At 41.1% G+C, this 72,089-nt stretch overlaps 3 long non-coding RNA genes across 4 annotated transcripts in view; 1 reads left to right on the top strand and 2 right to left on the bottom strand.

Moving 5' to 3' along the window:
• Positions 1 to 286, top strand: part of LOC131229367 (uncharacterized) — a 1,978-nt gene extending 1,692 nt beyond the window's left edge. Inside the window, exon 3 of the long non-coding RNA XR_009163294.1 lies at positions 1 to 286. This exon is cut by the window's left edge and continues 143 nt beyond it. This is a non-coding gene — a long non-coding RNA (uncharacterized LOC131229367).
• Positions 287 to 24,539: 24,253 nt separating this feature from the next.
• Positions 24,540 to 26,244, bottom strand: LOC131229366 (uncharacterized). The gene is made up of 2 exons (XR_009163292.1): positions 26,158 to 26,244; positions 24,540 to 24,767 (listed from the first exon to the last, which is right to left on the bottom strand). It is a non-coding gene; the product is annotated as an uncharacterized LOC131229366 (long non-coding RNA).
• Positions 26,245 to 33,579: 7,335 nt separating this feature from the next.
• LOC131237224 (uncharacterized) lies at positions 33,580 to 53,504 on the bottom strand. 2 transcript variants are annotated; one of them, XR_009167113.1, is made up of 5 exons: positions 53,398 to 53,504; positions 48,168 to 48,227; positions 46,402 to 48,004; positions 45,957 to 46,239; positions 33,580 to 33,644 (listed from the first exon to the last, which is right to left on the bottom strand). It is a non-coding gene; the product is annotated as an uncharacterized LOC131237224 (long non-coding RNA). The 2 variants fall into 2 exon arrangements; XR_009167112.1 differs by lacking the exon at positions 53,398 to 53,504 and having other exon boundaries at positions 48,168 to 48,604.
• Between the last annotated feature and the right edge of the window lie 18,585 nt (positions 53,505 to 72,089).

Here is a 72,089-nt window from a genome sequence, read left to right as displayed (position 1 = left end):
GCTCATTGCAAGAAAAGGGCCTACATCACACATAATGGACACGTGATCATGGCCAGCGAGGTTGGTGTTGTAGACATTTGCCAGAAGATGTGGCTAAGAAAGGAAGACATATGATCAGTCTAAAAGGGGACCGTACTGAAACAGTTCATGTGAAAGGCTAGAAAAGGAAGACATTTTATAATTTGTTTTGAAAACTTTAAATAGACCATTAATTGTTTTGTTGATATTGTGCTAATTGTTGTCTTGATAAATGTTAGATTATTAGGTAATTCAAATTCTTGTCATTCAATCATAGGTTTTTGATAGTTATGCATATAGAAATTTGATAGTTAGATTGATAGAGATTTGATTGTAGGATAGCAATTATAGGAAAGGATTAATCAGAATCAACAGGAATTTGTGTGAAAGGAAAGAATCAATAGGAATTTCTATTAACGGTAATTTACCGGCGTTTCTAAAGCTTTTAGCGGCGTTTCTCTAATCTTTTTGCTACACTTGTTACATCTTTTACCGGCGGTTTTAGTACCATTAGCGGCGTTTCTAACAAAATTTACATACGTTTCTTTTCACTTTAACGGCGTTTTAATAGTTTTGGCGGCGTTTTTTATTGCTTTTAACCGGCGGTTGTTGTAGGTTTTTATCGGCATTTGTACAATTTTTACCGATGCTTGGTGGAGTTTTTAGCGGCGCTTTTACTAGTTTTATCGGTGCTTTTATAGTTTTTAGCGGCTATCACAGAAGCGCCGCTAAAGTATAGTAAGTGCCGGTAAGTCGACTGTTGGCGGCGGCTGCTAAAAACGCCGCTAAAAATGGGAGACCACTGCTAAAACATGGCACATGCCTGACCGCCGGTAATGCTTCTACCGGCGGTTTTTTGGACTTTTAGGGGTGGTTTTGGCTGCCGGTAAAGATCATTTTTCTTGTAGTGATCCACTGTTGGATCACAGATTCTGATAGTTTTGATTGCTGTACAACTTTAGAATGCGTCCAGTTGAAAAGTTACTACTATTTTTAAATGGTGCAAAACTAACTTCTTCATTTTTTTAATTTGATTTTAGTAAGAGGTACTAATTTACTATTACGACAACTACTGATTATCACCTAGAGCCGACTGCATCGTAACTTAACATGTCTGTCAGTTGTATAGAGTATCGGAACCGTGTAAAAGGGTGGGTCCCACCATGAAGATCACCTGGTTCGTTAATCAGATCAATCTACAGATTAGGTGCGCCACATTTGCATGTTAAGTCGGATCATTTTATGTCCATTGGTCTTTGACAGTGTGGCCCCTGATGAGTGGACTCGCCTTAATTCCATGCCATTTGTGTCACCCTTCCAACGCTTAGACTCTTAAACTAGTTTTGTGCCATTTACGAAAATGACGGTATCTCTTTAACCGTACACATACAACGGTGGTAAAGCAATTTTAGATTGTCAAAATCACTCACCTAACTGTCATGGTGCATAATAATAATAATATTAAAAAAAAAAAAACCTGCGCTGAAATTATAAGAGGGAATTTTAGCAAAAAAAGAAAATAACTATTTAACTAATATGGAATTGCATACCTCTTTTCAAAAGTTTTTCAAAAAGTTACCCTATTAGCTGATATAGTTATCATTAAACTACCTTCTGTTTTGACGACTCAAACACCCCACCACCACGTATTTTAAGGATGCAAGACCAAGAACCCAAATCTTAGATCCATATATGATTGAGGTGGGCCACATGGTCGCAAACAGTGTATAAAGCAATACTGGCCCTTCAAATCCATTAATGTCCTGCGTAAACCATGGTAAAAAATCAATGGAAGGTGTACCTATCCTAACTATTTTCTCTAGTCAGGCATAATCAAATCACAAATCAGATATTTTCTTTTTTAATGTGGGGGACTAATATGGGACTAAATATCTAATGTCTAGGTGCATCTTACAAAACATCATTGTGGCCGTGCCAAATTCAAGAGGAGTGTTCCATGAGTCAATTTTTATTTTTTATTTTTTATTTTTAAATTCTTTTTCTAAATACCCTATGAATAATTAGAGAATTCTCGAGCTTGATTTTGGATGGGGTTATGATGTTTATATAAGATCTAATCTATTTATTAGATGTGTAATCCTTATTTAAACTCAGAGTAAAAATATCATATGACTTGTGTTTCAAGTGGGCCACACCAAAGAAAATAGTTGGGAGAAAAATGTCCACCCTTAATTTTAACAGGGCCCATCATAATGATTATATAAAATTTATATAAAATCCACTCCAACCATTAAATGTCACACAAAAATTTAGGCTTTAGACTAAACGTTAGTATCAATCATAATTCAAGTGGGCCATACTAAGGAAATGGTTGGGAGGGTGACCATTGCATTGTATATCATTTTCAATCATGTAGTCTAACTAAATGATGTATGGGGGTGATTTTTGGGCCATTGGTCTAACATGAAGTGATGCATCAGGTGGTTAGGATAGAATTGACATAAACATCATGGTAGGGCTCACTTAAGTAGCCAATCTCACGGCCACCCAACCTGCTCTTAAAAACAGTATAATGGAAGGCAATGCAGTGTTAGTAATATCGATAGATAAGATGTTGTTTGAAAACGTTCCTAGAAGGTACTGAAATGTAAATTTCATACTAATTAGGCAGTTTTTTTTTTTTAAAAAAAATTGTGTTACAATATAAAGTGTCTGATTTTTCATTTTGAATTTGTACCACTGGCTATTTTACTTACCAACTAAGTACCACCAGTAATTCTCCACAGCTCCGAAGGGGCAGTTCTGTGGCCGGGCTCACATGTATCTGTACATCCAAGCCATCTATTCCTTTTCTCATATTATTTTAAGGGAACAAAAAAAAATTGAAGCATATCCAACGGTCAAATGGACCACACCACCTATGACTCTTACATTTAATGCAACTGACATTTAATGCTTTGTGCATTTTAATGCAATCAAGATTATTATCTGGTGTGGTCCACTTGAACGTTGGATCTACCTCATTTTTGTGCTCATGCCTTAAAATAATCTGAGAAAAGGGATTGACGGCTTGGATGTACAGATACATTACGGTGGGCCCGCCCACAGAACTGCCCGTTCGGAGCTAGGGACGGGCGGGGGTAGTACGCAATCCCCGTCCGCCATAATTTGGATGGTCATTGCCACGTGTCATATTATGAGTCACAATAACTTTGAAGATAGTGCGAAACTGACAAAGTAATGTAAGCCTTCATGGGGAATCCCATCCAACAAATGGGACGCCAATCGGTTAGCCATCCGAGAGCCCAAGATTGGGACGAGTCAGAGCCATTTTACCACATTTATTTGAACCAATTAAAAGCCAAAAATGGGAAGCCGATTCCCTCCCGCCTTCGTTTGGACGCATTAAATGCTCTGTAATGTATGTGTTTTATCTACACCGTCCATTCATTATTTATTTTTATTTTTTTTCCGAATTATATCAAGGCATGAGTCCAAAATTTACAGAGTCCAATGTTCAAGTAGACTGCACCACATGAAGCAGCGGCCATGATGAAACTCACCGTTGAAACCTTCTTAAAGGACATCATGATCCAACATACTCATAAGGTGATATAGACCGGGTTGAAGGGAAAACACAAATATCAAATAGATCCAAAACTTTCACTACTCAAGAGAAGTTTTTAATGGTGGGAGTTTAATTCCCACTATGTGGTCCACTTGAGCCTTGGATATATTTCATTTTTGGATTCATGTCCTAAAATAATATGAAAAAAAATGAACGGGATGGCATAGATAAAACTCATACATCACAGTAGGCCCCACATAATCCGGCCTCCATGGATTATGGTTAAAGCAGGACAGGAGGCCATCTGCTTCCAAAAATTGAGCCGAAGCTTCATTCATCTGGACTGTCTGTGTTATATCCAGGCCGACTATCCATTTTGGTAAATCATTTAAGGACATGAGCCAAAAAATGAGATAGATGCAAAGCTCAATTTGACCACACCATAAGAAACATTGGAACATTTAAGATTGATAAATGCTTAATTTTAGAACTTCTTCAGGCCCACTGCAATGTTTATTTTCCATCGTACATGTTTATAAAGTGATCACATAACGCTAAAACACAAATATCAGCTTGATCCAAAACTTTGGCCTACGTGAAGTTTCCGGTGGTGTGGTCTCCTTAAGTTATGCATCTCCTTTATTTCTGGGCTCATGTCCACGAATGATTAAATACATAGATGATGGCGAGGTCACAGCTTTTCCACCAGCTAACTGGCTGGTGTGAGGGTAACCAGCGAAACCGCATCCCACCGAGATCTACGGTTGGGTTCATTGAATCATGGTTTCAGAGATGGTGACATCAAGGTACAGTTCATATCCTGATGTCTCTCAAAAACTTTCAGGCCGGTTTCATCATCAAATGAGTAAAGTCAACCTCGTAGAAAATGGAGACGGCTAGGAGAATTGACTAATCATCCGAATTAGACATGCACACGTGACCTGTTTGATAATCAAAACTTCTTACCCTTGAGGTGGGGCATCTAGCTGTTGGTGTCCACCTGATGAGCAAGTTACGGCCTATCTGTTATTAGAGTCGTTGGATGGTTGTCCACGCGTGAGATATGTACAGTTCATATGTGGGCCATATCATCATATCCATGTACAGCAAGGTATTTTAGGTAAGGTTGGTGCACTCTACACAGGAGCAAGGGCAGCTTGTGATAGAAAAACTGAGGAATAAGTATCCTGCCCAATCTCCACCTAACACATGTAGGGTGGATCGTTTAAAATTTTAAACAAGGATGGGCCACCTAACAAAAAATAAAAAAGTCACATTGATGAGCATCTTTAATTGGGTAACTTTTATCTTGTGGGCCCACCCATTGTACAGTTCCAATGTCAATTTTAGAGGCGAAATAGATTGGGGACACTGCCAAGCTAAATATAGACACGCTAGAAAATGCGGCTCGTTTAAATATTGGTGTGAGTATTCAACCTTCCTGGCATTATATAGGTTATCAATGAATTGTGCCACGTCAACTGACCTGGTAAGCGCAAAACATGAAGTGAACCATGCCTACTGGCAGCCTCGGGAGCTAGGCATAAGCTTTGTAGGGCTTACTGGAATGCTCCCGTGACATCCATGTTGGGGATTGGATCGCGGAATCACACAGAGATGGATTTAAGATAGTAATCCAAGAGCACCAAGCAAACACAAGAGAAAATAAAGATTTAACGTGAAAAACCTTTTCGGAAAAAAACCACGGCACAAAGCGACCGAAATGCACTATGAAAGCATAAATTACAAAGAGAAAAGACTTACCTGATTCAAACAAGCTTGAATGTCACCCTTGCTACACCCTTTGCAACCCTAAAACCCCTTTTAGAAATCCTTTCGAATATTTTAAAAAGCCGTAGGATGTTTTAAAATGGCCCTAGGAACTTTTATTTATAGTTTAGGAAACCCCACTTTCGTATCATCTTGGAATAGTCCGAAAACCACCTAAGTTTATGCAGTCCGCGCGCAGTCTACATAAAATTCGACGAGTTGAGCCAGAGTGTAAGGCCCGTATCATAGTCCGTACTTTTCGTTAGGATCCCGCGGTCCTCTCTGTCGAATTCTGGTAACCCGCGATGCGTACACAACATTTACATGCAACCTTGAGTCGCACCCTGTCAACCCGAATCGGCTTAACTCGAAACTTGTACCCTAATGACCATGCCGTCGCTGCGGTTCCAACGCCGCGTCTCGCACGCTGATGCGATACCCATGCTAAGAGTTGTGGGCCCGCGTTTATTTTGAGAAAAAAGTCACGCGTTGCGAATTCCGAGAAAATCTTTACAACCCATCACATCAATCAATCAATCACAAGTCAACGACACAACTCATCCCTCTCTTACACAAGCCTTATCCAAAGTCAACTCTCTCTCTCTCTCTCTCTCTCTCTCTCTCTCTCTCTCTCTCCACCCATCCATCTCTCATCCAAAACTCAACCAAGCCCATACCCTCCATGTCATTTTCTTATAACATCCATTCCTTCCATCATTTTCATCCCATCATCCTTTCTCTCCATCTCATTCCATCCCAAGCTTCCATGAGAGGAAAAAAAAATTTCTAAGGAGAGAAGAACTCAAGAGAAGGCCCACTCCTTACCACCCAATCTCCTATCATAGCCACCCAACCTTCATCATCCACCCTTAAAGAGCTAGCTTAAGAGCCAATGAATTCAAGGAGCTAAAGGAGTGATATAGGTGGGTGACATTAGCATTTCCATCATTGATTTCTATCGATGGGCCCACATGTATTGGGACCCACTTGATGTACGTGTTGTATTGCATGGAAGGGAGGGCTTATAGTGGCGGAGCCCTCCATCGCACACCGATTCTCTCTCTCTCTCTCTCTCTCTCTCTCTCTCTTCCTTTTGTATGGTGATGATGATGATGAGGTGTGTGGCCCACCTGGTGTGTGTGTGTATGACCCACCATGATGTGTTATATCTATGCCATCTACTTGCGGGCCCCATCTTACTGGACTGTGCAGCGGATGGGCTTGCTGCCCGACTGTCTGGACAGGCCTAGATGAAGAGAAAACGCAAATATCAGCTTTTCCTAGAGCTAGTGGGTCCCACACGTGTGGACCCACCTATGATGCATGTCCCTTACATCTACACCATTCGTCCAGTGGGCTGAGCTATATATATATATATATATAAATACATATGTATATCTATACATATGTATATATATACATATGTATATATATATAGGGAAAAGGTACTATGCGCTCGAGCTGATGGGACCGTCCCATGAGGTCGAGCTGTGTGGGCCCCACCTTGACGCGTTTCGAACATCTACCCCATCAGTCAGATGCACCATTCCATCATGGGCCTAGGTCTCAAAAATCAAGTCAATTCGTGACTTGTGTGGGCCACACCACATACAGAAGTGGGGAGGGGCCGTGCACCATTAAAACATTCATAATCATTTTTTGGGCCCACCGAGACGTGGTTTGCAAATCCAGCCCATCCATTATGTGTGTCCCACTTGGATGAGGGTTCAGACCAAGTTTCAGCAGCATTCAAAACTCAGGTGGGCCCCACCAAGTGCTTTTATATGTTTTTAGCATGTCTTCACATGATTTTAGATGGTATGGCCCACCTGAGTTTCGTATACGGCTGATTTTTGGGATATCCCATAATTTAGAGGGGACCCATCAAATGCACGGTGTTGATGGTCGACACGCATCACGGTGGGGCCCACACAGCTCGACCTCACGGAAGCTTATCGTGAGGTCGAGCGCATAGTACCTTTTCCCATATATATATAATATTATATTATATATATATATGTGTGTGTATGTGTGTGTGTGGTGGGCCCCATGTGGGACCCACCTGCTGGACGGATTGGCTGGAGTACCTCACACCAGCTATATAGCTGATGTAGTGATGTCAGCAAGTTCCATGGGACCCACCAGATGTATGGGTTTCATCCACGCAAACCGTCCATTTGTGGGCCTTGATCATGAGGTATATGTTATATCCCACCGTCCATCTTGACGGTGGGGACCCTCGAGCAACAATAGTTGCTGTATAGACGTCTGTAAGTTCTGTAGGTCTCGCACGATGTATGTGGGGTACATCCACACCGTCCGTCCATCTGAACGAGGCCCCACATGACGCATGTGTTTTATCAACGCCATCCACCTATTTTCATCCAGACCGTCTATCTGGATGGTGGGCCAGCGGGCCACACACCAGCTATATAGCAGCTGTATCACGTCAGCAAACTTTGAGGGCCCACCGTGGTAAGTGTTTCATCAACGCCATCCATCTATATCACCGTTAGCAAGATCGGTGGGCCTGATCTTGAGGGACGTGTTTGCTCGGAAAAATCCCTACAAAGACCCGAGTACCACCTCAGGCAGAACTACCCAAGGACCGCATCCTATCGTATAATTTGTAAGTGTTATGTTTTCTAACTCCTATGATTGTCAAATTCTGTAGTGCCAAAACCTCTTGGAATCTGTATCTTATATAGCTCATCTACATATTCAAGATCATGCAATTCATGTACAAGAACAAAGGTCTTTATCTCAAGAACTTCAAATGCAAGAACAATAGATATACAAGTTCAAGTACAACATCAAGTGATAATTCAAGGTTTCAAAGCTTCAACTATGTCAAGACAAAGTGCTTTACTCAAAGCTCAAGGTGAAATACAAGTCACGAGTACTTCAAGTTCAAGCTTCAAAGTACTTCAACTTCAAGATTCAAAACAAGTCAAGATATCAAGCTTCGTGTACTTCAAGATCAACTATCAACAGAAACAAATGATGAATCAATGTTCAAATATGACGTTTAAGGTATGAATGACCCTAGATTGACCATAGGTTAGGTCGTATTAATTGCATACTTAAATTGGGTCACTATATAAGTGTATAGACTGTTTCTTGACTAGTCTTAGCATATGTTCGACTAGTACAAGTACTGGCTTGACCAGTACAAGAATTTCCTCGACCAGTCCAAATTTTGTTACTAATTTTTTGGATTTTCTGTTATAGCCTCGACCAATCCTAGATGCTGCTCGACCAGTCGAGTGAACAGTGCTCGACTCAAAGTCCAGCAACCAAATTGGGTCCTACACGACCATTCGAGAGCAGGGCTTATCTTATCGCGTCCAAAATTTCAAAAGTTTGTTGATCCTTCGACCAGTCGAGCTGTCCTCTGGGCCAGTCAAGTGAACAGTTTCTGCACTTATAAATAGAGCACGATTTTCAGAGTTTTTCATTCAATTCAAGCAAAATCAACACACCACTCTAAGAGATAAGTTTGTGATATTCTTAAGCTATTTAGTGCTCATTTAATATTCTCTTTAATTTAACTTTTCGCATTTGATTTTGAATTCTACATTCTAATCTTATTTGAAAAAGGAATTTTAGTTTTCCCCTTTCTTGAAATCAAAATCAAATCAAGCAAGCCCAAGGTGATTTAATCTAAAAAAATATTTAGAACTTAGAACCTTTTCATAAATGACCGTGGACATTAAACATCTGTGTTGAACATCTACTTCGAATTGGTTCTTCCGGGCTTCATCAAAGGAGAATATCCAGATAAGTATTTTATATTTTCTGTAAATCTATTTTTGGTTTTTGAGATTGTGCCTGGAAAGTTCTCTTTCTTTATGGTTTGTCTGAGGTGATCCAGAAAACTCAGAGTGTGGGGTTTTTGAATTGTGTAAGCCCACTTGAAAGACACAATTGTGAAGGTTTTAAGTGAATCTTGAAAAACCTGTTTCATAGTGAATGCCAATATCCACTGTGTGAGGATATTGGGAGTGGAGTGGTTGTGTGGCTATTTTTCTAAACAGTTGGTGTACACACAAGTGAACCACTATAATTTCTGGTCTTGTGGTGGATGGTTGATTGTGATATTGTGTGAATGTTGTAATTTCTTTTTAAGCATTTGTGGAGAATGTTGTAATTTCTTTTATGTAGGTGTGGGAATGCTGTAATAGCTTAGTTTATTTTCTTTGCTATTCATTTCTTTATTCCTCTATATCGGTTTGAGATTTTGATACATAGTCCGTCCTAGGAATCAGGTTGTCCTACCATAAGTTATTGGTTTTTGGTGTAAGGTTGTCCTTAGAACAATATTTGTATCATCCTTTCAATACTTGTACATTTGAGGTTATTATTCATTTCTTCTTTGTGGAATTGTTTAGTGCTATCTTTATTTACATTCGTTTATTTCCGCATTTATTTTTTTAATTTGGTTTTTTCCTATTCAACCCTCCCCCCCCCCCCCCCCCGGGACTCTTAGCTCGGCCTTTTCATAATTTAGGCAGAATTTAGTTAAGTACTAAACTAAATAATTGGTAGATTAATCTTGGGCCACCATTTTTACAAATGGGAAGGCCTAAAGTCATTAGTACCACTGACCCAATGTCATCTTAAGACCTAGGAGGAATCCCAAGCGCCTGTGTCACGCCCCAAACCCAGAAATCGGATTCACAGGAATCCTGATCGCCGAATCCGGTGCCGACAGCCTCTGTAGTACCCCATTCTCGGCTCCTAGCATTCATATGCCAGATTCCAATCCTGAAATTCTACAAGGAGGATTTTTTTTTTGTACAATTAACTCATAATGAGCATAACCTCAAGATTACCCAATTCACAAAGGCAACATCATCATCACATATCCACTACTATAATCATTTGAGTACAATGCTGAAAGGAAAATACATAAATCGAAAATCAAGCTCCAGAAGACTGTTGTATGCTCCAAGCTCAACATTGCTGTAACGTAACAACACCTGCACGCATCTATCGTGCATAAGCTTATAGAAAGTTTAGAGGGTGGTGTAAGTGTGTGCACAAGGTAAGTACCAAGTATTCAATACAATGTCATAATCATACAATATCGAAAATACTGGTGATCCATAAATCGTATAATGTCGGAATAAGAAGAAATACTGACAAGATCATGAATTATCAACATAAACAGAAGTACTGACAAGATCATAAATCATATGATAACAGAGTCAGCAGAAATACTGACAAGTCCATGAGTCATACAACATTAGAATATGCAATACAAATCAATAATGCAAATGAGGAATCATAGAGAGCCAAATATCAGATGCAGAGGATGCAACGCGATATACATTTCTGATGAGTAATGCAAATAGCGTCAGCCATACCTAGACCATGTAAATGTAGAAACACAATAACCCAAATTGTCATATGTCGCGGATGTAATGCAACATGCAGTGCAAATGGAATGACCATGCTAGAGTGTGAAGTCAGGATGGTAGTATGTAGTATCGCAGGCTATAGGGTCCATCACAATAGACTTCTATCCAAACTAGTCCCATACCTAATTTGGATAGTCAGACTCAATATGATAAACTCCTGATCTCGGGTTAGTCGCGCGCTCCAACCGAAATCCTGGCCATTACAAAGGTACACGTAACAAATCGTTGCGCACCACCAGCCCGAGTAGATAGTGAATGAATGAATGAATGAGCATGCAACTCATGCTCAATAAGTCCACATATCAGTACAATTCATCTCTAGGATTGTCACCAGGGTCTAGTACACTCTCCACCAGCTTGTCGCCCCATCAAGCGCATAACTAAGTAATTGGAATAGACCTTACTATCCGCTTGGCTAGTAGTCAGCTAATATCTACTCGGCACATCGATAGCAGACCCATTCACGAGCTAGTCAAACTCAGCCTAGATATGCCAACTCGCTCAGGCAGGTAAGGCCACACCCCCTTCCAACCGACCACGACACAGTGGGAGACGTGACCTACTAGTATACAGCCCTCATGCGCTATATATATCCACTCGGTCTCGACGTTGGGATGTCCACTGGTACTAAGAGGGTTTAGGAATTTTCACCCAAGGCCATCTATGCCAGCCTGATGCAGTAACAGATTTTTGGTGTTCCATCTGGCCATCCACGATATGCTTGTGGAGGTTACGACCCTGATGTCGCTAGGGTGTACAATAATCACAACATACAATGCAAGATGCATGAGTCATACAATCCAGTCATGCATCAATCCTGTGCATATTGTATGCTTATGTGAGATAACCTCTGCCTATCAGGGAGTCTCATATCATCCTGCCCAATGACATATGCAATAGTCAATCACATCTCATAATAAACATACAAATGATGCGTACGGGCATGTATCATGATGTTATGCTGTCACATACTCATAATCGGTATCAATGATCGGCCTCGACAATGTGGACATTTAACCAACATTGCCCCTAAGGAATGGCCCACATAGAGTCAAACATATAATGGGCCCACGGCCTCACACAAGAGCATAATATACAACACGATGGGCCTCACTTAAGAGATTAATATACATCACGATGGGCCTCTCACATGGGCCTAATATACATTACAATGGACTCCATCGCCTGACCCTCAATGCATCACAATGGGCTTCATCACATAGGCCTCATATACATCACATTGGGCCTTAAACACTGGCTAAATGTACATCACAATGGGCCTCAAATATGGGCCGCATATACATCATATTGGGCGTCGACAATTGGCCTCGATATCTGACCTCGACAATCGAAATCGGCAATTGGTCACGATAATCAACCTCGATCGCTAATCGGCGATCGGCCACGACAATCGGAATCGATCGATAATCGGCCTCGATAATCGGAATCGGCAATCGGTCATGATAATCAACCTCGATCGCTAATCGGCAATCGGCCACGACAATCAGAATCAATCGATAATCAGCCATAATAATCGGAATCGGCAATCGGTCACGATAATCAACCTCGATCGCTAATCGGCGATTGGCCACAACAATCGAAATCGATCAATAATCGGCCTCAATAATCAGAATCGGCCTCGACCAAATGGAATCGGTCTCGATAATCGGAATCGGCCTTGACATACGGAATCGGCCTCGACCAAACGGAATCAAGCTCGATAATCTGAATTAGCCTAACAAAGGGCCTAAGGGAAGGTCATAATGTGGACATCTAACCATCATCGCCCATCAATGTGGTCATTTAACCAACAATGCTCCCATGGAATGACGCTCATATTGCCAATCGAATAGGGGCCCATGACCTAGCACAAGGGCCTAATATACATCATCATGGGCCTCAGTTACATCAAATGGGTCGAATCAATCAAATGGGCCAAATCAAGTGGGCCGAAACAGATGGGCCAAATCAAATGGGCCGAATCAAGTGGGCTCATCAAATGGGCTGATACAGATGCGCTGATACAAATGGGCCGATACAAATGGGCTGAATCGAGTGGGCCGAGTCAAATAAGTCGAGTCAAATGGGCCGAGTCAAATGGCTGAGTCGAATAGGCCGAGTTGAATGAGCCGAGTCAAATGGGCCAAATCAAATGGGTCGGTCAAATGGGCCAGGTCGAATGGGCCGAGTCGAATGAGTCGATCAAATGGGCCTAATCAAATGGGTCGGTCAAATGGGCCAGGTCGAATGGGCCGATTCAAATACACCGTTCATCCATAGTTAGAGATCATTTTAGAGCATTATATAAAAAATGAATCATATTTGAAGGATCATCTGGACCATACTTCACTTAACAGTGGCGATATAATTCCCACTATTAGAAATTTAGAGGGCCCACCATGTCGTTCATTTCCCATCCAGACTATTTATGAGGTCACAAGGACCTAAACAGGGAGGAAAACAAATATTATATTGATTCAAAACTGCTGCCCAAAGGGGGTCTCAATGGTAGATGTTCAAGTCCACTGTTTTATGTAATGTGGTCCATTGATACTCGATTTGTCTCATTTTTCTTCTAACACAAGCTTAAGACGAGCTTGCAAAAAGGGTTAAACGGTTTGGATGCAACACATGCATCATGGTGGGTCCCATAGGGATGGTCAGCATGGGTAAAGTACATATCCCATGGTGGAGCCACATTAAGGTATGGAGCACATACATCGGGTCCCACGTGGGGCCCATGATAACGTTTATTTTCCACCCAATCTGTTGATAAGGGCACACGGAACTGGATATAGAGGAAAAACAAATTTCATACGGGTCAAAAACTCAGGTGAAATCCAAAGGATTTGGATGGCAGATGTTTAATTCACACTATTTCTGATAGTGCGGGCCACCTGAGTACCACCTACGGCTGATTTTTGGAGGGGGCTCACTGCCCTAAAGGGCCCATCAGATGCACGGTGTTGATGTTCACTCACATCATGGTGGGGACCTAAGATGGGGCCCACTTTCCAACGTCATCCAAAGCAGCAAACGCTACTTGCTACAGCATCCAGAGACGCTGACAGCAACAGCATCAGTGTTGCATTTTTTTTTAAGTTCTTCATAGGTGGGGCCCATATCAAGGGGATCCAGTCCATCGGCTGGGTCCCTGGGCTTGGGACAAGCCTAACAAGCCCAATATTGGGTATGTTTTGGCGTATAAGAATCTCAAGGTGAATTTTAATGGTCAAAACAACTATTTTCTATGCTATGACCCACCAGATAGTTGGATTGGCCTCATCTTTCGGCTCAACGCCTAAAATAAGTTAGGAAATAGGATGGACGGCTTGGATTATATTCATACCTCATGGTGGGGCCTACATGAGCAGTCCACACTTCAATGTTAACCACCCACCACCGATGTCAGTTCACATCTCATTGTTACCCACACCCCTCGTTAGTTCACACATGGCCGAGCTACGTCCAGCGTCCCTGGATGCTGGACCCCTTTAGATACCACACAGGCATCATGGTGGGTCCCACATGGTTGTGGTCCACCATGGGATTTATTATTTTAATATAATATAATATATTATATAATATTATATATCATACATATATTTGTATATGTGTGTGTGTGAGGGTGAAGGGTTATCTTGTTAGCATACACCCATGTCAGTACACACACTCCATGTTAGCCACCCTTACTAGGGATCGTTACCAAGACCTCAAGTGTTGAAACGAGGTATCTCCACTTAGTCTGGAAGTTGAGCTATGTATCTGGGTGTGTCCAGACCCTTGACAACCCAGAGGTAGGTGCACTTCACGGTGGAGTCCCACCATTTATGATGGACGGTGCGGATGAAACACAAATTAGTGGGGCCCACTCCATCAAAATGGATAGAAAGAGGGAGGGAGAGAGAGAAAGACGGTGATGGAGGGACCCCGCCATTATGGGTCCCTCATGATTACAACATATACACATAATGGGTCCCACCTACAAGTGGACCCTCAAATGCAAATTGACGGTAGAGCACCCACCTTATTGGCCTCCTTCTTACTCCCTTAGGCTTGTATGCACCTATGCTCAATGTTTAATGGTGGATGATGAAGTCTTGATGGTGGGGATGAGAGATGAGAGGGTGGGCCACACTTATTGATTTGGGAAAGCTTGGGAGGGCTTAGACGTTTGATGCTTTGTTGCTTGGGAGAGAGTTTTTTAAGAAATGAGAGAAATGGAGAATTAATGGATGAAAGGGATGGATGGAGTGGTGGGTGTAAGGAAAGGTGTGGGAGATATGGGTGAGTTAGATTTTTTGTAAAAGAGGAATGGTGAGGGGAGAGAGAGGGTTGACTTTTGGGAAAAGGAGGGATGGGTTGTTGTACTTGGGGTATGGCTTGTACTTGACATTAATTGATGGGACATATTATAGAATTCCCTCAAAATTCACAACACGTGGCGTTTCTTTGAAATGAACGCGGACCCACATCTCCTGGCCTGGGTATTAGTTCGGTGCGCGAGTCGCGGCGTTGGAACCGCGGCGACGATGCGGTCACTAAGGTACAAGTTTCGGATCGAGCTGACTTCAGTATGAAGGACCCAGCTTAGGCTCACGTGCAAATGTCCGATATAGGTCGAGGGTTGCCAAAATTCTACCGGGAGGACACGGAAGCCTACGGAATGGTACGGACTAGGACACGGGTCTTACAGCCTGTTGCTCTCGGGAGTACATTGAAATCCTGCATGGGACCCAGATTGCACATCGAGGGTTCGATGACCGCGAAACTATAGGAGTATGTCTGTCCTACTGGGCTTGACAACCATCACGGGAATCAAGCCCAGATAGTATCTAGAAACGTACAACTTGAGATATGAGTGAAGTGCGTGAGAAATGCAAATATCTTTAGAAAATGAACTGAAACTTAAGTGAATTGGGTCGTTCGCTCTCACGCAAAGTTGAGGATTTCAGACCATTAGTTTGTGACTAAACTTCACCCATGGGGAAAGGAAATTTCTCTGCACATATCCGTATAACTGTGGCCTCGATTGAGTAAGTATGACCGCTGATCTGATGTAGGCCCTCCACGGTTGATCGGCTTATCCGATCGCATCAAAATCGTGTCCTAGTATGGATCCATTGTTAGGGAATGTACCCTATGACATAGATGGGTCGTGGGCCTCCCTATGAGCCCTGTTTGTTAGAAACAACCGCCCAAAGGGTATAAACAATGTATAAAGTGGCCCTGGGGCCATTTGCATCACTTCTGGACTTATAAATAGCCTTTATTTCTCTCCCTCACTCCCATATACGAATTTTGTAAAAACCCTAAGGGAGAGAGAGAGGAGAAAAAGAGGAGAAAAGAGGAAAGAGAGAAGAGAGATTTTGAGAGATCACTGCAGGAATCCTCTTCCATGAATCCACGCACCAAATCTCCGCCTTGTTGCGATACCCAACCTTTTTCAATTACAATTTTGGGTAAGAAATCCTGACCCTAATATCATTGTAGAGATCCAGGATAGTTGTTTGTCAACCTAGCTAACCTGTTTCATCATTTAGGTGCCTGACGTTCCATTTTCGAAAATGTAGGATTTGGACCGTGTCCGAGTCGAGCATCCCGACGAAAGGTGCGGACTATGAATGCTTAGGTTGCTATTTATCAATGCTTTCATGTCAGCTAATGATTTATGTCTGACTTGATTGCTACCGTATTGTCTTAGATACGTCGATTTCGGTATGATATATACCTATGAACTATGATGAGTAAAAGATGCATCCCATGTGTTTGTTGAAATGTTTGAATAAGAATTTGAAAATGATTTGTGCTTGCCATGATTACTGATCTAGGATTCATCATTGTCATATGCATGTTGATCTCCCTGTATAAGGAATTGATAAAACATATGATGTAACTAACCTAGTCTATGTATTTGATGAATTGTCTAAATGAGAAATTGTTGATGATTTGTATTTATTATGGGTATTAAGATATGTAATGACCTTGGAAATTTTTGTCCTAATCTTTCCTTAAGTAGTTGTTTTTGGGGTAATTAGCGCTATACTCGATTGTTTGTGAAATTTACATTAATCACTTTAAATTGTATCTGCATGACTCAAAACTTGTAGAATAGTTAGCACCATATTACTCTGAAATCTGGGATCCATCGCTAAATCCAGTTGTTCTGGGGAATTTTTGGAAGATCTGGATCGGACTTGGACCGCGCGTCGAAAGTCCGATAGCGATGATCTTAGGCTGTTGCGGTCACCGTGTTGGGCTTGACCATCACCTCGAAAATCAAGTCTATGTGATGTTCTGGGTCGATTTGATTGAGTTTGGAGTGAAGAGTGTGAGAACGGTTGAAAATTTAATAAGCTTTTATGAAATCTGAGTCGTGTCACTTACACGATGATTTTAAGCTATCTGATCGTTGGATTCTGACCCAATTTTACCCTCTGATCAGGGAAGGTGGCCCAGGCATGTCCTTGTGCTTGTGAACCTGATCGAGATTCTGTGACCGTTGAATTGAGTGTGGTCCGCCATGGCTTATCTGAAGAGTCGGTTGGTATGAAAACTCAGCTTAACCTAGATCCATGGTCAGTGAGCTTAAGCCCGACCTTTCGTGGTTATAGGCCCACCAGAAGTGCTTCGTTGGATCGTGAGAGGCAGGTTTTGGTTATACCCTAAGTATACCTTGGCCGTGGGGTTATTCTCATCAATAATAGGCCTATTTATAGTCCTTAAACCCTAGCTCTCTTTTCCATACGAATTTTCTCTAACCCTAGCTAAGAAAGAGAGTGGAAAAGAGAGAGAAAGTGAGAGAGAAGTTGGTGGATCATCTTAGATTCTTTCTTATTCTTCTTCATCCTTGAACCTTCACTTTGAATCGTTATTCTGACGATTCTGAGTTCATCTGTGGGTAAGTTAACCTAACCCTAATCTATGTTAGAGCTTAGAATAGTTTGGTGTTGTTGTATCTCATTCATATTCTTGCTTTAGGGTATTCTATCGCCGTTGACAAAGACAACTCGTCTGAAATCAGTTCGGTATTCTTTTCTGGCTTAAGGTGCGGACTTTAAGTGTATAGGTTATGGTTTTCACGGCTTTCAATGCCAGTGAATGATTTATTCTTGTTATGGATGAGATTTCACATGCCAAATGTTATGTTTATGTTGCGTTCCTGATATGCATGTGTTATATTGAGATTTGCGTATTCTATGTGTATGTATAAAGTACCGTATGCATATAAAATATGAACTTGTGATTGCCATGATTATTTGTCGTGTATGTATGCTAGATGTATGTGCGACAACTCCTTGGCAAAAGGAATTGTCCAGATGTGTGTATTTTAACATACGTCATATATGTTGTGTTATGTATTCTAAGTGTTAGTAGAAATGTTTGAATGATCTAAAGTGTGATATTTGAACCTAGTATGGGCGTTGAGAAATGATTCTCGACTCTCCCACTAGTGTGTATGATTTCCTTCTTGCTAGTTACATTCCTTGTTGTTAAATTCAAGCATTACTTATGCTTACATTTATGTTAAGTTGATAGTCTTCAAATGCTTGAGTACCACATGATTGAAGTTGTTGTTCCATTACTCTTCTACATTTAATACGAACATCTATTGTAGTGTAATGTGTTTGGGACTATGAATAGTCCAAGAAATCGGTAATCTGCCTTAAGGTTGTGGCTGAGATTGCTTTTGCCACAAAGGACGGAATTAGACGAACCCGGGCCGTATTAGAGTTGGCGGTAGTGGTTTGGTCACGCGGAGTATTTGCGCACTCTATGTCGTTTAACCCAACGTGCGCTCGTGCTAGTCGAGTTCGTCAAGTAACCCGATTGTCTGATGTATATTCACCATGTATGGACACTACTGTTTGAATCTAGGGTACCGAACTTACCAATGGAATCCTATTAACCATGGTACCTTGATTCGCTAAGACTCATGAGCCGGACATGGTGGTATGGGACACCGTGGCCGAGCTGTCGGCCTATGCTGGGGTGACGAGCCTCCCCATAGTGACCAGTGAGCAACTAAACTCGTGAGCCGATTATGGTGGTATGGGACACTATATTTGTGCTGTCGGCCTACATTGATTGGTGACGAGCCCTTTGTAGTGACCTCGAGCATGCCTGGATACCACATTGAGGTGACGAGCCTTGGTGTAGTAGCGAACGTATGATAGGCGTGCATTGATTGGTGATGAGCCCTTTGCAACGACCTCAAACCATATGATCGTATGAGCTGTCTAGGACTGACGACCCTAGAATGGATCACTGTTTGGATGGTGATATGAGGAAGGTACCTTAGCTTCCCAATCCTGCTGTATGAAATGGACTAATAACAACTTGGTAATCATATCCATGCACCGCATTTGCATGTGCTTTGTAGATGTGGCGCACTTTGAGGTGGTGTCATGCGTAACGTAAGATGAAGACGCTGAGGGTGTACGCGTGAGGGCACGCATCATTTTGCATACATCCTTGCATTAACAAGAGTACTTAGGTTATGTTTAATTGTTCTGCTTTATCATTACTGCTTGATTGAACTGATAACATGTTAACCAGTGCCTTATTGTTTCACCGAGTTGATCACTCACTCCCACGTTTCTGGGGCAATGTTAAACACCCACCAGACTCTGTCTTAGGTTCTGATGTTACAGATGTTGATGCGACTTCTGAGGCAGAGCGGGAGATGGATGATGATGAGGCTGCTTTCTCTTATATGCAGTTTTCAGACGGGTTCTAGTGAGCCTTGTTCTGATGCGCGGGATTCTGGGATTATTTTTGAGAATTAAATGATGTAACTTGATACTTGTAATTTTGATAAGTAACACTTTCATACGACCTGGTTTGTGTATGTACTTCAGGGATTTGCACATGTACACATATTTCTATAAGTCTTCCGCTTGCTTTCTTCACTTATCCCTGAATTATATCTGTGTTTTGGCTTAATCTATTCCATGTTTTATACACTAATACAGTCAACATACATCCATCATTAAATATGTTGCATAAGTGATGTTTTGGAACTCGGGAGCTGAGTTATGCTCGACCCCCAAATTTCAGGGCGTTACAAGATATGATTCTTTACTGCCTTATGCATATGTATAATTTCCTTAATGTAATCATATTTTCCTCTATGTAATTAATTGATAAAATGCAAGTGTTTGTGTAACACCCTGAAAATCGGGGGTCGAGCAGAAGCTCGGCTCCCGAGTTCCAATGCATCACTTATACAACATAGATAATGAGATTAAATGTTGTTCGTATTAGTGCATTAAACATGAATGAGATTACACCAAATCAGCATATCATACTCCAGAGATGATTTGATTACGCAAGTGGAAGACTGTGTTAAATATATAAAGCATATAAGTGGTTGTAAGTCCTCAGAGTATGAACATGATACCAGGTTAAATAATTACATATATAGTTTTAAAATATACAAAATGATAAGTGTGATGTTAACTAATTTGTATCCCTGTAGCCTCGTCGACGCAACTCCAGGTCTATATAGACCCGCTAGAGAGTTGCATGAAGGAGAACTCCTCCTCGTCGTTGTAGAAGGCCGGCTCCAACTCGTAAGCCTCGCCATCATCTGAAACTACAATAGAGTCTAGTTAGTGTTTTAAAACACCGTCCCAGAGCGGAAGTGAGTGATCAACTCAGTGGAGCTATAAGGTAAAGGTTAACATGTTATCAATTCAGTCAAGCAGTAATGATAAAGCAGTACAACAATCATGTCCTAAGTACTCTTGTTAATACAATGATGATATGTATTAATGATGTATGCTTGAGGATATGCTTCATGCCTGCGTGATTGACTTTGGGGGTAGCTGGGATGAGCATTTGTGATTGGCTGAGTTCCCATATAACAACAGCTATCAGGCGACCATTGACATGACTCCTTTTAAGGCACTATATGATAGACCATGTAGATCTCTGAGTTGTTGGACCGAGGTTGGAGAGCAGCGTCTCTTAGGTCTTGAGCTTGTGCAGCAGACGTAAGAGACTATCGATATCATCATAGAGAGGATGCACATAGCTCAGAGCCGGTAGAAGAGTTTTGCTGATCATAAGCTTCGTCCCTTGGAGTTCGCTATTGGGGACAGAGTGTATCTTAAGGTCTCGCCCATGAAGGGCGTGGTTCGATTTGGAGCGAAGGGCAAGCTTGCCCCGAGATTCATAGGACCTTTCGAGATCACTAAGCGCATTGGCGCAGTGGCCTATCGGCTTCCTTGCCATCTTAGTTGTTTGACGTCCACATCATTTTTCATGTCTCTACGTTGAGAAAGTGTGGGTCAGACGTAGTTCCTATTATTAATTGGTAGCTGGTAGAGGTTCGTGAGGACGCTTTTTTACATTGAGCAGCCGGTTTGTATCCTTGATTGGAAGGAGCAGATCTTCCAGACCAAAGTCATTCGCATGGTGAAGGTGCAGTAGGGTCACTATTCTGTTGATATGAGGCGTCTCGAGAGCGTGAGGCCGAGATTCGAGAGTGTTATCCCCATCTCTTAGATGATTGATTATATGTTGTATCTTGTATACTGTCTCCGATTATATATGATGTTATGTTTCTTCTTCGATATGAGTTGTCTAGTTGTAATGATTGTGTAACTTTTAAGGAAAAAAATTTTATTAGGAGGAGAGAGCTGTAAGGCTCTTATCATAGTCCATACCATTCCTTAGGATCTTATGGTCCTCTCGGTCGAATTTCGGCAACCACCGATGCGTAAACAACATTTGTGCGCGACCCTGAGTTGCAACCTATCAACCCAAATTGGCTCAATTCGAAACTTGTACCTTAGCGACTGTGCCGTCGCCGCGGTTCCAATGTCGCGTCTCACGCACCGATGCGATATCCAGGCCAGGAGTTGTGGGCCTGTATTTATTTCATAGAAGGGAGGGCTCATAGTGGCAGAGCCCTCCCTTCAATCGATCACAAGTCATCACATCAATCAATCCCACGTGTTGCGAATTCTAAGAGAATTCCAGAGAAAAACGTCACGTGTTGCGAATTCCAAGAGAATCTCTACAACTCATCACATTAATCAATCAATCACAAGTCAAGTACACAACACATCCCTCTTTTACACAAGCCTTACCCAAAGTCAACTCTCTCTCTCTCCACCCATCCCTCTCTCATCCAAAATTCAACCAAGCCCATACCCTCCATGTCATTTTCTTACAACATCCATTCCTTCCATCCTTTTCATCCCATCACCCTCTCTCTCCATCTCATTCCATCCCAAGCTTCCATGAGAGAGAAAAAATTTCTAAGGAGAGAAGAACTCAAGAGAAGGCCCACTTCCTACCACCCAATCTCCCATCCTAGCCATCCAACCTTCATCATCCACCCTTAAAGAGCTAACTTAGGATCCAAGGAGTCCAAGGAGCTAAAGGAGTGATATAGGTGGGTGATATTAGCATTTTCATCATTGATTTCTATCGGTGGGCCCACATGTATTGGGACCCACTTGATGTACGTGTTGTATTGCATGGAAGGGAGGGCTCATAGTGGCGGAGCAGCCCTCCATTGCACGCCAATTCTCTCTCTCTCTCTCACTCTCTTTTCCTTTAGTATGGTGATGATGATGATGTGTGTGGCCCACCTGGTGTGTGTGTGTATATCCCACCATGATGTGTTATATCCATGCCCTCTAGCTGTGGGGCCCATCTTTCTGGACTGTCCAGCGGACGGTCTTGCTGCTCGACCATCTGGACAGGCCCAGATGAAGAGAACATAAATATCAACTTGTCCTAGAGCTGGTGGGTCCCACATGTGTGGGCCCACCTATGATGCATGTCCCTTACATTTACACCGTTCGTCCAGCGTCCAGACCCTAGATGCTAGACCTTTTCAAAAAAAAATAATACATATTATATATATATGTGTATGTATGTGGTGGGCACCATGTGGGACCCACCTACTAGACGGATTGGCTGGAGTACCACACCAGCTATATAGCTGATGTAGTGATGTTGGCAAGTTCCGTGGGACCCACCAGATGTATGGGTTTCATCCACGCAAACTGTCCATTTGTGGGCCTTGATCATGAGGTATATGTTATATCCCACCATCCATCTTGACGGTGGGGACCCTCGAGCAACAATAGTTGCTGTATTGACGTCTGTAAGTTCTGTGGGTCTCGCACGATGTATGTGGGGTACATCCACACCGTCCGTCCATCTGAACGAGGCCCCACATGATGCAAGTGTTTTATCAACGCCATCCACCTATTTTCATCCAGACCGTCCATCTGGATGGTGGGCCAGTGGGCCACACACCAGCTATATAGCAGTTGTATCACGCCGGCAAACTTTAAGGGCCCACCGTGGTAAGTGTTTCATCAACACCGTCCATCTGTATCACCGTTAGCAAGATCGGTGGGCCTGATCTTGAGGGACATGTTATATCCCAACCATCGATATATGTGGACCCCGCCAGCAAGTGTTGTGGGACGCACCGTGATGCATCTGTTGATCCATATTGTCCGTCCATTTTGTTGGTGGACCACACATGTGGACCCCACCAGTTACCTACCTGCTATGTGGACGTCTACACGTCCTGTGAGCCTGACCTTGATGTATGTGTTTTATCAATACCGTCCACCCATCTTGTGAAGGCTGACCTGTTTATCAGGTGGACCACACTGCAAAACTTAGTGGAGAACTGAACGTCCACCATTGAAATCCTTTTGGGAGCAAAGAAGTTCTGGATCAATATGAAATTATTTTTCCTCTTAATTTAGGTCTTTGTGACCATATGAACAGATTGGATGGAAAATAAATGTTATGGTGGCCCTGTGAAGTTTAACAGTGAAAGTCATTATCTCCACAACTATTTGTGGTATGGTCCAGATGACCTTCCGACATCATTCTTTTTTTGGGTAATGCTCTAAAATGATCTTTATACATAGATGAATGGTGTAGATAGTCCTACTAGGACGATGGGCCCACTTGATGTATATGAGGCCCATTGTTGTGACCATGTGATGCGGCCCACTTGATGTATTTGAGGCCCATGGATTGAGGCCCAATGTGATGCATAGAAGGCCCATGGATTAAGGCCTAATGTGATGTATATAAGGCCCATGAGTGAGGCCTAATATGATGTATGTGAGGCCCTTGTGTGATGCTTAAAGCCATCACTACCAAAAAACAGGGTAATGCCGATGGTTGAAAACTGTTGGCAATGACCTTCCCTGACAGATTTTAGCCATCGCAAGGCCCGTCGGCAAAGGGTGCGTCGGCGTTGCCCACCAACGGATAAAAACCGCTGGAATTTTCAATGGCTAAAATCTATCAGCGTTGCCAACGATAAGGGCGACGGCCAAAACCGTCGGCGTTTTTGACGGCTAAAACCGTCGGCGTTTCCAACAGTAAAGAGTGATAGCCAAAACCATCGGTTTTTTCGACGGTTTTTAGCCGTCGACGATTCTCATAAATTAAAAAAAAAAAAAATTTGAAATATATAATATATCATCCATTGAATTTGGATGATATATTTCTTGCCTTTTCTATTGTGTAGACTTACCTTCTCAAATAGGTTAGTTCGTTCAGGGTTTTGGAGAAATAGGTACATCTAGAAATGGACGTGTGCTAGATCAACGCACACATCCATTTCTAGATATACCCATTTCTCAAAAGCCCTGAATGAACCAACCTATTTGAGAAGGCAAGTCTACATAATAAAAAAGCACATGCATGACATACCAAAAACTTTTAAAGGCAACAAGAAGCAAAAAACTAGCTTGGCATACCAAAAATAACTCATATCTCTTTCGGCTTGTGAGAAGAACATGAAAGCAGACATAGCTCTCTTTGGTGCATTAGGATCATTTTTCTTCTTTGGTTTTCTTCTTTGAACCATCTTCATCTCCATCCTTGGATTTCCTCTTAGAAGAAGATGCCTTAGGAGTAGCTGCTTTCATTTATAAGAGCCTTAAAGTACTTGGGCCATATCCACAATCCATTTCTCCTCTTGAGGAGCAAGCACCATAACAGGTAAGAAAGAGCTGACCCTTTTGTAACTGTGAACACATTCAATTAGAATTTATTTTTTTTTACGAAAAAAAAAAAAAGCAATTGCAAAAGTTAAAAGAATCATGGGAAGATCATACAAATTATAAAAAATCTAATAAGAAATTAGTGTTGTAGCATTGGAAATATATTAATTGCAAATCAATAAATCAAGATGATACTTAAAGGTTCCAAATCACATGAAATATTTCAAAAATGGCAATATTAAAAAAACATGACTTCCCATCCAATACGACCAACAAATATCTTACAGCCCAGAATATCAACTTCTGCATTTTCTTAGAAAAAATAAGCATAACACCCAGATCCATAGCTCAAGTGGTAGACTGAGTGAAAGATACCTCGTTTCAACACTAAGGTCTTGGTATCGATTCCTAAGTGGGGGTGGCTAACAGTGAAGTGTGAACTGATAGTGGGTGTACTAATAAGCTAAAAAAAAAAGAGCATAGAAAATATTGAAGAGCATGTAAAAAATAAAATAAAATAAGAAATACACAAGAAAAAATGGTTGCCCATGACATTCTCAAAGAACAAAGAGAAACTACTTACCACAACAGAACAAACCCATGCTCAATATCAGTAAGTCTAAGGATCTTTCAAAACAGGTTTGTATTGTCTTGGAATATGGTTTTCCAATCAATTTGGATGGAACTTAGCATGTAAAATTTGTATCCAGTCTAAGATGAAAAAGAATGTTCCAAATGACAGATGAATCATGTTTAAAGCCCAGTGTAGATAATGTATGGCAAAGCACCCTCCATCCCTTCATCTAAAAGCCATGGTTGAAGGTATTGGCTAAATCTTTGACCCTGCACATACGTTGTATCTGAAAATGATCCACCACACTCAAAGCCACAATTTTAATGAACCTGCATAGCTCATGATCATACTACATCCAAATCACCTGCTGTAGATTGACTTTGGTCAACTAATGTAGATCTTGTCTAACAAATCACCTCAATCCATTGAGCCAAAATCCATTTATCTATAATCTTAGTACAAAGAGTATAAAAGCTAACTATCCTTTATTAGGATTAATCTAGGAGCAGTTCTAAACTTGTATAGTTCCTGTAAAAGACTCTAAAAATACTAACATGGCAAACCTTCTCTAAGTGAAACATGTGCATAATATGTGGAAAAACTGTCGAGCTATCCCTACTTGTCAAATCTCAGTCAAAAGCATGTGTAGCTAAGTTGGGATGAACTATTGAGCCTCTTGGAAGACCCAAAATAAGCGGAATAAAAAGGTAAAACTAAAAGGAGTGATCATAAGGAAAGCATGATGCACATTGATTTTCAGTTGTGAATTTGAGTTTATTAGTAGAAAGAAAAAGAAAGAGGAAAAAGAAAAGAAAAAGCATCTAATGAAATGAGCAGTACCTGCAACTTGATCCTTGTAAGCAACAAGTAGGTCATGTGCTGCTCTAAGCACACATTCCAGTGCTTCTCCAGGTAACTGGTCCACAGAAAGTGCAAGAAGTGAAGTCAATCACAACAAGCAAACTTTCTTATCATGTTCCCTGCAATCACCATAGGACTATTGAAGCCGCCGGAAAAGTTTTACAACATGAGGAGGAAAACAATCTGAGAAGCCGAAGTCACCTTCTAAAATTAGCATGCAAACCACCTTTTTTAACCGATTGTAGCATCTGACACCAGAGATTAAAAACGTCTGCTGCCACCCCAAGCTTTTGCAATATGCCAAGTGTCATTGTTGCATTGTAGTAAAGAGCATCAACAATCTGCAATAAATTTGAAAGACTAATAACTTAATGTGCCTTGTTCATCTACAATTTCAGCCAACACTAAATTGAATTGTCTTTAGTAAACAAAGATAAGACAAAATATCCCAAGACATGCTAGAATATGTTGAAATTGAAACACATTGATATAAGGTACTTGAATTCAATCAAGATAATGCCACAACTGCAAAATCTCCAGTTGCCTAGAGTGAGATGCGTCTCACTGGAGAAACACCCATGATTTCTATAATAATAATAAATATAAAATGGTCATTGAACATAAGAAATTTGTCAGGCAAACATGTTGACATGGAAGGGGCCTAGATGGATTTTCCTTTTTAATAAAGTGATTTAACAAAAATAATAATCTTGTTCAACAAAAGTATAAATTAATGGAATAGATCAAATGGTTGTAGTAAAAATCATAAAACTAACAATTAAAAGGCCAGATCCAGTACAAAGCTTTTTTGTCCCACGAACACGCATGTGCGTGCACACACACACACACACAAATTTTATTTTATTTTTTTTAAATTCCTTCCATCTCCCGGTTACTTGGGTGTAACATCAATTGAGAAGAGCCAAATCCAATATCAAGGTTCCAGGTAGAAATCTACCTATGGGGGGCCCACCATTTTTAATGGCATTCAATCTGCCCATCATGTGCATCCAGATTTGCTTCTTAGCGCTAAAAAATCAGGCCAGTCCAAAATTTAGGTGGAGCACAACACAACGAACTGTTGGGATGAGTATACCCACCTTTAAGATGAAAGTACAAAAGGACTTGTGGGGCCCACCATGATGTTTTAATGACATCCAATTTGCTTCATGTATGTTCCTTATTTTTCTTCTTAGCACCCAACATCAGTTGCTGCGTCGGATGATGATTAAAAGCTCCCAATTAAACTAAACTATGAACATAACAGTAAAATGCAAGTGGTCTTTCAACTCTATGGAGTCCATCTTCAATCAATGCCACATCCAATATCAGTAACATTTAGGGTGATTAGGAGAACACACTTCAACATGCTACTAAGAACAATAACTCCAAAAAGATTGAGCCCTCACAATCCTATAACCAGTGCCTTCTCTAATGTTCCTGCTTTGCTGAAACATCGCAAACTTCACATCGGAAACCACAATAATGAATCAACATCCGACAATTATTGTTATCAAAGCTTGGTGTGCCACAAGATTGCATGTGCCAACCTAGCACTTGTTTTGGACATCCAAGCCAGGCATCATGGAGTTAGGTGATCTGTCCCAAAGAAGAGGACAATCAGCTCATCAGGTAGGCTGTCAGAAAGCTGTTGATGGTTTTAGAAGAATGACAACAGTCCATACTCATACAACATGTGGCCTGCTGCCTGCCTGATAAGAGAGGAGCTGCCCGATTTTAAGCCAAGTCGTATACATAGTGGGGCACACTTGATGCCTAGGTCAGATGTCATGCACATACACATCTAACCACAGATAGAAGTGAACATAAAGAGGTGTATGTGGACTTTGCCAAGCTACATGCTAACATCCCAGAGAAAAAAAAAACTCACTCCAACCAATTACAGACCAAGTTGTATGCTAATAGCAGAAAACTGTAACATTTAGAAAGTATCTGGTCATGCTAACATAAGTCACTGCCAATAGAAAACAACAATTAAATACCTGAGTCGTATGAAACCCAAAAATCAAATCACTACTGATTAAATACCAGGTTGAGAACACTCATACCAAATTCATCAATCAAATCATTTTCAAAAATTAAATACAAAAACCATTCACCCTAATAGATTATGCGGAAAACGGCATTACATTATAAACCCATTACCAAACCCATGATTTAAATCAGACCCATCAATCAAATTCCACAAAAAATCAAACAACCTCTTGAAAAAGAAGACAACCACAATGAAATATTGAAAACCCAAATAAGAATCCATTGTTGTATATCACCTCCAGCACTCAAAACTTACAAATTTCCACACGTACATACATACACATTCATATGTACATATAAACACACAAATTAAAACCCACAACTGATTGTAACAGTCCCTTCACTCACATTAGTTGTTGCAACTACTATTACTTCACTTTTCTGGCAAAGCACTCTATTGGGTTTGGAGAAAAGAAAATAAAAGAAAAGAAAAAAAAGAGATAGAAAAAAGAAGAAGAGAAAAACATGAGGAAAGAACTTGCTTTAACATCAAATGGATAGGAAAAATTGTATGACACCAAACTAAACTTAAGATGAGAGCACAAGTACCACCTTTATGATATCAGTCTGTCCTCCTGTGGCTATATTAAAAAAGTCCAAACTCAAAACTCATTTAACCTAAAGAAGGGCTTGTTGAACTTCAACATTAACATCTCTCTTTTTTTTCTTTTTGCTCCCTTTTTCCCTCAATGGATCAATTGTTAATGATCAAAAGGTTAAAATGAATAGGCATTTGGGAGCAAAAAATTACTTTCTTGACAAGGACAACACGCTGGTCATGAATGTGAGGCCTATATCCTAGCTCGTATTGTTCCGTAGTCTTCTACGGTCCTTCCAGTCGAATTCCGGTGACCCGCGATTTGTTATCGGCAGTTGTGCGCAACCTAAGTCATGTCCCCTATTCCAGAGTTAGCTCAATCCAAGACTTGTACCCTTGCAACTTCGTCGTCGTCGTGGTTCCGACGCCGCACCTCGCGTGCTGAGGCGATACCCAGGCTAAGAGACGTGGGCCCGCGTTCAGTTTGAGGATGAACGTTGTGCTTTGCAATCCCTAGAAAATATCATATCAATTACACCAATCAAGTACACATCACTCCCATCACTCACACCCATCCCCAAGTACAACCACCCCCCTTAAAGTCAACTCTCTCCCTTACACAAGTACACCCATCACCTCACTCACCCATCCCATCCTCTCTCTCTCTCTCTCTCTCTCTCATTTCCTTCATTTTTCAAGCAACCATGAGACTCCAACGTCCAAGCCTCCATATGAGAAGCCATGTGTGGCACACCTTCCTACTTCCCATCTTCACCATCCAAAGTCCATCTCAACCGTCGGAATCGTTTCCTTTGAGCTCTAGATCGTGTTGGCAGAAGAAGTCCAACAAGATCAAAGGTGAGTGATTTTATGTTGTGATTTTGTGATTTAAGGGCCCACATATGGTGGGACCCATCTTGAAGTATGTTTTATCTATACCATCCGTGCATTTGATGGCCCACCTGAGCAAGGCCCACCTTATACATGCGTTGTGCCCGAACCGTCTAGCGTCCAGGGGTGCTGGACGTCAAATGAAAAATAAAATTATTAGCTTGATTCAATAAGCTTTGGAGAGGGCTGTTCATGTAAGCCCCACCTTGATGTATAACTTTAACCCACACCATCTATACTATTTCCCAACTCATTTTAGGCATTGAGCTGAAAAATGAAGCCAATCCGATTTTCTGGCGGGCCATAGCATAGAAAACAGGGATTTCAACCGTTCAAATCTGTTAGGACCCACCTTAATTTTATTACACACCAAAACATACCCAATATTGGGCTTATTAGACCCGTCATGAGTAATAGAACTTAGCCATCAGCATGGATCCCCCTGATGTGGGCCGCACCTATGAAAATCTTTAGAAACATAAAAAAACAAAAACATAAAAGATCAACAGCAGACGCTGTTGCTGTCAGCGTCCAGAGGACGCTATAGCAAGTAGCGTCCGTAGCCTAGTTGGACGCTGGGTCAGTGGGTCCCACTTCAGGTCCCACCTTGATGTGTGTTGAACATCTGCACCGTGCAGTTGGTGGGACCCCTTTAAAAATGGGGTGTTTCCAAAAATCAGGCATACCAGGAACTCAGGTGGTCCACTACAAGAAGTAGCTGGGATTGAACGTCTATCATTGAAACCCTTTTGGGTCATAGCAGCAAGGGACCCACCCTCTGTATATATTTAACCACACCGTCCCTCCACTTAGCTGGGACGGGTAGGAGCTTTGAATAGCCACCTTGATGTTTGTGGTTTATCTAGACCGTCCGTTCACAAGCCCCACGTGATGTACATGTTTTCTCCAGACCGTCCAAATAGTGGGGCTTATCCAGCATGATGTATATTGGCCCATTGGTGCGGCCCATATGATCGGGCCCACCTGCTTGAATCTAAGGCCTATGGGCAAGGCCCAATGTGATATGTATTAGGCCCATGACATGTGGCCCTTCTGATGTATACTCGGCCCATGGGTCGTAACCCAATGAGATGTATACTCGGCCCATATATCGTGGCCCATTATGGCATATTTTCGACCCATTTGCCCCATTATGATTTATTTTTCGGCCCATTTATTGAGGCCCATTATGATGTGCATTAGGCTCATGGGTTGTGGCCCGTATGATGTATCTGAGGTTCATGGATAGGGCTCACTTGTTGTGTATATAAGGCTCATGAGTGAGGCCCATCGTAATGTGCATTAGGCCCTTGTGTGAGGCCATGGACCCACCTTATGTTTGACTCTATATGGGCCACTGCTTGGGAGCAATGTTGGTTGAATGTCTACATGGATGGGCAATGACGGTTGGATGTCCTCATTATGACCTTTCCTTAGGCCTTGTTAGGCCCATTCTCTTCATGGGTTAACCCAAATAAGTGGGTCCCATTCGCCATAGATGGATGGCTCCGTGCTATCGGATTTGATATAACCACGACCGAGAGCTGATATTTACATTATGGTTGATTGGTTGTCCATCTATGGACCCTGCCTTGTTTATATATGCTCGTTGTCGGTGCTAATTATCGTTGCTGATTGTCAGTGCCGATTATAGATGTTGATTATCAGTACCGATTATCGAGGCCGATTCCGATTGTCGAGGCCGATTCCGATTTCGATTGTTGAGGCCGATTTCGATTGTCGATGCCGATTGTCGAGACCTATATGATGTATATGTGACCCGCAGTTGAGGCCCATTGTGATGTATTTGAGGCCTATGGGCAAGACCCATTGTGATGAATTTGAGGCCCATGGGCAAGGCCCATTGTGATGTATTCGTGGCTTATGGGCAAGGCCCATTGTGATATGTATTAGGCCCATGATGCATGACCCATTTGATGTATTCGAGACCCATGTGTAGGGCCCACATGTCATGTATTTAAGGCCCATGAGCAGGGCCCACCTGTTGTGTATATGTGGCCCTTGAGTAAGGCCCATTGTGTTGTATATTAGGCCTTTATGTGGGGCCGTGGGCCCATTATATGTTTGGCTCTATGTAGGCCATCCCTTGGGGCCAATGTTGGTTAAATGTCCACATTGTCGAGGTCGATCATTGATACCGATTATGAGTATGTCACAGCATAGTATCATGATACATGCCCATGCGTATTATCTGCATGTTTGTTATGAGATGTGGTTGATCATTACATATGTCATTGAGCATGTTGTTATGAGACTCCTTGATAGGCAGAGGTTATCTCACATGAGCACACGGTATGCATAGGATTGATGCATGACTGGATTGTATGACTCAAGCATCTTGCATTATGATTACTGTACGCCCTAGCGACATCAGGGCCGTAGCCTCTATAGGCATATCGTGGATGGCCAGATGGGGCACCAAAAATTTGTTTAGCATTGGGCTGCCATAGATGGCCCTGGGTGAAAATTTTTAAACCCTCTTGGTACCAGAGGACGCCCCAACGTCGAGACCTAGTGGATATATGAGCTCTTGAGTGCCGAATACCAGGAGGCCGCATCTCCCATTGTGTCGTGGTCGGTTGGCGGGGGGTATGGCCTTACCCGCCCGAGGGTAGGGGGCATAGGTAGGCTGAGTTTGACCAACTCGTAAATGGGTCCGCTATTGATGTGACGGATAGTTATTGGCAGACTATTGGCCAGGTGGATAGTGAGGTTTCTTACGCTCACTTGGACTGTGCTGCTGGGAGAGGGGCAGTGCCATTTGGAGTGTACTAAACTCCGGTGATGATCCCAGAGATGAACAGTACTGATATGTGGACTTATTGAGCAGGAGTTGCATACTCATTCATTCATTCATTCACTATCCACTGGGGCTGGTGGTGCGCAACTATTTGTTACGTGTACCTTTGCAATGGCTAGGATTTCGGTTGGGACGCGCAACTAACTTGAGATCAGGCGTTTACCACATTAAGTCTGACTATCCAAATTTAGGTATGGGACTGGTTTAGATAGAAGTCCCTTGTAATAGACACCATAGCTGCGATACTATGTACTATCATTCCGACTTCACACTCCAGCATGGTCATTCCATTTACACCACATATTTCATTACATCCGCGGCATATGGCATTTTGGGTTACTGTGTTTCTGCATTTATATGGTCTAGATATGGCTGATGCTATTCATGAACTCATCAGGAATTGTATATTGCATCGCATCTTCAGCATCTGATATTTGGCCCTTTATGACTCCTCATTTGCATAGTTGTTCTATATTATGTATTCTGATATTAATTAACTCATGGACTTGTCAGCATTTCCGCTTACTCTGTTATCGTATGATTTATAATCTTGTTAGTATTTCTACTTACTCTGATAATTCATGATCTTGTCAGTATTTCTTCTTATTTCAATATTGTACGATTTATGGATTACCAGTATTTTCGATATTATATGATTTTGGCATTGTATTGAATACTTGGCACTTACCTTGTGCATACACTTATACCACCCTCTAAGCTTGTATAAGCTTATGCACGATAAATGCGTGCAGGTGATGTTAGGTTGCAGCAGTGTTGAGTTTGGAGCATGCAGCGGTCTTCTGGAGCTTTGATTTTATTTTAACATATGTATTTCGCTTTCAGCATTGTATTCAAAGTTTATGTTAATGGATATGTGATGATGATATTGTTGCCCTTGTGATTTGGGTATACTTGTGGTTATGCTTATTATGAGCTAAATATACATTAAAAAAAAAAAATTTCCTTGTAGGATCCTAGGATCAGAATCTAGTGTGTGGACGCTAGAAGCGGACAATGGGGTACTATGGAGGCTATCGGCACCAGATTTGGCAATCAAAAATTTTGTGAGCCCAGTTTTCGAGTTTGGGGCGTGACAATGAAGTTGCTCAATGATCATGTCATAGAGAGTAGTCTTCCCTGATGCTGCACCACCAGGAATTCCTGTGCAAAATGAACCAAATGGTGTGAGTTTTCCTAATACTGCACCACCAAAACTTCTCAGGATACTGGACTTGTGGCCTAATGGTACTAGTCGCTTAATCCTAATATCTTGCTCTAGAGTTTTGTAACGTCTCGGAAAAATCTCTACAATGACTCGAGTACCACCTCAGGTAGAAATCGCAAAGGACCGAATCCTTTAGAAATTCGACAAAAATTAATTAAGTACTAAACTGAATTAAATGGTGAATTAGCTTGAATCACTTTCTATACGAACTGCAAGACCCAAAACTAGTAAAATCACTAACTCTACATTACCTAGAAACTTAGGATCAACCTCAAAACCTAGTTACTCTCGAGAGCATCTTGAAACTCCGTATCAGACTTCGACCGCGCGTTGAAAGTCCGATTAACGAAGAACTATACGGTTATGACCACCTTACTGGGCTTCGGAACCATCTTAGGAATCAAGTTCAAATAGTATCCAGAAACGCACAACTTGAGCCCGGAGCGACGCGTGTGAGAAATGCGAATATCTTTAGAAAATGAACAAAACTTAAGTAATTTAGGTCATTCACTTGCAGGCCAAATTTAAGGTTTCAGACCATTATATTTTGACCCAACTACACCCTTAGATCAGGGAAATTTCCCTACACATGTCAGTGCACTTGTAGCGCTGATCAAGTGATGATGGTCGTTGAACTGAAACTGGTCCTCCACGGTCGATCTACAAATCCGATCGGACTGAAAATTTAGCCTGGCATAGATCCATTTTCAGGGAACTTTTTTCAGACTGTAGGCAAGCAATGGACCTCCAGATGAGCTCTGTTGGCCCGAAACAGACGACTTTTGGCTATAACCTAACTATACCATGGCCCTAGGCCCATTGACATCAGTTCTGGGCCTATATAAGGGATTTAACCCACCCCTCTCTCATTCCATACAAATTCCCTAATCCCTAGGAGTGAGAAGAGAGAAAAGAGAAGGAGAAGGTGAGGAGAAGTGAGAGAGAATTGTGGTTTGTTGTTGGGATTCATTCTCGCCACTCCACGTACTGAATCCCCTCTTCTGTGTTGCTATACCGACAATTTTGACTCCATTTTTGGGTAAAGAATCCTAACCCTAATCTGTTTTAGGTATCCAAATAGGTAGATCGGTGAAATAGCTAACCTATTTCATGCTATAGGTAGCCGTTGTGCCGTAAACAAAGGCGTCGTGTACGAACCGAGTTCGTAATCAGCATACCGACGAAAGGTGTGGACTATAAATGTTTAAGTTATGGTTTTCAAGGCATTCAATGTTAGTTAATGATTTATGACTGACTTGATTGCTGTCACATGTACTTAGATGCGATGTTTTTCGTGTATTATACATATATATGAACTGTGTTGAATATAATGCATTTCATGTGTTTGTTGAAATGTTTGAATGAATATAGAATCATGAATTGTGCTTGCCATGATTATTGATTGAGAATATATGATTGTTGTATCTGTGGCAACTCCTTTTTGAAAGGATTTGCTACAATATATGTTATGACAAATTTATTACATGTATGTTGATATGTGTAGTCTAAGTGTTTGATAAAATGCCCGAATGAGAAAATGTTGATTGAAATGTATTTTATAAGGGTGTTGAGATAAGATTCTTAACTACCTTAGCTACAGTTATAGATTCCTTGTAACCTAAATCCAATTACATGATTTATGTATGAAATGCATGTGTATGATGTCATGTTCACTATGTGTTATATAAAATGCTCAAATGGTTGCAATGCTTGGATTGTTTGTTCAATACCGTTATGACTACCATATGTGAATGCTACTATTTTGGAGTGTGTTGGGGCTACGATATAGTCAAGGCAATCGGTAATGACTTCTAACCGAGTGACTGAATCAGTTTCGCCACCATAGACACATTCGATGAATCCGAGTCGTACGGTGATTATCGACCGTGGTTAGGCCACAAGGAATGCCTATGAGCTCCATGTCGATCAATTTAGCGTGTGCTCGTGCCAATCGGACCTATCAAGTAACCCGATTGACCTAATATATGTTCACCATGTATGGACGCTACTGCTTGAATACAAGGTACCACTTACGATTGCAAAGCCCGTTTAACCTTGGTAACATGATTCGCTAAGACTCATGAGCCGGCCATGGTGGTATGGGACACCGTGTTCGAGCTGTCGGCCTACGCTGGGGTGACGAGTCTCCTCGTAGTATCCAGTGAACAAACCAAACTCGTAAGCTGCATATGGTAGTATGGGACACTGTATTCGAGCTTTCAGCCTATGCTAAGGTGACGAGCCTTTCCCGTAATGACCTCGAGTATAAACTAGGCCTACGCCGAGGTGATGAGCCTCCCGTAGTGACCTGAATTTGCCTGTCCACTATTTTTTTAAATCAGGGGTGACATTGCCCTATAACTTGCCTATTGTATGTGATTAACTAGGATTGACGACCCTATATGGATTATAGTTTGGGCAATTGATATAAAGGGAGGTACCGTAGCTTCTCGAATCTGCTGTATGAATAGGTCTAATTAAGAAGTTGGCTAACACGACCATGCACCGCATTGCATGTGCCTTTGGCGTGGGAGTTTAGCATGCGCGACCATGAGATGATGTCGCAGAGGGAGTGCAGGCGAGGGTATGCATCATTAATAAATATCATTCTTGCATTAACCAGAGTACTTAGGACATGATTGTTGTAATGCTTTATCCTTACTAGTTGACTGAATTGATAACATGTTAACCTTTGCCTTATAGCTCCACTGAGTTGATCACTCACTCTCACTCTGGGATGGTGTTTTAAAACACCAACCAGACTCTGTTGTAGTTTTAGATGATGGCAAGGCTTACGTGTTGGAGCCGGCCTTTTATAACAACGAGGAGTTCTCCTACATGCAACTCTCTGGCGAGTTTATGTAAACTTGGAGTTATGTCAACGGGGCTATAGGGATACGAATTACTTGAACATCACACTTGTCATTTTATATATTTTGGAACTATACATGTAATTATTTAACCTGGTATCATGTTCATACTCTGTGGACTTATAACCATTTATATGCTTTATATATTTAACATAGTCTTCCGCTTGCATAATCAAATCATCTCTGGAGTATGATATACTGATTTGGTGTAATCCCATTTATGTTTAATGCACTAATATGGACAACATTTAATCATCATTATCTATGTTACATAAGTGATGTGTTGAAACTCGAGAGCTGAGCTTCTGCTCGACTCTCGATTTTCAGGGTGTTACAAGTTGGTATCAAAGTATGATATAGATTAAACTGGACCTGGGTTATGGTAACACGGTGAATTCTGACATACTTTGACTTTAGAGGGGGGCAGTAAAAACGAATGTAGGATTCCAAGTTCAGCCGGCAGGCGAAACGGACCGTTGAAATGGGACCTGTATGCATCCGTGATCATGCGAGATGATCCTAGTTCTTTTCTAGACTATCAATCGATGGGTTTAGATGAGGATTCAGCCTATTCCACACTTAAATGACTGGAACGCCTGAATATATGTGAGGTGGACACCGAAAACGTCTCAAACAGACTCGAGGGCCTAAAGGTGCAAATTGGGGGAACCAAGGTGAACCCCATGCATTTTCAGTACCCCGAGAGGGGAATGCCATCTTCCATGGGGCGATCCATTGCCCAGAGGTCTAGTGGACAGCGATGACATCGCCCCTTCCGCGAGGCCTCGCAGTCCACATGCAATGGGCCTGTCGGGCCGGGGGGCGATGGGTTTACATGCATGTGGGGCCCACAAAATTGTGTGGGGGCCCTTTATACCTCCCTATTTGCTTCATTTCTTTTATTTTCTCCTCTCCAAGCTTTCTAAATCTCCTAAAATCCCATTTTTCTCTCTCAAACCTCCCCTCCATTCTCATATCATCTTCTTCTTCATCACTACATACACACCTCCCACCATTCCTTTCAAATTCATCTCCTATCTCCCTCATTTTCCCTCATTTGAGCACACAAATCCTCCTTGGTGTCTCAAAAATCTCAAGGTCCAACAACCCATCCTATCCCTCCATTTTGTTTCACTCTCATTGCTCTTTTTGAGCTAGTGGTGGCCATATTTTCGCTTTCCACACTTCTTTCTCTCATGGGAAAGAAGAGGGATTCCACGGATGAAGTCGGGCCTAGTTACCCTACCCGTTCAAGGTGGCAGAAAGGCGCCGAGGCTAGCACAAGCGTCGTTCAGGAGCTAAGGACGAAGCAGGACCTCGATCCCCAGATTCCTCTCAAAAGAGCTCTGCTGGCGGATATGTCACATGGAAAGTTTCAAGGACGTAGGGTTCTCTTTGAAGCATACGTGGATGAGAAACTATTTGGGCTTTATCCGACGATGGATCTCCTACTGGATGCCGGTTGGGGTCCCATATTTAAGTGCAAGTCTCGTGTGAATGAGAGCACTGTCTGAGCCTTCTACGCCCATATACGAGAGCCACTGCTGGAGCCTCTACAGTTCTCTATCCCCGTGGGAAGGAGAGAAGTCATTGTCAATGTGGACTTGATAGCTCGGATCATGGGGATGCCGCATGGAGAGGTACATGTTAGTGAGAGAAATCTCAGGAGCATACATGAAAGATATTGCCGCACGTGATTTCTTTATAACCGACTAGTCCACTGGAATCAAGGCAATTGCCTCCTGGCATCTAAGATGACTTCTGACTTCCGCCTACACTACCTGTGCACCCTGATGAAAACATGGGTGCTAGCGGCTTGTTCGAGCGATTTCAGCGCTTCTGACCTCCTACTTTTGCGGGTACTCACAGACCTGAGGAGGCTGAGTATTGGCTTGACTACATCTCTAAGATACTGAAGCCGCTACACTGCACTGAGGTAGAGCAGGTTGAGTTAGTCACCTACATGTTCGAGAAGGAAACCAGTCTCTGGTGGGACAGCATCCTTCGGACCGTTGCTCCTGATTATGTATGGACATGGGAAGCTTTTGAAACACGCTTCCACGGAAAGTATTTCCCTCTCACCTAGCTTAATGAGAAGGAGGGAGAGTTCATTTGCCTCGAACAGGGAGGGATGACTATGGAGGAATATGAGAATAGGTTCACGGAGGTAGCCAGATATGCTCCTTTGATCCTAGCGAATGAGTCGATGAAGATGAGGTGATTTTCTGAGGGTTTGCGACCTGAGATCTGCTCGAAGATGTATTACGCTAGCATTAACAACTATGCTAAGCTAGTGAGCATCTCTTTGCGAGCTAAGTAGGATGGGGATAGGCTATCCCATACACGTGTACCTATGGTTCCTAGGCGTCGACCAGATTTGCCAAGCAGACCGTTCCTCGGCAAGAGGCCACATGTAAATTCTCCTCCTCGGTTTATGACTCCATTGACACAGCCGAGGTGACCTGATGTATGGTGTACCTACTACAAGAGGTCGGGATATTCTGACACTTACTGCTTCACCAGGATGAGTGACAACGGCTTCATGCCCCCTCAGAAGATTAATTGTCAGATGCCACCAGCTATCTCGGCTCCACCTCTACGATCAGCATCGCCTGCACAGCATTCTTATAGGCCACCTGTACCTCGATTTAGACCGCGTCAACGGCCTATGACACCGCAGCCAAATTGTTCTCAACAAGCGCGAGTACATGCGCTTGCAGCTGAAGCGTCTGAGTCAGTAGCTATAGTGCCTTTAGCCTTCGAGGTCACTGCCTACATCTAAGGTACACCCGTATTTCTATTAGTGGACACTGGGTACACCATTTCAATGATATCATGTTCTACCGTCAAGTGCTTTGGGCTAAATACGACCCCTATGGTTGGGGTGAGAGTTATCGCAGCAGCAAGAACTTTTACAAATGCCACTACGTTGTGTGGGGGATGCTTGATAGATTTAGGGAGCAGAACGATATGTATTAACCTGATTGTCACCATGATATACCATTACGACATCATCCTTGGCATGGATTGGCTTACTAAAATGAAGGCCGAGATCGACTACGAGACCCGACTGGTGACAGCACACGGACCCGATAACACGACCTTCACATTCCCCGTTCAGGTCAGTTGCCCCTTCCGGGTTCTTTGTTATTCTGCCCTATTGAAAGATCGTAATGGTCTGACACTTGGAAACATGCTCGTGGTCCAGGACTTCTAGGAAGTATTTAAAACGATACCTGGATTACCTCCCTAACGCGAGATCGACTTTACCATTGACTTTGTGCCTAGTGTGATGCCCATTTCCTTGCCCACGAATCGCATGCCTCCATGTGAAATGGAGGAATTATGGAGACGGATTGATGACTTGTTGGATTCATGCTTCATACGGCCTAACGTATCTCCTTGGGGAGCACCCGTGCTATTTGTGAAGAAGAAAGATAGATCATTGCAATTGTGTATTGACTATCGCAGATTGAACCAAGTGATGGTGAAGAACAAGTATCCTTTGCCCAGGATAGATGACCTGTTCGATCAGTTGAAAGGGGTACAATATTTTTCAAAGATAGACTTACAGTCAGGGTATCATTAGTTACACGTCAGGGATGAAGACGTGTAGAAGACAGCATTTAAAACCAGCTTTGGGCACTACGAGTTCCTTGTGATGTCATTTGGACTCACAAACTCACTCGCTGTGTTCATGGACCTGATGAACCAGGAGTTTCGGCTGTATCTGTACCGATTCATCATCATATTTATAGATGACATACTGATATACTCTAAGAGTAGGGAAGATCACAAGGAGCACCTACGAGCAGTCTTTGATACGCTCAGGAAGAACAAGTTGTTTACTCAGTACAAGAAGTATAACTTCTGGAAAGAAGAGGTCAAGTTCTTGGGACATGTGGTGTTTAACGAAGGAATAGCTATGGACCTTGCTAAGGTGGCCGCATTTCAGGACTGGGAACAGCCCAGTTCGGTTACCGAAGTGAGGAGTTTCCTTGGCCTGGTAGGTTACTATTGTCAATTCATTAGGGACTTTTTCAAGATAGCTAGACCGTTGTCTCAACTCACACGGAAAGATCTCAAGTTTGCCTGGAATGAGAAGGCAAAAGCAGCCTTTTAGGAACCGAAGGACATATTGACATCCGCACCCATGTTAGTATTGCCAGAGCAGGGGGTTAAATATATGATATACACTGACGCGTCTAGTGTTGGTTTAGGGTGTGTTCTAATGCAAAAGGACAGAGTGATTGCTTATGCCTTACGACAGTTGAGGAAGCACGAGGAAAACTACCATATGCATAACCTAGAATTGGGCCATCATCTTTGCATTAAAGCTCTGGAGACATTACCTCTACGGAGAGAAGTTCGAGCTCTTTTGCGACCACAAGAGTCTCAAATACATATTCACGCAGAGAAACCTGAACATGAGGCAGCGGTGATGGATAGAAACCTTAAAAGACTTCAAGTTCGAGGTCTCTTACCATCCTAGCAAGGCCAACCTTGTGGCAGACGCGTTGAACCACAAGAAGATGATAGCATTTGTGGCTCCGCTAATGATAGATGAGTGGAACATGGTAGAATTTGTACGAGATTTTAAGCAGCAACTTACGGTAGAGGAACCATTCGAGAGCGTCGTACATATTCGTGTGCAGCCACTTATCGATAACTGAATCATAGTGGCTCAAGGGGAAGATGAATGGTTAGTAGAGTTGAGGAAACGAGCTAGTGATGATGCAGACTTTGAATGGAGAGTTGGTATGGATGAGGGTTTACGTTATCGTGACCGCCTATGCGTCCCAAACCTTCATGACTTGAGAAGGGAAGTTCTCAAAGCTATCCACAATTTGAATATGGCGATGCATCCTGGTAGTACAAAGATGTGTCGAGACATGAAGAGGTCATACTGGTGGGACAACATGAAGGCCCACATAGTAGATTATGTGTCTCGTTATCTTACATGCCAGCAGGTCAAGGCCGAACATCGCCGACCTCCTGGTTTGCTTCAGCCCATGCCCATAGCTGAGTGGAAATGGGATTTCATCTCTATGGATTTCATTTCAGGGTTACTGAAGACAAGGAAGGGACATGACTCCATTTGGGTGATTGTGGACTGATTAATAAAATCGGCTCATTTTTTACCGATTAGAATATCAAACTCAGCAGACGATTTGGTCAGGCTGTACATCAAGGAGATAGAACGTCTGCATGGAGTTCCTATGGAGATCGTGTTGGACCAAGACACGCAATTTACATCTATCTTCTGGACTCATATCCAGGAAGCAACGGGTGTGAAACTGAAGTTCAGTACCGCGTTCCACTCATAGACGGATGGGTAGATGGAATGGGTGAATCAGGTGTTGGAAGATATTCTACGAGCTTGTGTGCTTGATTTCAATGACATTCGGGATGACTGTCTTCCTTGTGCTGAGTTCGCTTATAACCATAACTTTTAGGTGAGTATTGGCATGGCCCCCTACGAAGCACTGTATGGGCGTCCATGTAGAGCACCGTATTGTTGGGCAGAGGTTGGTAAAAAGAGTTTAATTGGCCCAGAGTTAGTACAGATGACCTCAAAGAAGATCAACATTATCAGGCGTCGACTTCTTGTAGCACAGAGTAGACAGAAGAGTTACGCCGATACAAGGCGGCGACCGCTAGAGTTTAATGTCGGGGACCATGTATTCCTGAAGCTTTCCCTGATGAAGAGAGTCATTCGGTTTGGCAAGAAGGGAAAACTCACGCTGAGATTCATTGGCCCATTTCAGATACTAGACCGAGTGGGTGTGGTAGCGTACCGCCTTACTTTGCCCACACCACTCGTCGACATGCACAACATATTTTATATATAGATGTTAAAGAAATACGTTCCTGATCCTTCTCACATTATCAAATGGGAGCAACTACAGTTGAGTGAAGATGTCACTTATGTACTGCGACCAACACGTATCCTAGACAGGAAGGAACAGGTGCTACGTAGTAAGGTTATCCCACTTGTGAAGGTGATGTGGACACATCATACTGAGGAAAAGGCTACTTGGGAAACAAAAGTCGAGGTCCGCTGGAACTACCCTCAGATTATCGAGGAGTACGAAAAGGTACTAATTTCAAGGATGAAATTTTTCTTTAAGGGAGGTAGATTGTAATATCTTTAAAAAATCTGTATAATGACCCGAGTACCACCTCAAGCAGAAATTGCTAAGGACTGAATCCTTTAGAAATTCGTTGAAAATTAATTAAGTACTAAACTGAATTAAACGGCGAATTAGCTTGAATTACTTTCTATACGAACTGCAAGACCCAAAACTAGTAGAATCACTAACTTACATTACCTAGAAACTTAGGATCAACCTCAAAACCTAGTTGCTCTCAGGAGCATCTTGAAACTCCGTATCGGACCTGGACCGTGCGTTGAAAGTCCGATTAACACGGAACTATATAATTATGACTGCCTTACTGGGCTTGGCAACCATCTCAGGAATCAAGTTCAAATAGTATCCAGAAACGTACAACTTGAGCCCAGAGCGAAGTGTGTGAGAAATGCGAATATCTTTAGAAAATGAATTTAAACTTAAGTACTTTGGGCCGTTCGCTTGCAGGCCAAATTTAAGATTTCAGACTGTTAAATTTTGACCCAACACCCTTAGATCAGGAAAATTTTCCTACACATGTCAGTGCACTTGTGGCCCTGATCAAGTGACGATGGCCATTGAACTAAAACTGGTCCTCTACGGTTGATCTACAAATCCAATCGAACTGAAACTTTAGCCTGGCATAGATCCATTTCCAGGAAACTTTCTTCAGACTGTAGGCGAGCAATGGACCTCCAGATGAGCTCCGTTGGCCCGAAACGGATGACTTTTGGCTATAACCTAAGTATATTATGGCCCTGAGGCGATTGACATCAATTCTGGGCCTATATAAGGGCCTTAACCCACCCCTCTCTCATTCCATACGAATTCCTTAAACCCTAGGAGAGATAAGAGAGAAAAGAGAAGGAGAAGGTGAAGAGAAGTGAGAGAGAGTTATGGTTTGTTACTGGGATTCATTCCCGCCACTCCACGTGCTGAATCCCCTCTTCTGTGTCACTATACCGACGATTTTGACTCCATTTTTGGGTAAGGAATCCTAACCCTAATCTGTTTTAGGTATCCAAATAGGTAGATCGGTGAAATAGCTAACCTATTTCATGCTATAGGTATTTGTTGTGCCGTAAACAAAGGCATAGTATACGAACCGAGTTCGTAATCAGCATACCGACGAAAGGTGCGGACTATAAATGTTTAGGTTATGGTTTTCAAGGCTTTTAATATCAATTAATGATTTATAACTGACTTGATTACTGTCATATGTACTTAGATGCGATGTTTTCCGTGTATTATACATATATATGAACTATGTTGAACATAATGTGTTTCATGTGTTTGTTGAAATGTTTGAATGAATATGGAATCATGACTTGTGCTTGCAATGATTATTGATTGAGAAAACATGATTGTTGTATGTGTGGCAACTCCTTTGTGAAAGGATTTGCTACAATATATGTTATGACAAATTTATTACATGTATGTTGATATGTGTAGTCTAAGTGTTTGATAAAATGCCTGAATGAGAAAATACTGATTGAAATGTATTTTATAAGGGTGTTGAGATAAGATTCTCAACTACCTTACCTACAGGTATAGATTCCTTCTTGTAACCTAAATCCAATTACGTGATTTATGTATGAAATGCATGTGTATAATGTCATGTTCATTATGTGTTATATAAAATGCTTGAATGGTTGCAATGCTTGGATTGTTTGTTCAATACCGTTATGACTATCATATGTGAATGCTACTATTTTGGAGTGTGATTGGGGCTACGATGTAGTCTAGGCAATCGGTAACGACTTCCGATCGAGTGGCTAAATCAGTTTCGCCACCACAGACACGTTCGATGAATCTGAGTCGTATGGTAATTATCGACAGTGGTTAGGCCACAAGGAGTATGTATGTGCTCCATGTCAATCAATTTAGCATGTGCTCGTACTAATCGGACCTGTCATGTAACCCGATTGACGTAATGTATGTTCACCATGTATGGACACTACTGCTTAAATCTAAGGTACCACTTAGCTTTGAAAAGCCTATTTAACGTTGGTACCACGATCCGCTAAGACTCATAAGCCGGCCATGGTGGTATGGGACACCGTGTTCGAGCTGTCGGCCTACGCTGGGGTGACGAGCCTCCCCGTAGTTTTCAGTGAGCAAACCAAACTCGTGAGCCGAATACGGTGATATGGGACACTGTATTCGAGCTGTCGACCTATGCTAAGGTGACGAGCCTTTCCCGTAGTGACCTTAAGTATAAACTAGGCCTAAGCCGAGGTGACGAGCCTCCCGTAGTGACCTGAAAATGCCTGTCCACTGTTTTTTTTAAAAAAAATCAGGGGTGACATTACCCTATAACTTGCCTATCATATGTGATTAAGTAGGATTGATGACCTTATATGGATCATAGTTTGGCCAATTATATAAAAGGAGGTACCTTAGCTTCCTGAATCTGCTGTATGAATAGGTCTAGTTAAGAACTTGGCTAACACGACCATGCACTACATTGCATGTACCTTTGGCGTGGGAGTTGAGCATAGTGGGAGTTTAGTATGCGTGACCATGAGATGATGTCGTAGAGGGAGTGCAGGCAAGGGCATGCATCATTAATACATATCATCCTTGCATTAACCAGAGTACTTAGCACATGATTGTTGTACTGCTTTATCATTACTGCTTGACTGAATTGATAATATGTTAACCTTTGCCTTATAGCTCTATTGAGTTGATCACTCACTCCCACTCTGGGATGGTGTTTTAAAACACCAACCAGACTCTATCGTAGTTTCAAAAGATGGCGAGGCTTACGAGTTGGAGCCGGCCTTCTACGACGACGAGGAAGAGTTCTCCTACATGCAACTCTCTGGCGGGTCTATGTAGACCTGGAGTTGTGTTGATGGGGCTACAAGGATATGAACTAGTTGAACATCACACTTGTCATTTTATATATTTTGGAACTATACATGTAATTGTTTAACCTGGTATCATGTTCAAACTCTGTGGACTTACAACCATTTATATGTTTCATATATTTAACACAGTCTTCCACTTGCGTAATCAAATCGTCTCTGGAGTATGATATACTGATTTGTTGTAATCCCATTCATGTTTAATGCACTAATATGGACAACATTTAATCATCATTATCTATGTTGCATAAGTGATGCGTTGGAACTCAGGAGCCGAGTTTCTGCTCGACCCCCAATTTTCAGGGCATTACAAGTTTAGACCATGGTAGATCTACAACAGTGTTTAAATATCAAATAGCATGTAGCAGAGTGTTCACCTATCTGAAGAAGAATAGCTTCTTTATACGTCCGTAACTCCTTGTGGAGATCCCATTAAGGCACGTTGTTTGTATTGCTCCAACGTAAACTGAGGACAAAAACAAGATTACCATTAGGCACCACAACAACAATATCCTTCTTAGCATGGCTTGACATACTGACATGTTAAAGTTGCTCCCATGCTCTGGATACAAATGAGACAAATCCTTATCAACCATCTTCTCCAGCTCAGCATTGTAGAAGAAGTGGCCTCACATGTTATTTTTACAGGTAATGAATGAGCTAACAGTGAACATAAAAAATTATAGAGAAAGTGTGAGAGAATTTTGGTATAGAGGCAAATAAAAATCCAAACATATGAGAGAAATTTGGTATAAAGGCAAACAAAAATCCAAACATATTATGAATTGCATATGAAAGTATAAAGATAGAAATTAAAATTACCTGGATTTTGAGATAATGGATTGTCCATGATAGGATCAAGAGATTTATCTCCATCCTTTTAAAAATGTGTATAGATTAGAAGGTGTCTTTTCAATCCAGCATATTTGCAAAGAATGTGACTTAGCTTTAATCAGTTCATCACTGATAAATTACAGACATGTCCACCATGAAGCCTAATGATCCATACCTCCTCTAGTCGTCATTAATTAAACCAGCACAAAAGAAAAACACATTTGCAGAACCTAAACCAAAATTCATCAATTGTAAAGAGAAACATGGAACTTTATACCCACCAATACTTGCCAAAAAGAAGATTGTGCATGAGCCCATGGGATAGATTACAAAAGTAGAACATAACATCTTCCTCCTAATAACTAATGAAAGCTAAGATGAAGATAGCAGAAAGTCTAGAGACATGGAAATTTTCAAATTTATAAATGCCTCTAATGAATTCAAATGGCATATCGTGATAAAATTAAGGAAAAGACTATCTAAAACTAAAGAATTAGATGTGTGCTAGTAGAAGAGAACTCCCTTAAAAAGAGAGGAGGTGAGAAAACAGAGTACTCACTAAAAGTTACTCATATAGAGCCACTGGTATGTCAAAGCCATAAAAGAATATGTAAAGTTTTAATCTAATTATTCTTTTGGCAGGAACAAGAAATAACAAATGAAGCATGTGTAATAAATTCATGTCATAGCTGTCTGCAACATTAAAGAGAACATGTAGTGATCAATTACCTATCTTGAGTCAACTATATCTCATATTAAGTCAGCCCCATGTCTGGTTAAAGATCCACAAGAGAGAGAAGCATACTAGATTAGCTCAACCAATAGCTATTAAGAACATAAATGAATCTCTAAAAATATTAAGTCAGCACCATGTCTGGCTAAAGATCCACAAGAGAGAGAAGCATACTAGATTAGCTCAACCAATAGCTATTAAGAACACAAATGAATCTCTAAAAATATTAAGTCAACCCCATGTCTGGCTAAAGATCCACATTTGTGTATTAGTTTCAAATAAACATTCACCTATCCATGGTTTTTTTTCCTTCATAATTCTTAAAGCTAGATAAGCTCTAGTTGATTATCTAGAATTATTATGTGCTTTGATTGGTTAGAGAGGACTCTAATTCAAGATTTTGCCCTTAGCATATAGATTTATTCTTCACTTGTTAACTCATCTTCAATTGTTGCTGTTGTTGTTGTTTTTTTTTTTCCTTTTCTTTTTATGCTTTTTTCTTAAGACTATCTTCAACTGGATATTCAAAAGATTTTGGTAAACATGAGCAACTTGGTTGAGTCAACTTTAGAAAATCACATGTTTTTTCTACTGAAATTGTACGTAGTTACAAATTTTCTGTTCTTAGAATTATATTTTCCAATTTCCACTTCACACTTTCTTTTGTCCAACCAATCCAATTTAGACATGTTTCATTGGAAAGAGTTTGGTGACTAGTCTTCTTTCTAAGACATTGCCCTTGAAAAAAAGCATATGAATGCACCAATTGGGAGTTCCTGATTTACCTATCTGAGATAAGGCTTGGATGATGATGATCAAGGAACAAAATTTGATTTCACTATACAAACAGTTGAATTTCTATAAAATGCATGGAATCAAATGAATGATATAAATTAAAAGACCAAAGATCTCTTTTATCTTTTGATTACTATGTTACAAAAATTAATAAGAAGGAAGAGAGGCAAAAGGCTAAAACCAAATATTCTTACATCAACGGCAAACAAGAATGAAAAATGTTTACCTACTGGCCCAATCAAATCACATCACCAACATGCAACACAGTGTAAACAGTTTTCTTGACCTGTTTAATGGAAAAGATGCATCCATTAGAAAAACCACAGCTTTATTATCAATAAAATTCATCAAAAATGAATCTCTCAATACTTTCTATATAAACACCCAAAGGATCCACATTAATGCAAACAAAATGAAAACAGGACATCACACTGCACAGAATAAAAAAGAACCTGCACATGTCACAAAAAAGTCCTCCAAGTGTTCACATAGCCAAAAAAAATGCAAGCAACATGGGCCATGATAGTTAAAGTGTTGATAAAGAAAATAATTTTGATAGTGGAGGCAAACATCCAAGCATATACTACTAGATATACATCCGTACACCACCAGAATGACCTTCCATTGATAGACCAAAAGACACGGGTGCCATCGTGTCCTGTGGCTAAGTGTAACATTTAGAAAAAATCCGTACAAAGACCCGAGTACTACCTCAGGCGGAAATCCCTGAAGACCGTATACTGTGGAAATTAGACGAAAATCAATTAACTACTAAACTGAATTAATTGGTGGATTAGCTTGAACCATTATCTATACAAACTACAAGAACCTAAAACCATTAAAATCGCTAACTCAACATTACTTGAAAACCTAGGAGAAATTCCAAAACCCAGTTGCTCTCGGGAGCACATTGAAACTCCGTATCGGATCTGGACTGCACATTGAAAGTCTGATGACCGCGAAACTATAAGGTTACGACCACCTTATTTGGCTTGACAACCCACGCGGGAATCGAGCCCAAATAGTATCCACAAACACACAACTTGAGCCTTGAGCGAAGTGTGTGAGAAACACGAATATCTTTAGAAAATGAACCGGAACTTAAGTGAAATTGGACCGTTCGCTTGTAGCAAAATTGAAGACTTCAGACTATCAGATTCTGACCTAACTACACCCATAGGTTAAAGAAATTTCCCTGCACCTATTGGTATACTTGTGGCCCTGATCGAGTAACGACGACCGTTGATCTGATACGGGTCCTCCATGGTCGATCCACTAATCCGATCGTATCGAAATCATAACTTGGCCTAGATCCATTGTTAAGGAACTTACTCCGTGACATAGACAGGTAATGAACCTCCATATGAGCCCCATTCATTAGAAATAGTCGCCCTTTGGCTATAACCTAAGCATAAGATGGCCCTGGGGCCATTTACACCACTTTTGAGCCTATATAAGGCCCTTAAACCTACCTCTCTCTTATACGAATTTTCTCTAACCCTAGGAGAGAGAAGAGAGAAAAGGAGAGAAAAGAGTGAGGAGAAGAGAGTGAGATAGGGAGATCGTTGCTGGGATTCATTTCCACGACTCCATACGCCGTTTTGCCTCCCCTCTATCACTATACGAGCCATTCCAACTTTGATTTGAGTAAGAAATCCAAACCCTAACCTTGTTTTAGGAATCCGAATAGAGGAATCAACGAAATAGCTAATCTATTTCATGATTTAGGTAGCCATTGTTTTGTAGATGGAAGCATATGATTCGAACCGAGTTCGTACGAGCAATCCGACGGAAGATGCAGACTATAAACGTTTAGGTTATGGTTTTCAAGGTTTTCAATGTTAGTAATGATTTATGTCTAACTTGCTTTCTGTCATATGATCTTAGTTACAATGTATTCGATAAATTATACATGTGTGTGAACTATGTGAATATATACTGCATTCCATGTGTTTGTTGAAATGTTTGAATGAAATTACAATTATGATTTGTGCTTGCCATGACTATTAATATAGAATCCATGTTTGTTGTATGTATAACAACTCCTTTTGTGAAAGGATTTGCCATAATATATGCTATAACTAATTTATTTCATGTATGTAGCAATATGTAATCTAAGTGTTTGATAAAATGTCTGAATGAGAAATTGCTTAATGAATTGTATTTAATAAGGGTGATGAAATAGGATTCTCAACTACCTCATCCGTATTTATAGTTTCCTTTATGTAATCTAAATTACTACTTCGTGATTTATGGAAGAAATGCATATGTATAACAATATATTCAATGTGTTTAATAAAATGCTCAAATGAGAATTATGTTTGAATTGTTCGTTAAATGTTGTTAAGATTCTCACATATGACTACCTATTGCATTTGAATATGATTGGGACTACTACATAGTCCAGGCAATCGGTAACGGTTCCCAATTGAGTGGTTGAACTAGTTTCGCCACATTAAATACGTTCGATGAATCCAAGCCATACGCTAATTGTCGACAGTGGTTAGGCCACGTGGAGTGGTTATGTGCTCCATATCGATCAATTCAATATGCGCTCGTACCAATTGCACTTGTCAAATAACCTGATTGGCCTATTGTGTGTTTACCTTGTATGGAGGCTACTGCTTGAATCTAAGGTACCACTTACCAATGCAAAACCCCTTTCAACCATGGTACCACGATTCGCTAAGACTCATGAGCCAGGCATGGTGGTATGAAACACCGTGGTCGAGTTGTCAGCCTACGCTCGGGTGACGAGCCTTCCCGTAGTGACCAGTAAGCAACCCAAACTCTTGAGCTGAATACGGTGGTATAGGGCATTGTATTGGAGTTGTAGGCCTACGTTTAGGTGACGAGCCTCCCGTAGTGACCTCGAGTATAAACTAGGCTTACGCTAAGATGATGAGCCTCCCCGTAGTGAACCCTAGTGTAAACTTGTGAACTTACCTATCCACTGCTTTCATCAGGGGTGATGCCTTACAATTTGCCTATCATATGTGATTAACTAGGATTGACGACCCTAGATGGATCCTTGTTTGGATAAGTGATATAAAGGGAGGTACCTTAGTTTTCCGAATCTGCTGTATGAATATGCCTAATAAACTACTTGGCTAACATGACCATGCACCACATTGCAAGTGCTTTGGCAAGGAAGCACACGTTTAGGGAGTTTGCCATACGCGATCATGAGATGAAGTCGTCCAGGGAGTGTAGGCGAGGGCATGTATCATTACTGCATATCACTTCTACATTAACAAGAGTAATTAGGAAGTGATTGCTGTATTGCTTTATCATTACTGCTTGATTGAATTGATAACATGTTAACCTTTGCCTTATAGTACCACTGAGTTGATCACTCACTCCCACTCTGGGACGGTATTTTAAAACACCAACTAGACTCTAGTTTAAATGCAGGTTATAACGAGGCTTACACGACAAATCCAGAATTCATAGATGAGGAGGAGGAGTTCTACATTCAGCTCTCGTGCGGGTCTGTGTAGACCTACAGCTGCATTATCGGGATTACAGGGATATTGGATTAGTTAAACATTTACAATTTGATATTTTGTGTATTTTGAAACAAATTATGTATATATTCAGCCCGGCTACATGATCATATTCTGGAGGTTATGAAACTCGTACATATACTTTATATACCTATCTCAATCTTCCACTTGCTTAATTACATTAACTCTGGAGTATGATATGCTATTTTAGTGTAATCACACTCATGTTTAATGCACTAATATGGACAACATTTAAACATCATTATCTATATTGCATAAGTGATGCGTTGGAACTCGAGAGTTGAGCTTTGCTCGACCCCTGATTTTCGGGGCATTGCACTAAGGGTAGTTAATGGGCTAGAGTGCTATGTGCATTTTCCACCATTTTCCTACATTGCAGTGACATCCACCCTACATGTGTGGTACCCATGCCTAAATCCAGACCGCAGGCCCCACTATTAATGGAATATGTACCCAAAATCCCACTGATTAGATGATCCTAACCATCAAATAATGGTTGTCACTGTTTAAAAGAAATTTGTCGATGGAATAAAGATGTTGTTGTCTGAGAAATTAAATTATTACTTTGCACAACAGGCATATATTTTAGGTTTTCAGCTAAATGTCGGTGAATGAACTTCCTAACACTGAATTATAAGAAAGAATGCTCGAGATCCTTTAAAAAGTGCCGATGGCTAATCAACAAGACATGGCTTCACCTCATGAAAATGTGTATCATCCTTGTAGCAAAATAAAAACACAAATAGGTGCACAATTCTCTGCATTATTGTGTTATGATGCCCCTTGACAAGGATTAATTAGTTCTTCTTGTAACTGAAATTGCTATTAAATAGAACGAAATATATTATAACATATACAATCAGAAACCAAAAATCTCTAAAGTGGAATGGAACTCCTCGTAGACAAAGATGATCATGTTACATAACATGAGCATGAACAAAAGAAACTACCATCAAAATATGGCATTTGGCCCATATTTTGAATTGCTTACTCTAAGCCCATTCAAAATTTGGACTTTCCTGAGTCTCCAAGGAAAAGGGCCATCAACATTCCCCCATGAGATTGTATTTAAGAAACCAACTTGAAAATTCCAAAACATGAAGAAGAAATATATATATATATATATATATATATATATATATATATATATATATATATATATATATATATATATATATATATATATATATATTTTAAAACAATCATAGGCTTTGTTAGAGTCCCTAATGGATAGCAAACATACATACAACACCTATACAACATCTTGAAAATGCCAAAAGAGACCTCCCCACCAGCCGGGAGTAGAACATCTAACAAAACACCATCAAATTTCACATATGGTCCAACTGGTGGGACTTTACACACATAGTTGTCAATACCCTTTCAATGGCCATTTAATTTTGCATACTGTGGAACGGTATGCTTAGGTGTCTTAGTTCAGAAATGGCAGACTAAAATTTTAAAAAAGAAAAAAAATAATAAAAATTAAAGGATGAATCATTGATTAGGGCTTTGGAGGAGGAACTCTCTTTCCCATGTTGGGTTATGATCACTCATAAATACTCCAAAATCAAATTGATTTATAGGCTTTAATATTTGATTAGTAGATATTTTTTACTTCAATTTGGACCATTCATTTCTCTGGAAAATCCAAAAAATGCTTTCACAGAGGCAAAAAAAAAAGAGAGGTCTCATAGTGAAAATAATTCCTGCATAGTTTAAATTCACTAGCAAGGCAACATTCAAAAAAATAAATTGACAGTGTGGAGTTCACCAAGGCCAATTTAGGATCTTCTCCTCTTTTACAAGCAACTTCTATCTCGGGACCAGAATTATTGCGGGCCTAATCCTGCAGAATATCTTGTATTATGATCAATGGTTCCTCGGTGGAGACCTGAAAATCTGGATTTAATCAAAGGAGAAACTTACCCTAATGCGGCCAACAAAAATCTAGATAACTGAAGCACCGGCTTGAGCTGCAAGTGTTTCTTGTGAAAAGCTGCACAAGCATGATGGAGAGAGAGAGAGAGAGAGAGAGAGAGAGAGAGAGAGAGAGAGAGAGTGAGCAAAGAGGGCTGGAGATCGAGCAGAGAGGGAGATCGAGAGAGCGAGCAGAGGGCTGAAGAGCGAGCGAAGAGGGAGATCGAGAGAGCGAGCAAAGAGGGCCGAAGAGAGAGCGGAGAGGGGAGAGGGAGATCGAGAGAGAGAGCGGAGATGAAAATGGGAAAAGAGCAAATGGCGCTCGTTATTATAGAAATCCTATTCTAAATAAGATAAACATTTTAAATCTGAAATAGTGTGTGTTTACCATTGTTTATAACTAAAAAAATCTGTTAACAGTCGTACATGCAAGAGGGACCATTTTCTGGATAGTTAATATTGTATTATATAAAAAAATTATAAATATTAAACATTTAGAACTAGACAGATTATTTAAATGGTCTGGATAACTCTATATCATTACCACTGTTTTCATGAACGAGTCACCACTATTTTACATTCTGTACAAAACTCACAGTTTTTTATAGAAGAAAAAAAATGGTAAACATAGCTTTGGAACGGGGAGGGCTCTATGGGCCCCACTATAATGGATGTGTTTCATCCACGCCGTCCATCCATTTCTTAACATCATTTTGGGATTGATCCCCAAAACTGAGCCCTAATTAAGTCTCAGGTGAACCACAAAATGAGAAAACGCTGGACAGTTGGACGTCCACCATTGACGGATTATTGAGTTTCGCCGACGGCTTTTATCCATCAGCAACGTCGACGGATTTTAGCCATAGCCAAAACTAACCCAAGTCCGTCGACTTTGCCTAGTTTTTTGGTAGTACATATTCATTAGGAACGATGTGATGTGTGATTCCACCATGATGTATGTAATAATGTTTATGATGGGTCATGCCTTGGGAGTAATGATGGTTTGATGTCCATATTGTAAGAGCAGTGATGGTTAAATGTCCACATTGTAACTCTCTTTAAGGCCCATTGTTAGGCCCATTCCCACCTCCCCTTAATGGGCTAACCCAAACTGTTGGGCCCTCATAATTGTTAGGCTCATTCTTGATATGAGTAGGCCATCCCATCCTTGAAATGAGGAGAGTGTATTATCATCATCATATAACATGCTTAGTATAGTTTCACGATCCATGCGCATCATATGTATGCTTGATATGGGGAGTGATTGATCATAGCACATGCCATTGGGTGGATTATTATGGGACTCCCTGATAGAAGGAGTTGCCCACATGAGCGTGCAGTACGCGTAGGATTGTTGTATGACTGGATAGTATGATTTATGCATCTCGCATTTGTGTGATATGATTTCTATATGCCCTAGCGACATCAAGGCCACAACCTCCACAGGTATATTGTAGATGGCAGGATTGAACACCAAAAATACTGTTACTAGCATTGGGACACTATAGATGTCCCTAGGTGAAAATTCGTAAACCTGATGGTACCAGAGGATGGCTCCAACATCGAGACTGAGTGGATACATGAGCGCACGAGGGCCGAATACCGGGAGGCTAGGTCTCCCACTGTGTCGTGGTCGGTTGGAAGAGGGTGTGACCTTACCCGCCTGAGGGTAGGGGGCAATTGCTAGGTTGAGTATGACTAGCTCGTAAATGGGTCCGCTATCGACGTGCCGGATAGGTATTGCTAGGTTATTGGCCAGGTGAATAGTGAGGTTTCTTACGCTCACTTGGACTACGCACCTGGGAAAGTGGCAGTGCCATTTAGAGTGTTCTAAACCCCGGTGATTATCTAGAGTAAGACCTATACTAATATTTGATGCTCCAGTGATGAGCTACATTGATATGTAGATTCAGATGAGGATTGGTATGCTTGAGTTGCATCTCGCATCGCATGGCCTTGGTATGACCGACATCATTCGTGCCTTACATTGCATGGTCTTGATATGGTTGATAGCATTTATGTCTTGCATGGCATAACCTTGGTACAGCTGATTGCATTCATGGACTTACCAGTATATTCCACATTACTCCGATATTGCATTTTGAGCACGCTTATATTGCGCACACACTCACCATTCTCTAACTTTCTATAAGCTTATGCACGACCGTTGCGTGCAGGTGACGCTAGGAAGCCGCAATAGAATTGAGCTTGGAGCGTACAGCCAACTTTTGGAGATTTTGATTATCGATATTGTATTTCCATTATACATTGTACTCAAAGTTTACCAAGTTATGGTCCATCTACGCAAGGAAAGATTTTCAACTGAGACATATAACAAATTGAAGAACAAGAAAATTGGACCAGTACCGATCCTCCAAAATATTAATGACAACGCTTACATTATGGAACTTTCAGATGATATGGAGATCTCACGTACTTTCAATGTCGCAGACCTAACCGAGTATCACGAACCTAAGTAGAATGAGAACTTGAGGATGAGTTCTTTTGAAGTGGGGGGGATTGATGTAGAGTGGGTCGCGGATAATTCATGGCCAAGATGGACCAGAAAAAGGCCCGATCTGAGGTGAAAGTGATACGGACCGTCAGAACTTAAAAACGGGCATGGGCGTATATTGGAAACAAGAATGAGTTATCCGACATGCCACTCAACCCTGCTATGTCAGGTTTCCCATGCTGAATCTTTGAAATTCCACTAGATCGACAGTTGAAATCCCTATTTATTTTAATTTTTACTATTTATAGTAAGTTTTAGTTTGATTGTAACTCTTCATCTATTGGGTTTTAGGAGTTGTGTCCAACATAAAAAGTGCTTAGAATAATTAGGAGAATAGCATGATTAAGCCAAATTGGACACTTCTTTTGGCAAAAAACCATGAGGTCTAGTGGGAATCATGACCGTCTATAAATAGTATGGTAAGTCATGATTTTTAAGAGTTTTAGTTATAGTTTAATTTCGAAACTTCTTCCAAGGTTTAGTATCTTTATTTAAAGAGTAATAAGCTCATTTATTTCAATTACCAATAGATTTAGAAATTTTTTAAAATTATTTTATTTTCTTATTTTTTTCTCCGTGGATTCGAGTAGCAACGTGAGAAGTCCGAATAGTTATCCCCCACGAGGAAGACGTAGAAGTGTGATGGAATTCTACTCATAGTAGAACTTTTTAAAAATGTCGCCACACGTGGGTTCTACGTACATGTTATGATGATTGCTTTAACGGTACCATCGACCACTCATCTCGAAGATCCAGTAGGTCCAGGTCCCTTGTTTGATACAAGTGTCACATGTGGCCCAACTTAAATATACTGTGATAATAACACGCTATCCAATTCATTCATACCACTCTTCTCATAAAGACCACGTAACTATGAACTTGCTATTTTTATTTTTTCTTTTTCAGATTACCGTGATTTTCAGGATCAAAGCCTAACAGGGGTGATGTACCAGATGAATGGGGGTGGATCTCATCCATACAAAGTCGTCCATCCTCGTCAGCAAAAAGTCAGCCCCAGCCCGGTTTGGGTAGAACTGAGGTGGGTGGGATCTCTGAACATGGGCCTCCTGTGATATATGTGCCTTATATTCACACCATCCATCAGTTTTGAAAACTCATTTTTGGGAATGATACTAAAAATGAAGCAGATCCAAATCCCGGATACACCGTGATAAAGGAAACAGGGGTAATCGACCATTAAAAGCTTCTCTTGGGCTACAAAAGTTTTGGATGGCAAATAAACATTCCTGTGGCCCCATGAAAATTCTTATGGTGGGGATTCAATAATGACTCTGTTTCCCGTCGTGTGGACCACCTAAGATTTGGATCTACTTGATTTTTTGAATCATTCCTCAAAATGAGCTGTCAAAATGGATGGACGGTGTGGATGTTAAGGCACAACATTACAGTAGCCCCACAGTTAGGGATCCACCCAAACCGCACCCGCCCCCTTCGTTCTTACGACATCATCCTTAGATAGGGAATAGTCATATATATGCGTATACGTACGCGTAATACGGTAAACGTCTTCGATGATGGTTTGTTAGATCCAATAAGGAATGAAAAAAGAAAACCAACTATGGGCAATTTCGTCACTTAAAAAAGTGGAACGCCTGCACCTGCTCCCTTGGTTAGAAAATAGCTAAGGACGGCATATGGGTATTTTCGTCATAGAAAAATAATTATTAAAAAAAAAAAAACAAAGAGGCGGCAATTAGGCACGATATTTGCGTGAGTACGCAGATACAACGTTTGCGTCTGAGGGAGAGAAAAACGAGTCTTGGTCAATTTGTCGTCTCGTCATTATCGCTTTGTCTGCATAGTACTTATACCCAGTCTTTTTGTAGATACATCCCTTTTGTTTACTCTCTCTTCTTTTTTTTTTTCTTTTTTTTTTTTTCTTTTTTTTTTTTCTGGTTAAAAGAGAGTGCATTTTTATTACCAAAACTTGAAATTAAAGGTCTCTCACTGCACAAGGTGGGTGTAAATATCTATTCCTTTTTTCTTCGAAGGAGGTTATTTGATACTCGAGCCGTGTGTGGCGCTTGGTAAGCAGGCACTTAGAAATGGTCAAGATGGCATGTGTTAAATTAAACCGACTAGACTACGGAGATCACTGTAGTTTAAGTTATTGTCCTAAACTCAGATTGATTGAGCAATCCTATTATCTGATTCATGGACACTACTTTATTGAAATACGACCATTGGATGTCTTTCATTCTCAACCGTCCAATAAATGTCCACCAATCTGATAATCCGATAACGGAATAATTGTAATTTTTGGATCATCATGGCTGAATAATTGTAATTCGGTAAAAATTCAAATTACTTAAGTGACACGTGTTTTCTAAGTGTCTGCGGATCATTCATCCCTCTCGGCCAGAGTATCAAAATTCCACTCTTTTTTATATAACAGGATTGAGGTGATTCCGTATTTCGTACGTGTGACGGGATGTTGTAGAAAACGAGGAGCTCTTTGGGGCCACGTGTAATTGTATTACGTGGGATCACCACCACGGACGGGACCCAGATGATCCGATTTTGGTGGGTCCCACGGATAGTCTAATTTGTTTGGATTCTACATCATGAATCCATGGTCCATTCAAAGTGAGAACCCTGGTGAATTATCCGGTTACCGTGCTGGGTCCCACCCACGAGGACCGCTGAACAACGATTTTGGCTACTCGCGGGGATAACCAATCTTTTCTAAAGGTTAAAAAAACAAAAAGAAGTAAAAGTTTCACTCTATAAAATTTCCTTTTAACCAAGTAGCTTATTTAAATCTTCAAAACTTTACTTTTTATTTCTAAACTTTGGGACTTTTTCTTAACAAAATTATTCTTATTATTCTAAAAACCTATCTTCTCGTGTCTTCGTATTTATCCCAAAATCATCTCCTTTCTTCGTATTTCTTCTTCAAATAGTTTCCTCATTTTTATTCTTGAAATTTCCACTTCATTTTCTTCCTAAGATGGATTTAAAGAGATAAAAGAGGAAGAAGATTGTGAATTTGTCCAAGAAGCTACGCATTGTAGGTAAAATCGGAGAAATTTTCCTCTGTAAACCCTAAACCCTAAAACCTAAAACCTTAAACTGTACGGATGTTTTAAATGGTGAAACGGTGAAAGGTGAATTTGCGCCTATACTTGGTGATTTTGCACATGTACTCAGTTAATATTTACCCTATACTCGGTAATTTTTTCACCTTGTACTCGGTTAATTTTCACCCTGTACTCGATCAATTTTCACGAGTACTAGTTCAATTTCCACAAGTACTCGGTCAATTTTCATCTTGCACATGGTGAATTTTCACGAGCACTCAGTCAATTTTCATCATGTACTCAGTCAATTTTCAACTATACTCGATTAAGTTCGACAAGTACTCGCTCAATTTGCACTAGTACTTGGTCAATTTTCAACTGCACTCGGTGATTTTGCAATTGTACTCGATCAATATTTACCCTATAATTGGTGAATTTACACCTGTAATCAGTCAATTTTCATGAGTACTCGGCGAACTTTATTATGAACTTTTGAACTATTTGTAATATATTTTAAAATTTATTCATCTTTATAAATTTTGAAGAGTCTCCAAAGAAGGTAAATGATTTTTGGATCCCAAACCTATCCGTGAAATGTTCATTAACATGGTTATTTGCTAAAGTCAAGAGTGGTTTAGAGAATAATGAGACTAGGTTAAGTCTATTTTAACAATCTCCATTTTCTTTCTTGTTAGACATTCTATCATTTAGATTTATAAGAGCTCTATCGCATGTACTTTTTTTTTGTTTTTTTTTTTAGACATAGAGGTGATCTTGTATTTGAGATACATGGGAAGATTTTGAAATTTATGGAGACGGACTTCGCCCTTATAATAGGGCTTAAGACTAGAGACATTTCTATACCAAAAATAGAGATTACAAAGAAGTCAATAAGAAAGAAGTACTTGAACACCGATAAGTATGAAAATGTCATGAAGGTTACCTTATTAATATGTAGAGTAGTTTATTAGGGGAACTAATAACAAATATACATGCAAATTGGAGTACATTAACTTGGTTGACTCTTTAGAAGAGTTTAATAGGTATCCTTAGGGTAGTTTGGCATTCAAGACAATGAGTGAAGGGGTTGAAGGAGCCGTGAGGGTATCACATGGGATAAGGAAACCTATAATATCTACTGCTGCATCTTTCCACTACAAGTAAGAAATCTTTCCTTATTCAACATAACTAGTGTTTATATTAAACTATAGTTTTTTAAGCTTATGCAATTTCATTGTAACATGTGGGCTATTAAAAGAGTACTGACCCTTAGGGACTATGTGATCTCATTTGTTCCATTCCAAATTCCACACTTCATTCAATATCGAGGCTGGAAGGGTTGAAGGTACAACACAATATACAATATTTTTGAGAGTGAAGACATAAGCCAATTTATTTCAAGTTATTCAATCGCTTATTTTAATATATAGATTCTATATGTGAACTTGAAAAGAATTTTTTAGCAGACCAAAGTAATCTTTACCTTAGAACCCACCAATCAAGAACTAGAGATGGAGGCCATTCGTTTGATCTGTTAAAAGTTTCAGGTAAGATGTCATGCAATCTCTTTCTGTTGAAGATTATTAATTTCTTTGATATATTATATCTTATATATATATATATATTGTTACATTTTATAGGGCATTAAAGTGGGTTATATTGAAAGGATGATAGAGGGAGATGGAGAAGACAAAGAAGATGAGGAGGAAGATGGGGAAGACAAAGATGAGGATGATGAAGAAGATGGGAAAGGAGAGGGAGAGGGATAGGGAGAGGGATATGAATTGGTTGAATAGTTGAAGAAGGAGAGGGAAATTTTGAAGAAGGAGATGGAAGAGTTGAAGAAGGATAGGAAAGCAGAGGATACATGTATACATTATTTTCACATATTAACTCCTTACCATAAGAGCATACGATGATTTTCGTAGCACTAATTGATAAAAAACACATTAAAAAATTATCAATGAATTGTTACAAAATAAGAGCATACCGTAAGAGAGAACTTGGTCAATATTCACCTGTACTTAGTAAATTTTCACCTATACTCAATCAATATTCACATGTACTTGATGAAATTTAATGTACTCGGCCCGTATTCACCTGTACTTGGTGAAATTTTATTTATACTTGGTTAATCACCTATACTTGGTGAATTTAGACATGTACTTGATCAATATTCACCTGTACTCGATCAATCACCTATATTCTGTGAATTTGATAGAGTACTCGATGAATTTGCACATTTACTCAATCAATATTCATTATACTTAATGAATTTGCACCTGTACTCAACCAATATTCACATGTAATCGGTGAATTTTCACCAGTCAATTTCACTGCAAAAAAATTACATTTATTCTTCATTCTTACCTCCCACAGACACCGTTCTAGTGAAACATGAGTATAAGAAGGAGAAGAAGAGTGCGGTGAAGTGAAACACGATTTTAAAACAGAACCTTGAGAAAGATTGCAAAAAATCCTTGGGGATAAAATCTAAAAGATTTGAAGTTTATTAGTGCGACCGGTTTAAAGTAATGAACAAAACCTTGAGAAAAATTGCAAATGTAAAATGACAATAACTGAATATTCAACTCAGGATTTCATGAAGAAAAAAGAAGAGAAGAAGATGGGTTTTTGGGTTTTTGGGTATATTTGAATGAAAGGAATATAACCCAAAAAACATGAGTATTTTAGTCTGAAAAAAGACAATCCATACAACAAAGGTTTAGAAATAAAAAATAAAGTTTTCAAGGTCTAGTTAAGATGGTCAGTTAAAAGTAAAGTTCATAGAAGACAATTTCTCAAAAAAAAAAGCAATCTAAGAAATAGTAATTCTTAGATACTTCGACAGAGTGCAATGGACATGCACAGGCAATTATAAATTACTTTTAAATTGCTTATGGGATTGGTGGACATTTATTAAACTGTTGGAAATGAAAACTATCCAATATTATATAAAAAGAACAAGCATCCACGAATCATGAATCAAAGTTTATCCTATAACACTCATAAATTGAGTGTTGCTAGCCTACCCAAGCATGACACATGGATGAACATGATGAGGTTGATCATCGTCTTACTCAAGGATAACTACTTCGAATCCATGAAGCCTCTCTGGACTCCTCACAAAGACTTCTCGAATCTAAGAGGAAAAATTAGCAAGAAAATAGAAATAATATTTATGAAAATTTGTAAATTGATTGATGATTGAAATAAACAAGTCTATAACCCTTTAAATAGGGATACCAAGCCTTGGAAGAAGTTTGGAATTAAACTACAAAAAAACTCCCTAAAATTCGTAACTTACTATAAATAGTAAATTTACTATTTATAGTAAGTGTCCTATGTGGCTTAACCACATTATTCTCATAATTTTTCTAAACACTTTTTATGTTGGACATAACTCTTAAAGCCTAACAGATGAAGAGTTAAAATTAAACTAAACTTACTAAAAATAGTAAAAAATAGAAATAAACAGGGATTCGACCATCGATTGATGGAATTTTGCAAATTCGGCATGGGCAACATGGCTGCTAGTTTGGTTGGCTAAAGTAGTTCATCCTAACCCAAAATCATATATGATACATCAAGTAAGTCATTCCGGTTTGCGAGATATGCATGTTTTAAGGTTCTGACGATCTTGATGACTTCTGCCTCCAATTGACCCTTCTCTGGCCCATCTTGTACATGATAGTTTCTATGATCCACTCTACATCAGTCCCCTCTACTTCAAAAGAAGTCGTCCTCGAGTTCTCGTCCTACTTCGGTTCATGATACTCGGTTAGGTGCAAACGATACCTGGATTAAAAGTTATGATTAATTTATGATCTCCCTTCTTTTGGTCCAATCATGCTAGGAATATATATGTGACACGTTCTACATCAGACCCCTCCACTTGACAAAAAAAAAATCATCCTCGAGTTATTCAAGGGACTTAGCTCATGATTCTCAGATAATTTATGACATTGATGTTTATTAGCCCTTTTCTTGTACTTGGCATTAAGCTCCTGAGCTGACATAATACATGTATTCATGCTCTCATTGACTTGGCTAGTATGGATCAGTTCATTCACTTGTACTTACAAAATTTTACATTCTTTCTGACTTACTCGACAATGAGGTCAATTGGGTAAGCTAGCCATAGGGATAATGTAAGACTCATATCCTAGACTGTACCGTTCCGTAGACTTCCGCGATCCTCCCTAACAAATTTCAGCAACCCGCGATCTGTAATCGGCGTTTGCGCACGACCCTATGTCGCATCCCGTATATCTGAGTCAACTCAACTCGAGACGTGTACTATCGCGATCGCGCCGTCGCCGTGTCTTGTGCGCCATTGCGATACGCAGGCCAGGAGTTGTGGGCCTGTGTTTATTTTGAGAAAAACACTGCGCGTTGCGAATCCCAAGAGAATCTCTACAAACCATCACAGCCCATCACTCACCCATACCTCTCTTCACTAAGTCAAAGCAACCCATGCTTAGCCCATTCCTCTCATCCTAAAAGTCAATGAGACCCATGCTTCCCATGTCATATACACCACTCCTCTCTCTCTAATTTCTCACTCCATCCCAAGCAATCCAAGGGAGGTGATCGTCCAAGCTCCAAGAGAACCTCAAGTGTGGCCCACTCCCTATCACCCAATCTCCCATCCTAGCCATCCATACTTCATTATCCACCATTAAAGGGAAAGCCTAGGAGCTAAGGAGTCTAAGGTGCCTAGAAGAAGCGGAATCGGTGGGTGTTCATGGTGCTAGATTTTGATTTTTATTAGGGTCCACACAATTTTGGGGCCCATCTTGATGCATGCATGTACATTGAGGAGCTCATAGTGGCGAAGCTCCTCCCTTCTCCGCCATCTCTCTCTCTCTCTCTCTCTCTCTCTCTCTCTCTCTCTCTTTCCTTGTTGATGGCCCACCTGATGTGCACAACACATCTAGACCACCTGCATGGACCCCACCTGGCGTGCGTATTTCCTCCAGGTCATCCGTCCATTCGCTGGACGTCCAGTGTCCCTGGATGAAGGTGGAAACACAAATATCAGTTTGATTCAGATCCTAGTGGCCCACCCATGTGGTGCCACCTTGATGCATGTATTTATCCCCACCGTTCAAACCAGCATAGGGCGGTGGGGTTTGTTGTGATTTATGTGGTAATCCACACCATCCAGGCAGATGGGACGATGGGACGTCCCACATGTGGCATGTGTTTTTTCTAACCATTCACCTGTTGGAGGGTGTGGGCCAGCTGCCAGCTATACACTTACTATAATGACATCAGCATCATGAGGTATGTGTTTTATCTCCACTGTCTAGATTGTTAAACGGTGGGTTGCACTGTGATGTAGGTGTTTCATCAACACCGTCCATCTGGTGGGACTCCACCTGATGTATGGGTCTTACCCACCTGGCTCGTTTGCTTTAAGGGTGTGGGACCCACCCCACATGTACTGCACGTGTGGGGGGTGGGCCCACCTTAATATGTGTTGTATATTTCACACCGTCCATCTCTGGACGGTGTGCCCTATGGGGCTTACCTTGATAGACCGTCCAGATCATGGACTCCACCATGATGTATGTGTTATTCCACATTGTCTGTCCATTTTCTAGACGTGGACCCACCCCACACGTGTTGCACGTGTGAGGGTGAGGCCCACCTTTAGGTATGAGTTATATCTGCACTGTCCAGTATTCTGGACGGTGGGACCTTCCATCGATGCATTGTTTCATTTCTGCAACGTCCAAGCATGCTAGACGATGGGGGGCCACATGATGTTATGTTTCATCCACACTGCCCATCCGTCCGTCCAGATCTTGGACGTGGGGCCTCACCTTGATGTTTGTGTTTGATCAGCACTGTCCAGATGTCGTGGGGCCCTGATGTATGGGTTTCATCCTCACCATCTAGGGACGGACCCACATGATATATGTGTTTTATTTATACCATCCAACCATCTGTAGAGATTGTTATATGACATTACAAAGAGAATGAAATAGATCTAAATTCCAAGTGGGACCCACCATTATGTATGTTATCCACGATGTCCTGCAGCCATGCGTCCCAACGTGATGTATGTGTTATAAATCCGCAATGATGGTGGGACTCACTTGATGTATGTATTCTACATCCATGATGTCCATTGTATGTGAGAGGCCCATTGTTGTGGCCCACTGTGATGTATATGAGGCCCTGAGATGTGGCCATTGTGATGTATATGCGACTTGTATTTGAGGCTCATTGTGATGTGTATTAGGCCCATGTGATGCGGCCCACGTAACGTATATATGGCCCATATGATGAGGCCCATTATGATGTGTATGTGGCCCTTATATATAGAGAGGCTGAATATGACTCAGCAGAAGTGTAGCTGTTGTGCCATTAGTGCAGAAACCATGCTGTAACTGCTGCATGGCTAGCCCAACAGCTAGAAAATGGCTAGCTACGGTCTCATGTAACGCCCTGAAATTCGGGGATAAGTGTGTGACCATAACCTAGGTCCGGTTTAATCCAAAATCTGCTTTGATACCAACTTGTAACGCCCTGAAATTCAGTGGTCGAGCATAACTCAGCTCCCGAGTTCCACACTTATACAACATATTTAATGATGGATGCATGTTCCGTGTTAGTGCATAAAACATGGAATAGATTAAGCCAAAGTGCGATATAATTCAGGGATAAGTGAAGAAAGCAAGCGGAAGACTTAAAGAAATATATGTGTGTACATGTGCGAATCCCTGAAATACATGCACATACCAGGTCGTAATGTAAGTGTTGCTATCAAAATTACAAGTATCAAATTACATCATTTAATTTCCAAAAGAAATTCAGCATTCCTCGCATTAGAACAAGGCTCACTAGAACCCGTCTGAAAACTGCATGAAAGAGAAAGCAGCCTCATCATTATCAATCTCTCGCTCTGCCTCAGAAGTCGTATCAACATCTACAACATCAGCAACTAAGACAGAGTCTAGTGGGTGTTTAACACCGCCCCAGAACGTGGGAGTGAGTGATCAACTCAGTGAAACAATAAAGCATAGGTTAACATGTTATCAGTTCAATCAAGCAGTAATGATAAAGTAGAACAATTAAACATATCCTAAGTAATCTTGTTAATGCAAGGATGGATGCAAAATGATGCGTGCCCTCACGCGTAAACCCTCAGCGTCTTCATCTTACGTTACGCATGACTCCACCTCAATGTGCGCCACGTCTACAAAGCACATGCAAATGTGGTGCATGAACATGATTACCGAGTTGTTATTAGTCCTATTCATACAGCAGGATTGGGAAGCTAAGATACCTCCCTCATATCACCATCCAAACAGTGATCCATTCTAGGGTTGTCAGTCCTAGACATCTCATACGATCATATAGTTTGAGGTCGTTGCAAAGGGCTCGTCACCAATCAATGCACGCCTATCACACCTTCGTTACTACACTAAGGCTCGTCACCTCAATGCGGTATCCAGGTATGCCCAGCCTACAAAGGGCTCGTCACTAACCAATGTAGGCCGACAGCATTAATATGTTGGACATAACTCCTAAAACCTAATGGATGAAGAGTTACAATTAAACAAAACTTACTAAAAATAGTAAAAAATAGAAATAAACAGGGAATTCGACCATCTATCTAATATAATTTTGCAAATTCGGCATGGGCAACATGACTGCCAGTTTGGTTGGCTAAAGTAGCTCATCCTAACCCAAAATCATATATGATACATCAAGTAACTCATTCCGGTTTGCGAGATATGCATGTTTTAAGGTTCTGACGGTCTTGATGACTTCTGCCTCCAATTGACCCTTCTCTGGTCCATCTTGTACATGATAGTTTCTATGATCTACTCTACATCAGTCCCCTCTACTTCAAAAGAAGTCGTCCTCAAGTTCTTGTCCTACTTCGGTTCATGATACTCGGTCAGGTGCACCCTGTAACGATACCTGGATCAAAAGTTATGATTAATTTACGATCCACCTTCTTTTGGTCCAACCATGCTAGGAATGTATATGTGATATGTTCTACATCAGACCCCTCCACTTGACAAAAAAAACTCGTCCTCGAGTTACTTAAGGGACTTAGCTCATGACTCTTAGATAATTTCTAACATTGACGTTTATTAGCCCTTTTCTTGTACTTGGCATTAAGCTCCTGAGCTGACACAATACATGTACTCATGCTCTCATTGACTTAGCTAGTATGGATCAGTTCATTCAATTGTACTTACAAATTTTTACATTCTTTTTTACTCACTCGATAGTCAGGACGATTGGGTAAGCTAGCCCTAGGGATAATGTAAGACCCGTATCCTAGACTATACCGTTCTGTAGACTTCCACGATCCTCCCTAACAAATTTCAGCAACCCGCGATCTATAATCAGCGTTTGCACACGACCCTTAGTCGCATCCCATATATTTGAGTCAACTCAACCCGAGGTGTGTACCATCGTGACCGCGCCATCGCTGCGGCTCCAACGCCGTGTCTTGTGCGCCGATGCGATATGCAAGCCAGGAGTTGTGGGCCTGTATTTATTTTGAGGAAAACGATGCGCATTGCGAATCCTGAGAGAATTTCTACAAACCATCACAACCCATCACTCACCCATACCTCTCTCTTCACTAAGTCAAAGCAACCCATGCTTACCCCATTCCTCTCATCCCAAAAGTCAATGAGACCCATGCTTCCCATGCAATATACACCACTCCTCTCTCTCTCTCTCATTTCTCACTCCATCCCAAGCAATCCAAGGGAGGTGACCGTCCAAGCTCCAAGAGAACCTCAAGTGTGGCCCACTCCCTATCACCCAATCTCCCATCCTAGCCATCCATACTTCATCATCCACCATTAAAGGGAAAGCCTAGGAGCTAAGGAGTCCAAGGAACCCAGAAGAAGGGGAATCGGTGGGTGTTCATGGCGCTAGATTTTGATTTTTATTAGGGTCCACACAATTTTTGGGGCCCATCTTGATGCATGTATGTACATGGAGGAGCTCATACTGGCGGAGGTCCTCCCTTCTCCACCGTATCTCTCTCTCTCTCTCTCTCTCTCTCTCTCTCTCCTTGTTAATGGCCCACCTGAAGTGTACAGCACATCTAGATCACCTGCATGGACCCCACCTGGCGTGCGTATTTCATCCAGGTCGTCCGTCCGTTCGCTGGACGTCCAACGTCCTTAGATGAAGGTGAAAACACAAATATCAGTTTGATTCAGATCCTGGTGGCCCACCCAGGTGGTGCCACCTTGATGCATGTATTTATCCCCACTGTTCAAACAAGCATAGGGTGGTGGGGCCTGTTGTGATTTATGTGGTAATCCACACCATCCAGATAGATGGGACGTCCCACATGTGGCATGTGTTTTATCTAAACTGTTCATCTGTTGGAGGGTGTGGGCCAACAGCCAGCTATACACTTACTGTAATGATGTCAACATCATGTGGTATGTGTTTTATCTCCACCGTCCAGATTGTTGGACGGTGGGTTGCACCGTGATGTAGGTGTTTCATTAACACCGTCCATCTGGTGGGACTCCACCTGATGTATGGGTCTTAGCCACCTGACTCGTCTGCTTTAAGGGCGCGGGACCCACCCCACATGTACTACACGTGTGGGGGGTGGGCCCACCTTAATATATGTGTTGTATATTTCACATCGTCCATCTCTGGACAGTGTGCCCTATGGGGTCTGCCTTGATAGACTGTCCAGATCATGGACTCTACCACGATGTATGTGTTATTCCACCTTGTCCATCCATTTTTTGGACGTGGACCCACCCCACACGTGTTGCATGTGTGAGGGCGGGGCCCACCTTTAGGTATGAGTTATATCTGCACCGTCCAGTATTCTGGACGGTGGGACCTTCCATCGATGCATGTATTTCATTTCTGCAACGTCCGAGCATGCTGGACAATGGGGGCCCACATGATGTTATGTTTCATCCACACTGTCCATCCGTCCGTCCAGATCTTGGACGTGGGGCCCCACCTTGATGTTTGTGTTTAATCAGCACTGTCCAGACGTCGTGGGGCCCTGATGTATGGGTTTCATCCTCACCGTCCAGGGACGGACCCACATGATATATGTGTTTTATCTATACCATCCAACCATCTGTAGAGATCGTTATATGACATTACAAAGAGAATGAAACAGATCTAAATTCCAAGTGGGACCCACCATTATGTATGTTATCCATGATGTCCAGTAGCCATGCGTCCCAACGTGATGTATGTGTTATAAATCCGCAACGATGGTGGGACTCACTTGATGTATGTATTCTATATCCACGTTGTCCATTATATGTGAGAGGCCCATTGTTGTGGCCCATTGCGATGTATATGAGGCCCTGAGATGTGGTCCATTGTGATGTATATGCGGCTCGTATTTGAGGCTCATTGTGTGTGTATTAGGCCCATGTGATGCGGCCCACGTGACGTATATATGGCCCATATGATGAGGCCCATTATGATGTGTATGTGGCCCTTATATATAGAGAGGCTGAATATGACTCAGCAGAAGTGTAGCTGTTGTGCCATTAGTGCAGAAACCATGCTGTAACTGCTGCATGGCTAGCCCAACAGCTAGAAAATGGCTAGCTACGGTCTCATGTAACGCCCTGAAATTCGGGGATAAGTGTGTGACCATAACCTAGGTCCGGTTTAATCCAAAATCTGCTTTGATACCAACTTGTAACGCCCTGAAATTCAGTGGTCGAGCATAACTCAGCTCCCGAGTTCCAAAACATCACTTATACAACATATTTAATGATGGATGCATGTTGTCTGTGTTAGTGCATAAAACATGGAATAGATTAAGCCAAAGTGCAGATATAATTCAGGGATAAGTGAAGAAAGCAAGTGGAAGACTTAAAGAACTATATGTGTGTACATGTGCGAATCCTTGAAATACATACACATACCAGGTCGTAATGTAAGTGTTGCTATCAAAATTACAAGTATCAAATTACATCATTTAATTTCCAAAAGAAATCCCAGCATCCCGCGCATCAGAACAAGGCTCACTAGAACCCGTCTGAAAATTGCATAAAAGAGAAAGCAGCCTCATCATTATCAATCTCTCGCTCTGCCTCAGAAGTCGTATCAACATCTTCAACATCAACAACTAAGATAGAGTCTGGTGGGTGTTTAAGACCGCCCCAGAACGTGGGAGTGAGTGATCAACTCAGTGGAACAATAAGGCACAAGTTAACATGTTATCAGTTCAATCAAGCAGTAATGATAAAGTAGAACAATTAAACATATCCTAAGTACTCTTGTTAATGCAAGGATGTATGCAGAATGATGCGTGCCCTCACGCGTACACCCTTAGCGTCTTCATCTTACGTTACGCATGACATCGCCTCAAAGTGCGCCACGTCTACAAAGCACATGCAAATGCGGTGCATGAACATGATTACCAAGTTGTTATTAGTCCTTTTCATACAGCAGGATTGGGAAGCTATGGTACCTTCCTCATATCACTATCCAAACAGTGATCCATTCTAGGGTCGTCAGTCCTAGACATCTCATACAATCATATGGTTTTAGGTCGTTGCAAAGGGCTCGTCACTAATCAATGCACGCCTATCGCACCTTCATTACTACACTAAGGCTCGTCACCTCAATGCGGTATCCAGGTATGCTCGAGGTCACTACAAAGGGCTCGTCACTAACCAATGTAGGCCGACAGCAAAAATATAGTGTCTCATACCACCATAATCGGCTCACGAGTTTAGTTGCTCACTGGTCACTACGGGGAGGTTCGTCACCCCAGCGTAGGCCGACAGCTCCACCACGGTGTCCCATACCACCATGTCCGGCTCATGAGTCTTAGCGGATCAAGGTATCATGGTTAATAGGATTTCATTGGTAAGTTGGGTACCCTAGATTCAAACAGTAGCGTCCATACATGGTGAACATACATCGGACAATCGGGTTATTTGACGAACTCGACTAGCACGAGCGCACATTGGGTTGAACGATATAGAGTGTGCAAACACTTCGCGTGGCCAAATCACTGCCGACAACTCTAATACGACTCGGGTTCGTCTAATCACGTCCTACGTGGCGAAAGCAACCTCAGCCAAGAACTTAAGGCCGATTACCGATTTCCTGGACTATTCATAGTCCCAAGCACATTCCACCATAACAGATATTGATATTAGCAATTTAGAATAGCAATGGAACAACAACTCAAATCATATGGTACATGAGCATTTAAAGAATATCAACTTAACATGGATTCTCACATAAGTAATACTTGAAATTAAACAACAAGGAATGTAACTTGCATGAAGGAAATCATACACACTAGTGGGAGAGTTGAGAATCGCTTCTCAACGCCCATACTAGATTGATATATCACACTTTAGATCATTCAGACATTTCTACAAACACTTAGAATACATAATACAACATACATGACGTATGTTGAAATACACGCATTTGGACAATTCCTCTTACCAAGGAGTTGTCACACATACATCTAGCATACATACATGACAAATAATCATGGCAATCACATGTTCATATTTTATACGCATACGGTATTTTATACATACACATAGAATACACAAATCTCAATGTAACACATGCATATCAGGAACGCAAAATAAACATAACATTTGGCATGTGAAATCTCATCCATAGCAAGAATAAACCATTCACTGGCATTGAAAGCCTTGAAAACCATAACCTATACACTTAAAGTCTGCACCTTAAGCTAGAAAAGAACACCGAACTGATTTCAGATGATATGTCTTCGTCAACGACGATAAGATAACCTAAAGCAAGAATAAAAATGAGCTACAACAACACAAGACTCTTCTAAGCTCTAACACAGATTAGGGTTAGGTTAACTTACCCAAAGATGAACTCAGAATCGCCGGAATAACGATTCAAAAGTAGAGGTTCAAGGATGAAGAAGAACAGGAAAGAATCTAAGATGATTCACCAACTTCTCTCTCACTTTCTCTCTCTTTTCCTTTCTCTTTCTTAGGTAGGGTTAGGAAATTCGTATGGAAAAGAGAGTTAGGGTTTTAAGGTCTATAAATAGGCCTAATATTGATGAAAATAACCCCAGGGCCAAGGTATACTTAGGGTATAACCAAAACCGGCCTCTCACGATCCAACGAAGCACTTCCGGTGGGCCT

The sequence above is a fragment of the Magnolia sinica genome, chromosome 2 (genome assembly GCF_029962835.1).
Source record: "Magnolia sinica isolate HGM2019 chromosome 2, MsV1, whole genome shotgun sequence".
Classification (NCBI taxonomy): domain Eukaryota; kingdom Viridiplantae; phylum Streptophyta; class Magnoliopsida; order Magnoliales; family Magnoliaceae; genus Magnolia; species Magnolia sinica.
This window is presented reverse-complemented; position numbering and strand designations above follow the sequence as displayed.